The sequence below is a fragment of the Xyrauchen texanus genome, chromosome 27 (assembly GCF_025860055.1).
Source record: "Xyrauchen texanus isolate HMW12.3.18 chromosome 27, RBS_HiC_50CHRs, whole genome shotgun sequence".
Classification (NCBI taxonomy): domain Eukaryota; kingdom Metazoa; phylum Chordata; class Actinopteri; order Cypriniformes; family Catostomidae; genus Xyrauchen; species Xyrauchen texanus.
Window position 1 is genome coordinate 33,535,691 of NC_068302.1, and position 72,089 is coordinate 33,607,779.

The 72,089-nt window shown below is 38.6% G+C and overlaps 1 protein-coding gene across 2 annotated transcripts; it reads right to left on the bottom strand.

The window, feature by feature from the left end:
* Positions 1 to 17,370: 17,370 nt before the first annotated feature.
* Positions 17,371 to 50,178, bottom strand: jak3 (Janus kinase 3 (a protein tyrosine kinase, leukocyte)). Of its 2 annotated transcripts, none has more exons than XM_052094812.1 (24): positions 50,092 to 50,178; positions 49,137 to 49,355; positions 48,822 to 48,939; positions 47,000 to 47,117; positions 45,566 to 45,711; positions 45,058 to 45,358; positions 44,275 to 44,397; positions 43,305 to 43,462; positions 43,111 to 43,222; positions 42,657 to 42,837; positions 41,652 to 41,776; positions 38,674 to 38,805; positions 38,186 to 38,273; positions 37,810 to 37,934; positions 32,974 to 33,112; positions 32,216 to 32,364; positions 31,035 to 31,185; positions 29,283 to 29,416; positions 21,076 to 21,265; positions 20,818 to 20,942; positions 18,936 to 19,108; positions 18,505 to 18,622; positions 18,073 to 18,186; positions 17,371 to 17,805 (listed from the first exon to the last, which is right to left on the bottom strand). In XM_052094812.1, exons 2-24 carry the CDS (start codon positions 49,327 to 49,329, stop codon positions 17,686 to 17,688), a joined length of 3,333 nt encoding a protein of 1,110 aa, XP_051950772.1. In that variant the 5' UTR covers positions 49,330 to 49,355; positions 50,092 to 50,178; the 3' UTR covers positions 17,371 to 17,685. The 2 variants fall into 2 exon arrangements, with proteins under 2 accessions (XP_051950772.1, XP_051950773.1); XM_052094813.1 differs by having other exon boundaries at positions 49,137 to 49,346; positions 50,092 to 50,144.
* Between the last annotated feature and the right edge of the window lie 21,911 nt (positions 50,179 to 72,089).

Consider the following 72,089-nt stretch of genomic DNA (forward strand, 5'->3'; position numbering starts at 1 on the left):
ACAACCTGACACTCTTCTCATTTCAAAAATGTTATGGTGACTTGGCCAACAATAAAACTCATAAACGTATGTATGTTAAACTTATGTATTTTATATAATACATAATCATTTATTTTGTTAGTAGGCTGTGGCATGGGGGGCATGGTCATGTGTCGGTCTGCGGGAGAGAGAGAGTGGTAAGGCTTGTCACCTGGTTCACAATGATCTTTAACACCTGTCTCTCCTTATAGTGATGGCGGAGGGAGACTTAAGAGCGACACCACAGCATCAGAGTCAGAGAGAGACCTGAGAGTACAGCAGCCAGAGTGTTTCTATAGGCTATGTATATATACATATATATATGTGTGTGTGTGTTCAAGTTTATTTATAACGACGGTTACTGTCTTTTCAAGGGGAAAGTAATTGAAAATAAAGAACCTACCTTGAACTTGCTTTGTTGTCTCCTGACTCCTACATTGCCCGAACTAAAGACTTTGTTACATAGGCTTTGTTTATATATATATATATATATATATATATATATATATATATATATATATATATATAGTGGATTTAAAAAGTCTACACACCCCTGTTCAAACAGCAGGTTTTTGTGATGTAAAAAATGAAAACAATTATAAATCATATCAGAATTTTTGCACCTTTAATGTAAAAATGACAACCTATGCCATCCCACTGAATACCAAAGTGACACATTTCAGAGAAAAAATACACACCTGTCTTCACCTGAAGTGACTCTGATTAACTCCAAATAAATCTCAGCTGTTCTTGTGGGATTTTTTGGACATGTTCTTGGTTGCATGCTACAACAGGATCTCACTGTTAAAAAGGTATCACTCAGATGAGGGCTACAACATTTTTTCCAATGAATTAGATATACCATGGAACACATCAACAAGTGGAGAAAGTGTATATATATATTTGTTTATTTAGTTTATTAGTACCATTTTGTAGTTGTTAGTAGTTATTATTTTTATCTTTTTGTAAAAAAAAAAAAAAACTTTTATTGTAATGGTGTCTTCCTTGTGTTGATGTAGTAAGGGGCTCTAAATGTTAGGCAGAATTTCACAAAATCCTTCAGATTACTAAAATGACCAACTCTCTCCAATTTACATATTTCTAATTTATTGAATAGTGCATTTGGATCATTCTTATAGTGTTAAGTTCAAATTCCATAGTTAAATGAAGGGAGGGGCAATCTGACATACATATACACATACACGCATTTACTCTTTAATGCCTACCTTGGGTTTTTAGTGACCCGGGACCTCATTCCACAACCTGTACCTCATCAATTTGTTTGGAGTTATGCCCACACCTTTTTAGTATTCCTCTACCTTTCTCTTCTGAATAATGTAAAAAGAAATTGCAAAAAATATATATTTTTTTACAATTGCTTACCAAAAGTCTAAAGGGTCATTAAAGACCCTAGACATTTAATAGTGCCTGTTTTTTTTTTTTTTTTTTTTTTTTTTTGCACTTCCATTTATAATATTTTTGTGATTGTCATATCTATGTAAGTTTACTATCACAGGATATCTATTTCTTTGTATGACAATTACAATAAACATCTAATTTACACACAACACAGTTCACACATCTGTTACACAACACAATATACACCTAATGATATACAATATACAGTATACACAAAATAAGAAGACTGTATACAATAAAAATAAGTGTTGTGTTGACATTCAGCTGTTGGTTGATAGTCAGTTGCCAGTGTGTTATTAAGAGAAGTATAAAATGTGAGTCCAGGGTAATAAAGTGCAGTGCTGATATATGTATCATGATCGATCAAGAGTTGCTTGGGGGAAGAAGCTTTCATGAAGTCAGCTGGTGCAGGTCCAGATGCTGCGAAACCACCTGCCTGATGGTAGCAGTGAGAGCAGCACATGGCTCAGGTGGCTGGAGATGCTGATGATCTTCCAAACTTTTTTCACACACCACCTGGTATAGATGTGAGGGAATTAGGATTAAGATTCAACTTTATTGTCATTGTGCAGAGTACAGGTACAGGTACAGGTACAGAGCCAATGAAATGCAGTTGTTTTCACATATCCCAACTAAGCTGGGGGTCAGAGCACAGGGTCAGCCATCAAACAGCAGCCCTGGAGCAGACAGGGTCAAGGGCCTTGCTCAAGGGCCCAACAGTGGTATCTTGGCGGTGCTGGGGCTTGAACCCCCAACTTTTCGGTCAGTAACCCAGAGCCTTAACCTCTGAGCCACCACTTGCCCCAGGCTTTGCACATTGAGGCCGATGCTGTTGCCATACCAGGCGGTGATGCAGCCAGTCAGGATGCTCTCTACAGTGCTTGTGTAGAACCGTGCGAGGATGTGGTGGTTCATTCCAAACATCCTCAGCCGTCTCAGGAAGAAGTGCTGGTGAGTGGTGATGTGTTCCTTTTTTCCAGGTGGGAGAGAGCAGTGTGTAGTGTAGATGCAATGGCATCATCAGTGGAGTGGCTGTTGTGGGGTCCGGTGTGTCCAGGAGTCCAGTGAGGCAGGCAGCACAGAGCAGATGTAATCTCTGATTAGCCTCTCAAAGCATTTCCTGATGATGGGGTCAGAGCAACAGGATGCCAGTCATTTAAGCAAGTGTTTTTGGATTGCTTTGGTAGAGGCACAGTGGTGGACATTTTAAAGCATGTGGGAACCACACAAAAAGAGGGAAAGGTTGAAAATGTCCGTTAAAACACCAGCCAGTTGGTTCACGCACGCTCTGATGATGTGGACTGCTGCCTGGACCCACGGCTTTTTTAAAAAAAATTTTTTTTTTAAGGATATTCACCCTTTGGAAGGTTCGGGTTACATCCGTTACAGTGACGTAGCGTGAACTTACCTCTGTATCTCCGGCCGCGAGAGCTCTCTCAGCGAAGGTGGTGTTATTTCACACTCTCATAACATAAATTATGTCCAAGCAGAGTAACAAAAGGTGTAGTTAATCAAGTTCGCTATGGGCCTGTTTCATTTATGTTTGACAACCGGAAAGTGCTGCTTGGCTTCTGCATCTCACCAGATTACTCTGTAATTTCTAACTATGTCATATGCAAATAAGAAATGTAATCTTCCTCAAAGGTTGTCCTGAATAATTTTCTCTTGAACAACAGTCTTCATTTAAAGGGATAGTTCACCCAAAAATGAAAAATCTGTTGTCATCTTCTCACCTTCATTTAATTTGAAACTCACATGATTTTTGGATGGAATACAAAATAAATTTGGCATAATCTCCAGGATGCTCTTTTACATTTAAAGAAAGTAAATAAGAATGGGGACTGTTAAGCTCCAAATGGACAAAAAAGTAACATAAGAAGTAGTTCATACAACCTGTGCACTATATAACAAGTGTCTTCTAAAGCCATGTGATAGCTGTGTGAATATCAAACTGTAATTCAAGTATTTTTGCAACTACTGTGCCTATAATTCAACTGATGTATCACCTTGCGGTTCAGTCATCACACTGTCCTTGGGCATTCAGATAAACTCAGACATTTATTGACAAACTATTTAAAAAATATTCTTCTGATACATAATCCTTCATTATAATAATAATAATAATAATAATAAACTTTTATTTTATATAGCGCCTTTACAGAAACCTCTCAAAGCACTTTACATAGAACGGAAAAATAAAAAGAAATACAAATACAGAGCTTAATACAAATGGATAAAACATGCATCTCAAAACAACTAATGATAATACACAATAAATAAAGTGATGGTATTAAATTAATTAAATACAATAGTATCAATGAAATGCCTCTTTGAAAAAATACGTTTTAAGACATGATTTAAACACACTAAAAGACTTTTATTGTTTGACATGCTTTGGTGTATAATTCAGCTGAATGAAGAACATTTCTTGATTCAGTACAACAGGTAAAGGAAAGTTTAGGAAGGCTTACAATTGAAATCATTATAAGATTGCATGTTTGCAACAATCACAATTGCACTGCTGTTACCAGGGGCAAGCAATGTGATAAAAACAGATGTGCAGGAACAAAATGTTCTGGTGTGACAAAAGAAAACTGGGTGTACAAGAACTAAAGAGCATAAGTTATTTTTAGATCGAAATTCTTTTTAGCCGTGTGTGATGTTACAATGACTTAACTGAACAAATTAATGACTTAACGTCATTAAAAGGTAATAAGTCATTAATTATGACAACCAAAATCAGAAAAAGTAGGTTGACTTTTCTTTAGATAAAATTGGTCTGTGCTTATCAAAATTTGAAAACCTACCCCCAGTGGCCAAAGCAGTTAGTGTTGTTGGGTGTATGAGCACGTATGAGCTCAATTTTCCTGATGTAACTTCCATGAAGTGGTGCCAAAAGCAAGTTGTAAAGGGAGTTGTTACTGTGTTCCTGTTCCTTTCCAAGTGTATTCTTCTCCAAATATTCCATAATATACAGTATACAATATATCGTAATTGGGGAAGCAAAGAACGACAATTAACTTATTTTGCTCATATGCAGACATGCAATTATAAATAATGATGCAGAATTTCGAACTCTGTATCATAAATTCATAATAAGAGCACTCTTGTTTCCTCAGTCTCACACCTTTGTGTCTGTTGTGAGAGAGCGCATGTAATCTGAGACAGCTTCTGAAACACATTTTATTGAAAGGTTAATGGGTTAAGCACTGCACACCACTGGATTAAATGATTGTATTATGTAAGAAGGTATTGCGTGCCACAATGAACAATGGTGTAGTATACACTTGTAAGGTTTCAAACTTTCACATCTGTCTCATATTAGCCAGGACGTACCTTACTTTTTGGGCAAAATGAACACGTCAGAATGCCCAATACCACATTTAAGCAGCAAACAGTTAAAGAGGATTCCCTTATCTGGTCGACCAGTGAAATGATCAGGGGTACGTTGGTATTTTGAACAGTACATAGACTTTTGTACATTGAAGTCTTAAAGGGGACAGCACTGAAATCTGAGCGTTTCAGACAGAGGGCCAGAGACCGGGATGAAAAAGGTAATAAGGGCTTTACACAGTAAAAACACAAGCATATTATAATAATAATAATACAAAGCATAAAAACAAATATAATATAAAACATGCATATCACAAGACATATAATAATAAATCAGAATACAAAAATAAGAGTCAAGTAAAAGCTATCCTGAAGAAATACGTTTTAAGAAAAGATTTAAACCAGATTTAAACATATAGTGACCAGTGGTGGCTCAGCGGTTAAGGCTCTAAGTTACTGACAGATAGGTTGGTGGTTCAAGCCCCAGCACCACCAAGATACTGCTGTTGGGGCCTTGAGCAAGGCCCTTGACCCTATCTGCTCCAGGGGGTGCTGATTCATGGCTGACCCTGTGCTTTGACCCTAGCTTAGTTGGGATATGTGAAAACAACTAAATTTCATTGGCTCTGTATTCTGCACAAGAACAGAGGTCAAGTCCAACTGCATTTTTGTTGTTGCACCCAGACTAGCAAGAAGAGAATCCAACCCAGGTTATACAACTAGGGTAGTCAGTTGTAAGGAAATGGTGCAAGGACAATAAAAGAAATACCTCTGGTTTAATTCTCACTTATTTCATGATTGTAAAGTCTCATTAGTTACCTGCTTAGGCTATGCACACCTTTTTAACCATACGAAGTGGTGATGCTTGAATTTTGGCCTAGTGTTGCTGCCATCTGGTCACATAGAAACACTTAACTAAGCTGTAAGCCCCGATTTAATATCTAATTCAATAATTTATTTACAGTGTACTTAACTTATTTAAGTTTGATTGCATTACTATAAAATTTAAGTATATTCTACTAATTTGTAAACCAATTTGAATGTGTGAATAACTTTTTAAGTTAAATGGCTTAAAAATTATTACGTTTTTGTCCTGACAACACCTCCGACACTTGAAAGTCACATATTTCATGCCTAATAATAATGATGTTGTATCTCATAGTTATGATTTTAGATCACATAAGATACTAATCGCATAATTATGACTTATGTCATAATGACTTAGTATTTCATAATAATGAGAATGAATTAATTTCCCTGAAAATGTGTGTATATACTGTATATATATATATATATATATATATATATATATATATATATATATATATATATATATATATATAGTGGGGTGGGGAAAAATCTCCGTCAACCGTCTTGACTTGACAGTTTCTCTCCAAGCCTGATGGACCTTTTCAGGAAGAAGAAAGGCCTCACCACCCAGCTTCTGTCTGAGCTTTTACGTCAGACAAATGTGGGTTGACTTGTCTACATCAGTCTAGTCCCTTTCTTTCCTATCTCCGTTCTTTCCTTTGCCTTTCCTCTCTCTCCTTTGCTCTCCTCTCTTGTCGTCTCCATTCTTAAAGGGATAGTTCACGCAAAAATTCTGTCATTTACTCACCCTCATGCCATTCCAAACCTGTATGACTTTCTTTTGTGGAACACTTTTTCTTTTTTTTTCTTTTTTGTCCATACAATGGAAGTCAATGGGCACCAAAGTTGTTTGGTTATCAACGTTCTTAAAAATATCTTCTCTTGTGTTCCACAGAAGTCATACAGGTTTGAAATGACACAAGGGTGAGTAAATTATTACAGAATATAAATTTCATTTGTCTTCTCCACTCTGCTCTCCCCATTTTCTTGTTTCATCTCTCTTCTATCCTTTACCCTTCTGTCCTCTCCCTTTTCTCTCCTCTCTCCATTCCTTTTGTCCTGTCCTTTACTTTCCAGTCCTGGAAATTCCCAGTGATGTCATAAAGAATTTGTGACGAGGCAGGCAAGGAATTTGGATCTAAATGCAGCTTTAATAAACAAGTTAACCCCAAGGAAAGGAAACGCAAAACACAGGAAACCTGGCACTGAGCATAGACGAAAACCTTCATACATACAAGGAAACCAAGGGCTTAAATACACAAGGGAACAAACAAGGGAACGAGGAACACCTGGGAAAACAATCAGGGAATGAGAAATAATCAGGGAGAACCAATCAAGGAATAAAACTACAAAACTAACACAGGAAACAAAACAAGAATTTTAATATAAAAGTAAAAAACAAAAGACAACAGGGAATATGACAGAATTGTGGAGAGGTTTGGGAATTTAATTAATACATGTGAGTATCTTTAGCAAACTGTATTGTACAGCATGTGTACTATCTTCCAGACCACTGAGCCAACAGACATTAGGTGCCTTTGTCTTCGGGGACTGCCAGTCATTTTGGGGGATGGTCCTCCTGCCTTCAAGATCTGCTCCGCAAGTAATTAATTTGTTGTAAATGTTGCAGGTACATAGTTATTTTTATTTTAAGCCATTAGTGAAGATGGTCTGCTACTAGTTTTCAGAGTCATTTAATGAACATTAAGTGTTTCCCAGACTTTTACTTTACGGCAAACCAAATTTTAACTAAAAGCATTTTTGAATATCTGTATTATTGATATATGACACGACAAACTGAAAAGATTTGACTAAATTCAGTAAAAATTCTCTTGTTGCAGTACAAATGAAAGGAAAAACTTTAATTAATGTTTTTTGAAGTTGAAGGACATTACTGCCATTGGTTGCAAAACGGTGCACTGAATATGTTTGGTAGCTTGGCAGCTCAGGAGATCTTACCCATTTTCAGTCACAGTTGTGATTTTAAAAGATTTTTAAAACTGCTCCCAGAATCTTGAGGTGTATGACCTAATTTTCTTTGTTTTTTTTTTATTAATTATATAGTTTAACAAATTAAAAAAAAAAATCATTTAAACTTTACTTAATTTAACTTAAGAAACTAAGTTGAGTAACTGGACAGAGCAATTGATATTACAAATTATTTCAAGTTAAATCAACTTTGCATTTAGTGTATTGAACTTCAAATAAAAGTTTGAAGTGCTGGAATTTCTTAATTGACTCGTTATAAATTACTTAATTTTAAGGCAACAAGTTTTTTTTTAAGTACATTCAACTTATCCAGGTTTACAGTGTATAGGATACAATGGGGCTTAACGTAAAAAAATAAATTCTCCCAAAACGCTACAGTACATTCCTTAATACCTTGATCCATTCCGAAGTTATTAACACCTGTTTGTCACTTTACACTACATCATATTACTTATCCATGAGATCATTGCATGCCATGTCTAAAAGGCTCCCTTGCCAACTTTTAAAATATATATTAACCAAACCAGACATTTGTTATCATTTATTTTCACACAAATTATGTTGCTCCATAAATATTCAATCTTATTTTTTCAGTCTTGATGCACTTTGTTACCAAAACAAAAAGCCAGTTTTCCTTAAGGTGTGCCTTTAGCCCAGTTGTTACCTACCTACATTTTTGCTAAATTATTTTTGCATGGCTTGTATGTTGCAGCAATTTCTTTGTGAAATGAAAAAGACGTGCTACAACAACAAATTTTATTTCCTTCACAGCAGGGGCCATTTGCACCAGCTATACATAAGTTACAACTTAGCCTAGTTGTGGTGTAAATGGGCACCACATCATATTTTATGCACTACTAAACATTTGAGCGTTGCACCATTAAACTTTGTTAGGACATAAAACTACGTATAAACTAAATATTTACAGAAGCCTCTGACCAGGAGTAACGGTTGGAATAAAAAAAGCAGACATTTTATAAAATCAATGAGCACATGTTTTGATTAACAAACTTCAATCCTTTTGACATGCAGTATGATTGACATTTACACTCTTTTACATTTAAGAGAGAGGGAAAGCAATTTTTACTTGCTCCTACAGTAGTCACATTCAAATCCAGACTCAAAACACATCTGTTTAGCTGTGCATTTACTGAATGAGCACTGTGCCACTGTGTGTCCGACTGTTTGTACAGTATTTTATTTTATTTTATATTCTAAACTGTTTCAATTATTCTTAATTTTTTTTGTTTATTTTTTTATTCTTATTTTAATCTCTTCTATGTAAAGCACTTTGAATTACCATTGTGTATGAAATGTGCTATATAAATAAACTTGCCTTGCCTTGCCTTGCCTACTTGAGCAGCTCTTCTGCATGAAATCATTCTAATGGTGCAATTTTCAGGATGCATCACCCGCTGTCAACACATTCAAAAATATTCATAGGATAAAATGAATAAATGACTTTTTCCAGCCTGTTGTATTTGTATTTATTTATCACGCCTTAGAGTTCCTATATATTATTAACACCGGGCAAATATCCTATTATCAAATCTACTTTTATGTATCGTATTTTAATGGGGATATCATTTATTACAGTCATGTGTTCAAATTTGAAGGCTGTTTTTTGGATCAATACAGGTAAACGTCATATTATGGGACTACGTATTACTTCACAGAGAGCTTACAACCTACTAGCTAAGCCTTAAGAACAGGTGGGTGCAACCGAATTAAGCACTGACTTGGGGCTTAGTAACTACTAGTTTGTTTGCAACTTAGTGTGACCTTCACATCCTAACTTTTACATGAGACCTTACGCACAGCTGGTGCAACCCTACACAGGGGTGTAATGGAAGGAGATGTTCACTGTATGATAATCATAAAAAAGTGCATTGCTAATATTATTAGCAGTTTAATATATAGTTATAGCTAAATGTAGACTTTTAATATTTTGTAATGATAACTGCCCAGGTTAACCGTTTAGATGTGCGTTTGATTCAGTAATGGGTTGTTTGTGCAATCTATTTTCTGTTACAGTATCACTGTCAATTTCCTGTTTGCCTTAAGCACTTTGTATACCCTATTTAGTACATTACATATTAAAAATGTAATTATTATTAGTATTAAACACGTTGTAGGCCTACTGTTGCACTGCACTTGCGCTGATGTAATTAATATCTGTGACACTAGCGCTGCTAAATGGAATTGTAAAAATAAAACTATTTTATCAAAACAGCTTTCTGAATACGTACCTCTTCTGCAGTTGTTAAAACAATCAGATAGTTCTGCCCCAACACATGCCATTGCTTGACGTTTTTGGGGTGAGTCTTAGCGGGTTGAGAAATTTGAAACAAGCTTATAAACAATGTCAATAATTAATGCTGTTGTAGAGTGGAGGAGGGTGGGGTCGGGCTGGACCAACGCATGCCCGGTCCCCAATCAGCCTGATGGGGGCACGAAAGGGATAAAGGTGGCTGGTGATGATGGTTCGAGAGAGAGAGAGAGAAAGAGAGAGAAAGAGAATGACATGCAGCTGCTCTGCGTTTATGGATTTCGTTCAGTTTATTATTAAAACTATTATTTATGTGGTCAAGTCTGTTCTCACCTCCTCCTTTCCATTGAACTGCTTAACCTGTTAACCTGCACCCCCACTCAGGGGCTCACAGCTGAAAATGACATACCTGAATTAAAATAAATATAGCTCCTGAGAACAGTGTACCACAGGCACAATTAAGGTCTCTTTGGAAAGAAGACACTTGGCACTCTACTAACAACAAATCAGAGTTGATAATGCTCAAACAAATAAAAAGTTATAAAAGTTGAAGTGCCTCATAAATAATGTGAACTTCAAAAAATGTTTTATTATTTCATGTACAACTATATAAAAATAGACCTGGAGGAATCCAATTATGTAAAGGATTGAAAGCCACAAGTCTCATCAGTTTATATTTCAAATTTGAGGAAGATATAATGAAAAATGGGGTTCCTGCAAGCTTTTTTCCAAGACTATGTCGGTTCCCTTTCTACCTCCCCTGCCTGAGGCACATCCCCAGAAATGACATCCCCAAACTAAAATAATTGTAGTTACTGAACAATTTGCTCTACATGCACAATTTAGACATATTTAAAAAGAAGACACTTTGGAGTTTATTACCCAAATGTAAAAGTTGAAAAAACTTACACAGACAATAATTTATAGAATTTAAAGTGTCTTGAAGATAATTTGTACTGCAAGTAACATTTCATTATTTTATGGAAAAATCAATGAAAACAAACCTGGATGAATCCAGTTAGGCAATTGATTGAAAGCCACAAGTCTCATCAGTTTATATTTCACATTTGAGGAAGATATTATGAAAAATGAGATTTCTGCAATATTTTTTCCAAGACTATGTCCAGGTACCAAGAAGCCTCCTTGGATACCTCAAAAAGCAACCTAATGATCAAATGTTATGAAGGGTACTGCAAGCTATTTTAGTCATATACACTATTCATACCGATAGTCGCCCATTCAACATTCAATTGCTGGTGATGGCCAGTGATACAGACAGCATTCATATGGATGGCAGACATAGAACCAACAAACAATCACACTGATGGCCAGCCATCAGACAAGCCATTTGTTTTATATTTGGTCTTTTCAGACCACAATGCATTTACCATATAAATCAAATGGGAAAACAAACACACACACACACACACACACACACACACACACACACACACACACTCTCTCTCTCACACACACACACACACGTATAATGTGTGCATGTTACATAGCAACTCACCGATGTAAAATTGGACCATCTTTTCCGTCCTCAATTATATCACCGTCGTCGCTGTATTCACTCCTCAATTTCGTCATCGCTGCTTCGAGTGATCTCAAATAAAACATCTTCAGCAGAAAAAACTTCTTTTGACGATCCATTTGATGAGATAATCCGTCCAGTAAGTAAGACGCGAAAACAGATGTTGACTGGGGAACCGTCTTTTTACTATGGCTTGTTTGTTGTCAAATGACGGGGTGTGGTCACAGCCTAATTCGCAGGTTAGAGTGGCTGATTCAAATAAATAAAAAACATCTTGTTCGCGAGGAATTTAAACTTCCGGATATCGTTGGAATCGTGCACTGCTTGGCTACATTTTCTATCAGTCATATCATTTCAATTCTTTCATTGGCTTTCGTTGTAAAGACAAAACAATAGGATCAGCATATCATGACGCCAAAAAACTGACCGCAGTGTTTGGATATTTCGACCTATATATTGCCTATCTTTGTATTTGTGTGTGTGTGTGCGGTCTTAATTTGTTCATTACACTCTAAGCAACACACCCATATAACGTTCGGCAACCGGGAGTCTGTTTTTATGCATAATTTTATTGCATAACCGACAAGTATGATACTTCACCCTGAAGAAACTCGATGTAAACAAAGGAATAACCATCAATGTTACAACGTTAATGTTTCTTTGGACTAAAAATGCTCTATGGGATGTTATTCAGTGGACCCTCACCTTTCCATCCAATCTGGAACTTTTAGCAGTGGATGCGTGTGTGGCTCGTTATTACGACACTACTGGTAAGTACTCCGCTTTTGGTTACGTTTGTTTGATCTGTATTGCTTACATAAATGCAAGAAATACATTCGTTATAAGCTTTTCATCGAAAAACAGAGCTCTATCATCGATGCTTGAGGCTTACACCTTTAAAATGATATATAGTTTGCCAAGATTAATGATGTTCTTTCAGGTTAAATCTATTCATAAACATTAAACTGGGGGGGGGGGGGGGGCTCTTCGGTGCGACTGCGCACTGGTGCAGGTTAACAGGTTAACAGCTGTCTTTTCAGAGTCTTGTCTGACTCATGTGCTTCATTCAAATACTACATAACTTAGGCTTTTGTACACCCTCATCGGTTCTACGAAGGTTACAATGGTTTGTTTTGGAACACACCTTTCTCTTTATCTCTTTCTGGACAAGTACAAAGAACATTTTGATGTATTTTATATATCTGAATGATGCCTTGTAAAGTTCTCTACCCAGTACAACAAAACATTTCTAGTACTGGCATATCAAGTCAGTTTCAAGTTTCACATAATGTTCAAATTAACTAATCGGACCAGTTGTGTGGTAGATTAATTGGACTGCACAAATATGTGGACTCCCTAGTGCAAAAAGTCTGAAACATTTGTGGATTTGCTGATTGGAAATCGATTTTTAAAGGAAATGTAAGACAAAAATAAATTACTCACCGATCACTTTATTAGGAACACTATGATCTGCACAACAAAGTTGACCACTAAAAAGCATTTGAATGAAGGCATCTAAACACAGTCACTGCAGGAAAAAAAACGGTTATTTTTTCCAGTAAATCCTTTTGTCATGACAAGTAATATCTGATTAGCTATTCAAGAGATTGAACAGATTTGTGCCGTGTTGAAGTGAGATTGAGATGATGCATGTTTGATTGACAGACCGCGCATGAGTGCACATACATGAACGCACGCAGACCGACTGTCGCTCTCATGATACCATGCTCAGATATTTTGTTTTATTATTATTATTTGTAACATCTCTTGCAGTTCAATTCCCTCTCTAATGTGATTCAGCAATGTAGAGCACTAGCTAGCGTAAAGCCTCATGAAAATGGACATCACACAATTCATACATATTTGATAGGCTGCTGATAAATATATTTCTGATGATGATATCATAACACGGGCCACAAAAAATATATAAAGGGCTGGTGTTGAGTAGCACTACTCTAGAGACTACTTTTGCATGAAAATCACAGGAGATCAGCAGTTACAGAAATACTCAAACCATCCCATCTGGCACCGACAATCATGCCAAAGTCAAAATCACTGAGATCAAATTTGTCCCCAGTCTGATGGTTAATGTGAATAGACATGTAGGCCTAATAGACAACATTACAGTGACACACTTACAATGGAAGGGATCTCTGGAGCTCAACCAGAATGACCATCGGGTTCTAGGTAACCCCTCTTACCAACGCCTTTCTCCCGATTGCTCAGTTTGGCTGGACGGCCAGCTCTAGGAAACTTCTTCCAAACTTCTTCCATTTAAGAATTATGGAGGCCACTATGCTCTTCAGTGCAGCCATTGTTGTTGTTTTTTTGACCTCATTACTTGGTTTTAGCTCAGATATGCTTTTTTTTTTTTTTTTTTAGCTGTGAGACCTTATATAGACAGGTGTGTGCCTTTCCAAATCATGTACAATCAATTGAATTTGCCACAGGTAGATCAAAGTGTAGAAACATCTCAAAGATGATTCAGAGAAATAGGATGCACCTGAGCTAAATCTCAAGTGTCATGGCAAAGGGTCTGAATACTTATGTCAGTGTGATATTTCAGTTTTTTATTTTTAATAAATTTGCGAAGTAATCAAAAAGCAGCTTTTTTCTTTGTCATTTTGGGGTATGGACTGTAGATTGATGTGAAAATATAAGGCACGCTCTTTTAAAACCACTTTTTTCAGTTAGTCAAAACAACAGTGAAAGATATGCTACTCACCTGCTCATAAGCCACATTTTTCGGATATCCATCTTTTTTTTCCTTTCGTTATTTATTTATTTATTTTTGAGGAGAGGGGGTGAGTTTTTTTGTCATTAGTGACATTTGCTCTGATAAGATCTCCTCAAACCATCAGATCCATCTGCGCAGAATCGAAGCCCAAGTCACGTAATTTCCAAAACAATGTTCCACCGCATGTTTTACACCTCAACCACTAGAGGGACAAAAGTTACATAGTGTAGCTATAATTTACACTTAAATCATGACTGATTTTATAAATTTTTTGATAATTAAAGTTCCTTCAGATTATACATTTGGTACATTTCAATAATTATAGATAAGTTAATCATCTTTTGATTATTGTCAATTGTGCCTTGTGTCCTAATACATTTATTTGAATTGCTAAATCTACTCACTAAAATCAGTTGGGTTAAAAATGACCCAACACATAGCCCAATGATGGGTTGATTTTATTGGGTTATTTTAGGTAGCAAGTTTTACCCAATAAATTGGGTTATAAAATAACTCATTTGTTGGGTTTTATTTTTTGGGGGGCCAAAATGTTGCTTTAACCATCCTAGTATTATTGGTACTATTATTATTGTTGACATCAATCATTGTTATTGCTGTGTATGCACAAGTTACAAATATCTTAAAAATGCTTTATTCCCATTAAATTAAAGTTGTAAACATTTTCATTAATTAAGTAAATGGTTGCAATTGTGTTATCAATTTACTTCCTTTTTATCATTAAGTAACCCGAGGGGCGGAGCCAATGTGGAGATGTAGGGATGGAGGCGGGCCTGGACCGTGGAGCGGAGGCGGGCCTGGACCGTGGAGCAGAGGCGGGTCTGGACCGTGGAGCAGAGGCGGGCCTGGACCGTGGAGCAGAGGCGGGTCTGTGGAGCAGAGGCGGGCCTGGACCGTGGAGCGGAGGTGGGCCTGGACCGTGGAGCAGAGGCGGGTCTGGACCGTGGAGCAGAGGCGGGCCTGGACCGGTAAGCTGAGGTTTGCTTGTGACATGGCATGGAGCAGTCTGGAGCTTGGCTGTGACATGGCATGGAGCAGTCTGGAGCTTGGATGCGACATGGCCTGGAGCTGACTCTGACTTGGCTGTGACATGGCATGGAGCAGGCTGAGGTGTGGATGTGACATGGCCTGGAGCTGACTGTTTCAAGGTTCCACTTCTGAAGTGTTTCCTTCACATATGAATCCATTACATCCTATTTAAAAAATATAGTTCATATAAAGTGAATTAACAACTTGTAATTTCAATTTCAAGAAATGAGCTTCATTAACGAGGCGATCACAAAACGAGCCAGGCACCTTCCTGCAATGGTAAAAGAACACCATCAAAATGTTGCTGCTTTTTGGCATTAAAAATGTCACTACTTGAAAAAAGTCATAACCGTTGTGAATTCAGGGGTGCAGAACTATCTTAAAAGTGGCTTCTGATTAGGCTATCACCCAATGTCATGTAGATTCTGGCTATTGTGTAATACAGGGGTCAGCAACCTATGGCACACAGAGGGGTAATCATTGGCACGCCAGCAAGGGCGAGAGAGGAGTAGACAATATTTATATAAATTCCGCACCTGCATTCCAGTCTACTTCTTGATGTAATCCTTCTTCATGATTACGCAGTGTGTCTTCATCAGCTGAATGGGAAGCTAAATACTATTAAAGTGTGATGAGACTCGCGCTGCTCGTGCAAGCCATTCGCCAGCAGCACTTCTCTTTCGATTAATCGCGTGAGTAAATGTGCCCGCTTTGCTTCGGTCAGACTGAGCAACATTCCGTGTTTCATTTGTTTCTTTTTGCTTTCAGAACAACACGTCATGTAATAAGGAAAACACCACTATTAATCCTTCATCGGTACAGCCATTGACTAGGAAAATAAAAAAATGGCACTCCATGTCAAAAAGGTTGCCGATCCCTGGTGTAATATCTTGTTTAGTCCAATTTGTGTATTGATTTTGTGCCTTGCAGATATAACTTTCTAGATAAAATGTTTCATATTTCAGCTTTTAAGTATTTTAATGTTACACTGTAAAAATGACAATATATTTTTCTTTCAGTTGATGAAAAACTACCGTTTCTGCAACACCGGATAATGAGTCTAAAAGCCGAGGCGTCTTACAATTTCTTCGCGCGTGGGCCAAATATATGCAATATTATGTATGATTTCCAAAGAAATGTGTCGGGACGAACACAAAGTGAGGGGGAGCATCCCATTTAATAGTTTCTACGCCACAGTTTAAAATAGGTTGGCTTTATAGCAAGTGTTATGTAGCCAAGTGAGCAGCAATACAGCAGACTCAAAATTAAGGGGAAATTATTTATTTATTTAATTAATCAGCTATTATTGTATGTTGATAAAGAAAATGAAAAGCGTTCATATAACGTGATATTATTAACTTACCTCTGTATTTTCTGTTGGCAGTGGCACTGGTCGTCCGTTAATATTTAAAATGTCCTCGCAAGACCAATTTTAACCCAACTGGGTGCGTTACTATAGAAACAACCCAATAAACGTTAGGAATAACCCAACAGAATGACCCAATATGTTTAACCCAGCTATTGTGTAAAATAAATAACCCAACGTTTTTTAGAGTGCATTGTCATAATTCCAGTTGGTAATAATTTGCCTCAACCCACACAACACCACCCAACAGGAAACGGTGAATGCAAGTCTATATTGAATGTTTAATTTAGTCTCATATTTACTGTATCTGTTCTCATGAAGTTTTAACACAAAATATTATTTTAACTTGTACCCACCATCGAAAGGTCTGAGACCACTTGTACATTTTTTTCTTTTAATTCCTTCAGTATTTGGTATGTCAGTATTCGGCATGTGCTGCTTTTGCTTTGCACTCGACACAGCATGCACTCGAGCTGGCATAATACTGCAAGCTTGTGCAAAACCTGATTATCCATGTAATCCTTTTTTAATGTGGTCTCAGGCATTTGGACCCCACTGTATATACAGTACATATATTGACAAATAACAAATAAGTGCTCCATTTTATAGTGCATAATGTTTTGGTTCAGTAAAGTTGGTTCCTTTAGCAGATTCTTTAGCATCATGTTATAGCAGACAGGATAGTTCAGTTCAGTTTTACTAAACTTTATGTAAGCCTTATGCTATAAATACAGGAACAACTGACATTTCCTCTTTAAGTAACATTAAGTAACTTGAACTCATATGGATTTCATCACTGCATTTAATGGCGAAATAAAACTACAGAAACAGAAGTAATGTCAACGACAATTATGACCATATTTTTGATATGACAGGGAAAGTCCTATGCATTTTATGAAACATATTTATTGATTGCTGATATACACGCAGCAGAGAATTTAATGGTTATATGGGTTGAAACCCTTCAAAATACATAACTGAATATCATAACTAAACACTGAAACACCAGGAAGCTCCATCATACTTTAATAAGTCTTGAATATACTCAATTATATACAGGATGTGTTGAAACTAATGTGATCTGTTCAGGGTAGCTGATTTCACCCTTTAGATCCCTCTCTCTCATCTGACAAACAATTCTCAATCAGGTCCTGTAGAGAGGAGAAGCTGGGTCGGTCCTCGCTGTTGAACTCCCAACACTGCATCATTATATTGTTCACCTGGAAAAATAAATAAAATAAAACAAGCTTATATCACATATATTTTCCACATTTGAATCCTTCCTTTCTTCCACATTTATCAACATTCTATCAGTTATTCTATCTATTACCAAAGAATCTGCTGCATTTTTCCTATCCTTTGATTGTTCTGCACTAAAATAAAAAGTATAGTATAGTAACTGGAGGCAGATTACATATACGTATAAAACATTTGTTTGACATTTGTCAAACAGACCGATTTTGATTGAAGTCTGGCTTTGCTTTTACCTTTGGTGGACACTGAGATGGCATTGGTAACCTCCAGTTATCTTTAAGAAGATTAAGGAGATGGATGGCCATGGATGGACTCTGGACATAACTTCCTATCTTCTGGATACACAACTGCATGAAATAATGTATAATAAAGCAGGTTTATAAAGTTAATAGACAACAATTTAAAGGAATTGCTTGCCTCTAAAAGTCACATGATTGATCTTGAATGGAAGAAAATCTTTTGGAACAACATGATGAGAGTAGAAGATGACAGAATTAAAATTTTGGGCTGAACTGACCCTTTTAGTGACTTTTATTTTGTGGGAGATGAGGCCTTAAAGGGGCAATTTATGGTTGTGGTGCTAGTTATTAATTAATTTCCTCACTTGTGAGTGTACCCCATAGCAGCACCATGATATGACATGATTTGACTCTTAATTTACTCACTCTTTTGGGGTTTCGACTGATTTCACAGTATGAGAACAGCTCATGTAGAACAATGCCAAAACTCCATACATCTGACTTGTGAGAGAATTTCAGTTCTGATATAGATTCAGGTGCATACCTAAATAGGACATGACATAGGAAAGGAGTAGGAATAGCTTGATAGATATGACAAGTAATAGATGCAATCTTGAGATTTTACATCAAATAATTTTCCTTCAACAAAATGTTTCTTTGACTAAATAAGTAAACACAACATGGCTGTTTTATAGAATGAGATATGTACTTTGTTGATTCCAAGACATTCATTTGTGAAAATTTTAGAGCATACAAATTCTGTGCTATGTTCACTTCATGGTGAAGTTTACTAGATTATTTAATTCAGTAAAATGTGTTGTCTGCTTTAAATCTAAAGAGTTTGATATAACTGTCACCAGAAAATGGGGCTTTCTCCTGGCTGTGTGACACGGTAGTACTCTTTGTCCACTGGTATGATCTTCGTCAGTCCAAAGTCAGCGATTTTCACCAGAATGTCGCTGGCTACTAGAATGTTCCGGGCAGCCAGATCCCGGTGAACATATCGCATGCTTTGCAAGTACTCCATTCCCTACAGAAAGAATTTTCCAGTGCTCACATGTCAGGACTGTTGTTTTAAAACAAATTATATTAATATATTGAGCTGTCAAAATGAACGCATTACACATGTGATTAATTTAAGGGATAGTTCACCCAAAAATGTAAATCCTCTCATGATTTACTTACCTTTAAGCCATCCCAGATGTGTATGACTTTCCTTCTTCAGCAGAACCGAAGTGAAGATTTTTAGCACATTTCAGCTCTTTTTGTCCATACCAGCAAGTAAACAGGTACCATTAGATTGCTTGCTATTTGATGGTCCAAAAGGCATATTTAGACAGCAAAAAATGTATCCACATGACCCCTGTCAATCAATGAATGGCTTCTGAAGCAAATCGATAGGTTTGTGTAAAACATAAATAGATAATTAAAACTATTAACTTTGAAACATCGCTTCCGGCAAGCAGTCGGTACATTAGTAACATCAGTGCAATGGAGCATTCGCACGAGAAGTCATAAGCACGCGCTTTGTATACAACAGAAATTAATGTCACGCGAATGTTAGTTAATGTCAAACAGCATTGCAGCGCTAATAGGAAGCAACGATTTAAAGATAAAAACATTATAATTATCGATTTGTTTCTTACACCAACCTATCAGTTTGCTTCAAAAGACATTAATTGATCAACTGGAGTCATGTGGACTACTTTTATGCTGCCTAAATATTCCTTTTGGAAGTCAAATAGCCAGCAGCCTAATGGAACCTATTCACTTGCATTGGATGGACAAATATAGTTGAAATGTGCTTATAAAAGTCTTTGCTTCGGTTCTGCTGAAGAAGAAAGTCATACACATCTGAGATGGCTTAAAGGTATGTAAGTCATGAGAGAATTAAAAATTTGGGGTGAACTTACCCTTTAAAAGGTTTACCCTTTAACACATATTTTTTTTCTTAATCGCGATTAACGCATTTTTATACAGAATAAACCAGCATAAACATGTTAGAAGGGCGGAACCTTTGCGATGTGTCTGCCCAGACTCATTACACTAACAGACACACCACAAACACACGTAACAGCTGTGTCAGTGATCAAATGATGGAAAAAGGAACTCTTGAAGCTATTTGCTGTACAAAACAAGCCCAGATGGGACTTGTGACAGAAATCAAGTAGTTTTCAGTCTAAGTAAGGTGCATTTTATTTAGCACAGAAAGCACAGCAAGTCTTAACTATTAACAAAATGCAGAATGAGACGTTTCTGTCAGCAAGCGCTTTTCATGTGGAGTTCTAAGTGGCACTTGTTGCTGGAGTTGACGCCCTAATGCGAATCATGAACGTAGCTTTACAATTGCTATAACAAAGCGGATAGCCACAGTCTACCAGCAGATAAATATTGTGGAGAATGAGAATTTAAGAGATTTCTTGCCCATTGCAATGAAAATGCAACCTATGTGTGGACTAATTTTTTCAATTAGTCAAACTCCCACTTAGACTTTGGCAAAACTTTAAAAATTTGCATTTAATCTTGTGATTAAAAATTTGAATCAACTGACAGCACTAATGCGTGTGTGTGTGTGTACGTGTGTGTGTGTGTGTGTGTGTGTGTGTGTATATATATATATATATATATATATATATATATATATATATATATATATATATATATATTTATATATACACACATACACACAGAAAATAGTCACCACGCAAAATGCGTGATGTGCATATAGCCTGTTTGTACCTTACAGATCTGTGAGGCAAAGAGCAACAGTCTTCGACTGCATACATTCTGTCTGTTTTTCTCCATATATCCAATCAGACTGCCGTAGGGAAGGTACTCCATCACCAGTCTTGTGCTGAGCCGACCTGGAAAAAAAAAAAATAAGGATCTTTCAGAATGGGCAGACTGTACAGTTTGGAAATTGATCAGTAATCATCAAAGATAGATTACTTAAATAAGATTAGACATAAAGCAAGGGAAAAGATGGTAGAGTCTAACCTGCACTGTAGCAGATGCCCTTGTATTTGACAATATAGTCACAGTGCAGAGAGCTGATGGTCTGGATCTCTCTCTGAAAGTCTGCCATGTTGGCCTGTTTGTTGGATTGCAGTTCCTTAACAGCTACCAGATCGCCAGTGTTATCACCCCATGGATCATAACGACAAAGCTCCACACTGCCAAAATTACCCTAAACACATGTGTATACATAAAACATGTCACAGTAAGTGGGACACTGTATAATCATATTTTGTTCTCTAAATTTCTGTTTTGGACACAATAAGGTCATATCAATACATTTCATCACATTTCTAATGACCCTACTGTAGTTATAAAAGGTAGCTCTCTAAAACCTTTTATACATTTATCAAAGAGAATAGTCGATCTGCATTTTAAACAAAGAAAAAATTCTATAGGATGACTAAAATAAAAACAGTAACATTATACAATAAGTTTCCATTAGTTAACAACATTAGTTAGAATTAACAAAAATTGAATGATACTTTTACAGCATTTATTATTCTTGTTAATGTTAATTTCAACATACAGTGGGTACGGAAAATATTCAGACCCCCTTAAATTTTTCACTCTTTGTTATATTGCAGCCATTTGCTAAAATCATTTAAGTTCATTTTTTTCCTCATTATTGTACACACAGCACCCCATATTGACAGAAAAACACAGAATTGTTGACATTTTTGCACATTTATTAAAAAAGAAAAACTGAAATATCACATGGTCCTAAGTATTCAGACCCTTTGCTGTGACACTCATATATTTAACTCAGGTGCTGTCCATTTCTTCTGATCATCCTTGAGATGGTTCTACACCTTCAATTGAGTCCAGCTGTGTTTGATTATACTGATTGGACTTGATTAGGAAAGCCACACACCTGTCTATATAAGACCTTACAGCTCACAGTGCATGTCAGAGAAGGGATTAGAAGGGAGTTTAAAATTATGGTCCGATTTAAAAATAGTAGTGGTATGATAGGGATTAGTCCTATTGCTTTGACAAATGAGTTGAGAAGGTTAATAGGGGAAATTAGCAGTGCTAGAGTGATGCAAGATGGGCATTGTTGGTGACATGCAGCAATGATGAACAGAGAAATAAAGTGATGAGATTAAAAGCAGTGTGTAAGCAAGAGGTAGTGAGTTGTAGGCCAGTAGGAGGTAGGTTATGGATAAGTGGTGTAATTACTTGAGTACCCTTGGAGGTATCAATGGAAGAGATAAAGAGTAATATTGAGGGAGGGAAAGTTGGTGAGGCCAGACGTTTGCAGGTGAATAGAGAGGGAAGTAGGGTGGATAGTTTTTCTGTAATGCTAAAGTTTGAAGATGGGATATTACCAGACCGAGTTAAAATCGGTTATATTAGTTATCCAGTAAGAGAATATGTGAAAGCACCGTTAAGATGTTATGATTGCCAGAGATATGGACACATCGCTAATGTATGTAAGGCAAAAAAGAGATGTGCTCGTTGTGGAGGTGAGCATGATTATGGTAGGTGTGAAGCAGGTGTTGAGGTTAGGTGCTGCAATTGTGGTGGAGCACATAATGTTGCATATGGGGGCTGTGAAGTTAGGAAGAAAGCAGTGGAAGTACAGAAAGAGAGGGAGAAAAGTAGATTGTCATATGTTGAGGCAGTGAAAGTAGTAGAATTAAGGAGCAAGGAGAAGTCAGAAGATGGTTATGATAGAGGGCAGATCATAAAAGCAACAAGTGAACCAATAAGAGTGAGAGAAGAAGGTAGGATCAGGGAAGATGAGTTAAGAGTAAGTAAGAAAAACTTTGTGCTGTTTATGGCAGAAGTTATTAATTGCACAGCTCAGACGGAAAAGAGAACTGAGAGGATACAAATTATTGTGAGGGCAGCTGAGATTTTTAGAGGTGAAAGGAATGACATGGGAGATAGTTAGGGATTGCCTAACAACAGAATTACAGCCAAGTCAAGAAATATGTTCTGGTCATTTATTATGATGATAAATATATTACAGTGGAATGCCAGGAGTCTTTTTGCAAATGGATTGGAGTTCAAAGGGTATGTAAATCGAATGAAGGATAAACCACATGTGATATGTATACAAGAATCATGGCTTAAACCTAGATTTGAATTTGTTTTGAAGGGATTCATTAAGAAGCAGTAAGAAGGGATAGAGTAGAGGGTAATGGAGGGGGATGTATTACTTTCATAAGATCAGGAATTCCGTATAGATTGGTGGGGATAGGGATATCAATGGAGTATGTAGTAGTTGAGATATGGGACCAAAGTTAAAAATATGTTATAATAAATTTGTATAATCCATGTAAGAGACTGGAGTTAAGTGAATTAGAAGCTATAGAAGGTCAAGGAGATGAGAGGATTATTTGGTGTGGGGACTTTAATGCACATAGTACTCTTTGGGGTGGGGTAAAAGTAGATAGAAATGGTAAGATAATTGAAGAATTGATAGATGGAAAGGATTTAGTATGTCTCAATGATGGAGGGTGCACAAGGGTGGATATGGTATCAGGATTAGGATCAGCCTTAGATTTGACACTGGTGTCAAGATTGTTAGGAGGAGTATCTGAGTGGGAAATATTAAGTAAATGCACGGTGGGAAGTGATCATTATCCTATATTAATATCTATTATTAGTAATGGAGAGGAAAGGGGAGAACATTGGGGAGGTACAGGAAAGTGGATATATGAAAAGGCCAACTGGGAAGAGTTTATGAGAGAGAGTGAAGAAGGATTGAATCGGATTGAGAATATAAATAGGGGTAGTATTGAGGAGATAAATAGTAAGATTATTTCGGTTATAAAGGAAGCAGCAGGAAAATGTATTCCATAAAGTAAAGGAAGTAGGAAGATGAAAATAGTCCCATGGTGGAATACAATTGTGATGACGCTATTAGAAATAAAAGGAAGGCTGATTGATTGAATATAAAAAGGCCCAAGCAGAAGTTAGAAGGGTGGTAAGAAATGCTAAAAGATCTTTTTGTAGTGAAATAGGGAAAAACACTCCAATTGAACAGGTATGGAGTATGATTAAAAAGATGAAGGGTATACGAAAGGAGTTTGAATATCCAGTTTTAAAGATGAGAGAAGAATTAGCTGTAACGGATGAAGAAAAGGCAACAATGTTTCGAGAGGCATTTGTAAAGGTGAATTGCTCTAAAAATTTGTCAGATGAGAGTAGGAGAGTAAGGGAAGAGACTCTTAAAAAACACCCGCTGTTAAAGGATAGAAGGGAGGCTATGGGCAATTTGATGGATGTTCCTTTTGAAATGAATGAATTAAAGAGAACATTAAGTAGAATGAATGAATCAGCAACTGGAGAAGATGGAGTAAGTTATAGTATGTTGAAACATTTGAGTGAAAGTGCATTGGGTGTGGTCTTAGAATTTTTAAATAGAATTTGGATAGAAGGGATTTTGCCTAAAAACTGGAAAGAAGCGATGATACTGCCTATAAAGAAACCAGGGAAGGATACAAGTGTTCCATTAAACTATAGGCCAATAGCGCTTACATCTCATCTATGTAAGGTAATGGGAAAAATGTTAACTGACAGATTAATGTATTACTTGGAAAAAGGGAAGAGTTTTACACCAAATCAGAGTGGATTTAGGGGGGGTAGAGGAACAATGGTTCCAGTATTATGTATAGAGTCGGACATAAGGAAAGCACTGATGAATAAAGAAACAGTGGTGGCAGTATTTTTTGATATAGAGAAAGCTTATGATTTGTTATGGAAAGAAGGATTGCTGGTGAAATTGGGACAATTGGGAATAGTAGGGCGAATGTTTAATTGGATTAAAAATTTCCTGGTAGAAAGAAAGATTAAGGTGAGAGTGGGAGAATGCATATCAGCTAATGGAGCATTAGAAAATGGAACTCCACAGGGAAGTGTTATTAGCCCATTGCTCTTTATAATCATGATCAATGATGTGTTCTCAGGGGTGGACAAAAGTATTTGCAGATCATTGTTTGCGGATGATGGAGCTCTATGGTATAGAGGTGCCAATATAAAGTTTATGGTCCAGAAAATGCAAAGGGCATTAAAATGGTCATTTAAGTGGGGATTTAAGTTCTCAGTGGAAAAGACCCAATACATGTTCTTCACAAATAAAAGAATAGATAACGAATTTAAATTAAATCTGTACAATCAGACATTAGAAAGGGTTAATAAGGTAAGGTTTCTTGGAATATGGTTAGACAGCAGACTCACATGGAAGGGGCATATAGGAAAGATGGAAGAGAAATGTAAAATAGTTTTGAATATAATGCGGTGTGTGTCTGGTCAAGACTGGGGGATGGACCGATTGGCTTTAAAAACCATATACATAACACTAATTAGATCAGTGATGGATTACGGAAGTATTGTTTATGGATCTGCAGCTAAAACTCATTTAGCTAAATTAGATAAAATTCAGGCAAATGCATTAAGGATTTGTTGTGGAGCATATCCATCATCTCCAGTTTCAGCATTACAGGTAGAAGTAGGTGAAATGCCTCTTCAAATAAGAAGACAACAGTTGATAGGGGTCTACTGGGCAAATCTTAAGGGACAGGACAAATCACATCCCACCTTAAAATTATTAGATCAGTGTTGGGAGTATGGGAAGAAAAAAATTTATAGTTTCGGATGGGTGGTAGGGGATCTAGTAAAGGAGATGGGTATAAAGGATTTTAGAATTACACCAAGAGTGATCCTGCCAGCTGTTCCGTTGTGGATTTTGCCTCAACCTCTAGTAGATTTGACACTACTGGAATGCAGACAAAAAGAAGGTCAGAGTGAACATGAGGTAATCCAAGTAAGGGAGTATTTGGGTAGAAAGTATGGACACATTATTCAAATATTTACAGATGCATCAAAAAATACAAGTAGTGGACAAGTAGGTATAGCATATGTTATACCAACATTGCAAATCTCAAGGAAGGTAAGGATATCAGATAGGCTATCAGTGTTCACGGGGGAAATTATGGCAATTGTGATTGCTTTAAGATGGTTTAATGAAACAGGAGTGAAGGATGTAGTAATATGTTCAGATTCCAGTGCAGCCCTCTCAAGTATCGATGCCCAACAGTCTGACACAAGACAAGATTTAGTAATGGAGATTCTCCATGAATTATATTTGTTGCAACAAATAAGGGTGAGGGTGCAGTTTTTGTGGGTTCCTGCACATGTGGGTGTGAAATGGAATGAGGTAGCAGATAAGCTGGCAAAACAAGCAGTACAGGATACAAAAGTTGAAATAGATATATCATATAGTAGATCAGAAATCAAAGCAATAGATATAAAGGAAATGTTTTAAAGATGGCAGCAGTATTGGGATACTGAAACTAAAGGTAGACATTTGCATGCAATACAGCCAAAAGTAGGGAAAGGAAGGCATTCTAGTACAAATAGAAGAGAGGAGAATATTTTATCAAGACTTAGACTGGGGCATACAGGGCTAAATAAGACAATGCAATTAATATCCAAGCATCCAACAGGGCTTTGTGTATTGTGTGGAGTTAGTGAAACAGTAGAACACGTAATTATGCATTGTGGAAGATATACAGAGGAGAGAGTAATTCTAGTAGAGGAGATAAGGAGAAATGGGGAACAAGATATTTCTTTAAAAAATATTTTAAATCCGAAGATAGGACGGAATGCAATAACAATATTGTTCAAGTTTCTGGAGTGTACAGGCCTAATAGATAGGATATAGAAGTGTGAGGGATGTATACGTGTGTGTGTGTGTGTGTGTGTGTGTGTGTGTTTGTATGTATGTATGTATATGTGTATATGTGTGTATGTATGTGTGTATGTGTGTATGTATGTATGTATATATATATATATATATATATATATATATATATACACACAATTTTTATTTTTATTTTTTTTAAATGTTTTCCCCTCTCCCCCATCCCTCTGGTGTAGGAGGGGTTACGAGCGAAAGCTAGAGGAGCTGAACACGCAGCGCTGGCTGAAGCAATGACTCTTCTTGGGCTGGAGGATGGGGGGAGGGGAGGTAGTGGTTAGAGTCTCTGGTTCATGATCACAGAGGGTGGCAGTAATGCACGAGTTTTGTTGCGATCTGCCATAAAAAACGAGGAAGAAGAAGAAGTGCATGTCAGAGCAAATGAGAATCATGAGGTCAAAGGAACTGCCTGAAGAGCTCAGAGACAGAATTGTGGCAAGGCACAGATCTGGCCAAGGTTACAAAAAAATTTCTGCTGCCCTTAAGGTTCATAAGAGCACAGTGACCTCCATAATCCTTAAATGGAAGACGTTTGGGACGACCAGAACCCTTCCTAGAGCTGGCCGTCCGGCCAAACTGAGCTATCCGGGGAGAAGAGCCTTGGTGAGAGAGGTAAAGAAGAACCCAAAGATCACTGTGGCTGAGCTCCAGAGATGCAGTCGGGAGATGGGAGAAAGTTGTAGTAAGTCAACCATCACTGCAGCCATCCACCAGTCGGGGCTTTATGGCAGAGTGGCCCGACGGAAGCCTCTCCTCTGTGCAAGACACATGAAAGCCTGCATGGAGTTTGCTAAAAAACACCTGAAGGACTCCAAGATGGTGATAAATAAGATTCTCTGGTCTGATGAGACCAAGATAGAATTAAGGCCAAAATGTTCTAAGCGGTATGTGTGGAGAAAACCAGGCACTGCTCATCACCTGTCCAATACAGTCTCAACAGTGAAGCATGGTGGTGGCAGCATCATGCTGTGGGGGTGTTTTTCAGCTGCAGGGACAGGACGACTGGTTGCAATCGAGGGAAAGATGAATGCGGCCAAGTACAGGGATATCCTGGACGAAAACCTTCTCCAGAGTGCTCTGGACCTCAGACTGGGCCGAAGGGTCACCTTCCAACAAGACAATGACCCTAAGCACACCGCTAAAATAACGAAGGAGTGGCTTCACAACAACTCCGTGACTGTTCTTGAATGGCCCAGCCAGAGCCCTGACTTAAACCCAATTGAGCATCTCTGGAGAGACCTGAAAATGGCTGTCCACCAATGTTTACCATCCAACCTGACAGAACTGGAGAGGATCTGCAAGGAGGAATGGCAGAAGATACCCAAATCCAGATGTGAAAAACTTGTTGCATCTTTCCCAAAAAGACTCATGGCTGTATTAGATCAAAAGGGTGCTTCTACTAAATACTGAACAAAGGGTCTGAATACTTAGGACCATGTGATATTACAGTTTTTCTTTTTTAATAAATGTGCAAAAATGTCAACAATTCTGTGTTTTTCTGTCAATATGGGGTGCTGTGTGTACAGTAATGAGGGAAAAAAAATGAACTTAAATGATTTTAGCAAATGGCTGCAATATAACAAAGAGTGAAAAATTTAAGCGGGTCTGAATACTTTCCGTACCCACTGTATACTAATATATTTATTTAAATCAAATTTATATGTTAACATTAGTTAATGCACTATGAACTAACATGAACGAACAATGAACAATTGTATTTTTACTAACTAGCATTAACAAAGATGAATAAATGCTGTAAAAAAAAAAAAAAAATATAATATATATATATATATATATATATATATATATATATATATATAGTTCATTGTTAGCTCATACAATAACTAATGTTAATGAATGGAACCTTATTGTGAAGTGTTACCAAAAAGATAATGTATATACAGTGGCCAAAGACTATTTAGACACTTATGAATTCCTTGCAGACTAACCATAGGAGTAGTTCATCATATTAATATGACATGTGCCTGTACTATCTTTCTTTAAAAAATATATGCCACTTTTTTGTTATCGAATGCAATGACATTAAAACATTTTAAAGTGTGGCTTAAATGAATAATTCACCCAAAAATGAAAAAAAAAAAAGAAAATTATTTACTCACCCTCATGCCAACCCAGATGTGCAAACCTTCTGCTGAACACAAATGAAGATTTTTATAAGAACCACTGGAGTTATATGGATTACTTTTATGCTGACCTATAGGATTTTTGGAGCTTCATAGTGTTGGCACCCATTCACTTGCTTTGTATGAACCTACAGAGCTGAGATATTCTTCTAAAAATCTTCATTTGTGTTATGCTGAAGAAAGAACGTCATACACATCTGGGATAGCAAAATTATGAGTACATGGTGAGATAATTTTCATTTTTGGATGAACTATTCATTTAACACTCCAAATACAAATGCAGAACAGTGCCTGCTATAGGTAGAAAGATTATCTGCACTTTCGCATTATACCTTCCCCAGAATGGAGATGAAGCACAGGTATCTCTCCTCAAAAACATCCTGCTGTTGATTCCTGACCATGTTTGGTCTTCGCCAGAAGCCATCGCTCTTGGGGAGTGTCCCAGTCGCATGAAGGATCTCATAATCTATAGAATAAGGATTAGAACCGCCATGATGGTTGTTCCCACATGTTCCCATATGTTTTGTATATACAGTATGTATGTAATCATTAATTTGTTTTTTTATTAATAGTATTCATGTAGTGGGATAAACAGTGGGCATTGCACAGTTTTTTTGTAATTATTGTACCACACTTGTGGGTGCATTGGTTGTCCAATCATAGGCCTTTAGGGATCCTATAAAATGGAACTGCAGGGCACTGCTTGTGTGTCAGAGCACCGCTTGTGCGTGTCACTGCCTGAGGACTGCCCATTCCGGTTTTTATCCCTTCCACTTTGGAGGTATGTTTGTTTGGCTAACAAGCTAATTCTAATATGCTTGGTTTAAGGTAACCTTTTTGTTTACTTTGTCGATTAGCTTCAGTACGGACAGTTTATCGCTGTGGTTGGCTGGCGGCTGCCATTCCCTCAACGTTCTCCCCTCAACATTCTCCCTTCAACATTCTTCCTCCGCTTTGGAGTGTTTAACTTCCGTATTGATGCCTTTTTGTTATTCACGTGGGTGTGTGATTTTGTATCTACAATTGGAGTTACAACATGAAGGTATGTGGAACTATCGTCCAACATCGGGGCAACATTCCCCGCAGAATAATCGTGTTTTCTATTTTTTGTAGTTTGTCTATTTGTGGGTTTTGTCTTTATATGTTTGGTTGTATGATGTTTAGCCTTGAGCTATTTTGAGTTTATTTTTGTTTCATCTAACCTCTTCTCTGGCTCTGTGAGACTTGAGTATTGTGAGAATAATCGCCTCCATTCAAGTGCTATATTTGTGGACCTGTGAGGTTATTTGTTTTGATTTATTGTGTTGAACTGTTCATAGAGAGTGGTTTAACATATAAACCGGTGTTTCACATTTTCCCTGCCTAACAACTGTGACCACTCTCTTGTGCTGTTGAAGTGTTTTTTCATTGTTTAACTTATTTGTGGTTCAATTTTGTTTTTGTTTACAGGAGAAGAGACCCAGGGCAGGCAGCTAGCTAGCCTCCTTGTGCGGTGGTGGTACTTCTGTCACTGAGTGATGTGTAATCACGCTTGACCTCATGTGTGTGCATGCTGAGATTCATGCACTGGATGATAAGATTTCATGATAGGATCCTTGTGCTCATCAGATTGCCTACCTGCCACTGGTAAGCCTCGGTTTCATGTTTTGTAGTGTTTGTTCATGTGTTCATTTTTCTGCCCGGGTCATACAATCTTTTAAAGTTACTGCTTGATTATTGTAGTAAATACAATTTTTGGTATCCACATCTTGGGTCCTTTTTTTTTCTAAACAAGTGAACTGTTTGCCCTTTATGTGTGATTTAAATAAATATGAGTATTTCCCTGTTTAACAGGGTGACGTAGTCAGCTACATTTACATCTTTTGTTTGCACTGCTTCACCCTAACACATACACAGCACATTTTGCTATTCTTAGAAACCTGGCACATCATGTGTTTGTGGTCCGATTTTACAGAGACTGTCAATCTTAATGTGCTGTCTATTCTTGCAGAGTTAAAATAGTTTAATTTAAGTCATTCTGTTCTCAGCAAGTTTCTAACTTTTAGATTTACTTTTGAACAATTTGACATTTAAACTGAAGTTACCGGATGTGATGAGGCTGTTTAGTTGGCGAATGATGCTCCTGCAGGATGGTCTGAACTCTGGCTGATACTGCATGCACTGAGCAATGAGGTCAGCCAACTCAGTCCACTCCAGTGCAGGCAGGTTTGAGAACCGCTCGTAGAACTGCTGCTTCTGAATGCAAAGCAGGACAGCAGGAGTTTAGCATTCATTTAATGTTTGAAACTGAATTTTTCTTACAGCTGAATGTATTTATGTGTACTTCTCTTACAAACATACCATGGTATTGACTGGTAATACCAACTATACTTTAGACTTAAACTTTAGAATATCTTTGAAATACTATGGTATATGAATGTAGTAATATACTCTACCATAGTTCTGTATGATATAAAAGATTTACAATTTCATACCATCACTACACCATTAATGAGCTTGAGTACATGTTTAACTGTCATGTGTGTAAAGCTGGCTCTACAATAGCTGATTTTTGCAATGATATTCGGGTGTTAGTTTTATTACCATAATCGCCAGGCAGAGGGAGACCGAGCACTCATTAGCACTTCTCAGTGGGAGGTGTTAATCACTTGACCATTGGGACTCCCTGCTGAGTCAATTGCTTCTGTTTTGTTTGAAAAATCATTCTGTCACTGACAAGATGACAAGCGGATCAGAACTTTTTTTTTTATCACACTCTGCTGCATCATAAACGTTGAATAAAATCCATAGTGATTCTGTCATTTTGCAGAAATAATGCAAAAGCAACTAATGAGAGAATAAAAAAACCTTGATGGACATTTTACAGTTTTGGTGCATTTTAAAATATAGCCTTGTTAAAGCCAACTGAACGATGAAGAAAATGCAACATTTTAGCCTCCGTTTTGGAACAAGCAAGCTACAGGTCTGAAAACGCTCAAATCACTCCATTGCAATGTTACTCATGTTGGTATTTTGTCAGAGAGATTGCGATGAGCTATTATGTGTGTCACCCCTCCACAATTTTTAATCAGCAAGTGTGACATACCTCTGACTGAAAAGAGTGAGACCTCAGCAAATCAGTCTGCATGTGTGACACCCTCAGCCAAAAAGATTTGTTTTGAGTCTGCTAATGTAGAACCAGCTTAAAAGAGGTTGTGTAAAACAGATATTTCTCTTCTCTTAAGGAAAGCTTGCTGTTTAATTTGTTCATGTATGGTGTCTTTACTTGTATGAGGTCCAGGCCCTGCAATGGAGCTTCTCCACCATTGAAAATCTCCCACAGAGTAGTTCCAAAGCTCCACTTGTCACAATCCAGCTCTATCTCAAGTGTTTCAAGCACCTCCGGGGCAACCCATGGAATTCTGTCCAAAACCACTGTATTCATAGAAATGTGCATATAGTGTTTTGCGGTAATATTAATAAAGACTACAATCTCTATTATTCTCTTCCTAATGAAATACTATACTTCCCTGTAAAGGCAAAACATAGTAACTACACATTTTGTTATTATTGAAGTCTGGTCTCAGCCGTGAGCATTATTTACAGCCGCCAGCCAGTAGGAAGGAGGCAAAGCTCGCATTAGTCTGTCACCCCTCCAACATCTGACTGAAGATGGCGAGATCTCAGCAAAACAGTCAGTAAATGTAACACACTCGGCCAAAATCAAATTGGCTAGTGAGACGCTAGCTATTCACTATGATGTCTGCCCTGTGACAGATGGGTTTGGCTCAAGTATGCTCTGAATGAGAGAAAACAGAGTGAAACCATTTTAAAATCCACATTTGCCTGGACAATTAAAAGGTTTTGAAGCCATTTTTTGTAGTTGCAGAGTTTTGGTTTTGCCATAGTTACTGAGTTTTGGTTTTATAGGGCAGTATAATCTTCATCAATCTTCTAACTACTGATACATACAACCAAGAATAAGACTGGATTTCTGACCATTGTGAATGCTTTAACATTCAGTCATTTAATACAGATAATTACCTTCTCTTCCCAGCATTGCCATGCTGATGCCTTGGTCACTAAGTTTAATAAAGGGTGAGTTATCAGAGGAAGGGTCACCCTCTCTCGCCAATAGCAGATTCTTTGCACAAATATTCCCATGTGCAATATTCTTCTCCTCCTGCACATGGCACACACACACACAAAAACAAAATTTAACCTCTGGTTAACTATGGTAATAAATGTGTTTATTCTTTGGCTATTGACAATAGGATGGGTAAAAATATTGATTGAATTAATCACGTGTCATGTTCTCTGTTGTCTTTTGTTTTTGTGCTTTTATGTTGAAGTTTAGTTTAGTTCCTGTTTGTTTTTTGTAGTCCTTTTGTAGTTTCATTTTATGATTGGTTTTCCCCTTGCTTGTTCCTTTTTGTATTTAAGTCCTTTGTTTCCCTATTTCCAGTGTTAGTTCTTGCATGTGTTATGCTCTGTGCTAGGTTTCCTAGGTTTTTCTTTGTCCTGAGTTTTCCTGTTTTTATTAATAAAAGCTGCACTTAGATCCGCATTGTCTGCCTGACTTCGTCACAGAAAAACCTAGGAAACCTAGCACAGAGCATAACACATGCAAGAACTAACAACAGGGAAACAAAGGACTTAAATACAAAAAGGAACAAACAAGGGAATGAGGAACACCTGGAGAAACAACCAGGGAATGAGAACTAATCAGGGGAAAACCAATCATAAAATGAAACTACAAAAGGACTACAAAAACCAAACAGGAAATAGGAACTAAACTAAACTTCAACATAAAAGCACAAAAACAAAAGACAACAGAGAACAAGACATCACGATCCTCATTTAAACAATCCTGATTTCAATTCTTAAAATTCCAAGATCAATCTTTTACTTTATATTCAAGTTTAATTCAGAGCATAGTTTGGGCCCTGTTATTCATTTGTAAAATTAACATTGTCTTACTGGACAGAGTTAAAAGATGCACTGTAAAAAAAGAGTTGTTGAACAAACTTAAAAAATCAACGCAACATGATGCAGTAAGATTTATGTGTTCTCTCAACAACTTCTTAATAATTATCCTTAGTAACATTGCTTTGTTTAGTAAATGGGATTCCCCTTCTGTCACTCACTCGAAGTTTTGTCGATTGTAGTGACACAAGGGGTCTTCCTTGGGAGCCTCGCGTACCTCTGAACTTGAGAAAAGGCAGATGTGAAATTGGCAGACAGAATCTGCATGTCCCACCCCTGGACATACGGGTATAAATGGAAGCGGGCGTCCGTCTGTTTAGGCAGATGTTTTCTTCGGAGCCGAGCGGTTGTGTGATCACGACTGCTTCACCCACCTCTGCAGAAAAGCTTCTGTTGGATCTGACGGTGCATTCCAGCGGCTTTCTCCTCTATGCATGTTGTGCAGCCTCAGCCTGTGCAGCGCTTCTCTCATAAAAGAGTGTGATTTCCCTGAAAGAGTTTATTTTCTAAAAGAGTTTATTCTAAAGGAGCAACAAACATTAGCAAGCATTGAACGTCCTTTTCAGGACGCGTCTTTGTAAAGATGCCCTTCCGCCGCTGTGTTTTCCCTGGATGTGGAAGATATCTCTCCAGATCCGACTGTCACAGATGCTGCCTTGTGTGCCTGGGTCGCGATCACGCTGAGGCGGCGTTTGTGGATGGTTCATGTTCTAACTGCGAGAACATGACCATGGCAATGTTGCGGTCGCATCTTTCGTTCTTAAAGACGAACGCCACTCCAGCCTCCCCCCGCGTCGCTCCTTCTTCCCACGGGATTGAGGATGACCCGGCTGGCGATGGAGGTGATTTGGGGATGGCAGCGGGCTCGGTTTCGCCGGGCACAGCCTCACGAACCACCCACTCCACAGCAAGCTCATTTGCTTCTGTCCGCGCTCAGGACGACGGCGGCTCGCCTCACGGCCAGTTTGCCTCCTCCCGAGAGCAAGGTCGGGATGATGACATCGCCACTTCATCGGAGAGCGTTCAGGCATCTGACGCTGAAGATTCAACTGGGCTGCCGCCTTCGGGCCAGCCTGCCCAGTCTGAGTCTGTCATGTAGATGGCCGACATGCTTTCCCGGGCCGGTGTGAGTGTTGGGCTGGACTGGAACCTTCCGGCCTCCCCCCAACCCTCATGGCTTGACGACTGGTACCTCGGCTCCGGATTGGTACCTTGGTACCTGGGACTACTCCCATTGCTCGCTCTGGTACTCCCTAACGGAGGCCCCTCTCGGCACAGACGCGTTGGCAGCTGGTCCCGGGGGCTGCACAAGTACGCATTTCCCCCAGTGAGCCTTCTTGCACTGGTGCTGTTCAAGGTTAGGGAGGACGAGGAACATGTCACCTTAGTGGATCCTTATTGGCCCAAACAGACCTGGTTCCCGGATCTCATGCTCCTCGCGACAGCGCCTCCCTGGCAAATTCCCCTGAGGAAGGACCTCCCTACCTTGAAGGTGTATGTTGCTGCTATCGCAGCCCACCACGACGCAGTGGATGGCAAGTCCCTTGGTAAAAACGACCTGATTATCAGGTTCCTTAAAGGCACCCGGAGGTTGAACCCTTCCCGGCCAAGCCTGTTCCCCTCCTGGGATCTCTCAGTAGTCCTCTCAGGCCTTCAGGGACCCCCCTTCGAGCCACTTGATTCAGTCGAGGTCAAAGCCCTCTCTTTGAAGACGGCCCTCCTGATCGCGCTCGCTTCCATCAAGAGGGTTGGGGAACTGCAAGTGTTCTCTGTCAGCGACACTTGCCTGGAGTTCGGTCTCGTCCTGTGTTTTGTCAGGTCCTAGCCAGTAGAACACAACCGACCGGGTGTTCCGCTTGCACACAGTGCCCTTCACCAAGTTGACACAATGCGCCTTCTCTCCCAGGTTAGCCACAAAGCTCTCGCTTCCTGGATGCTCTTCCTTCCTAGCCCTCTGGCCTGCGAGTTCAGTGGAGGAATTCGCCGTCAGACCCACCATGAGTCAAGTGCTCCGTGTTGGGCTTGGGCTCCATTTACATTTACATTTATGCATTTGGCAGATGCTTTTATCCAAAGTGACTTACAGTGCACATATTACAGGGACAATCCCCCTGGAGCAACCTGGAGTTAAGTGCCTTGCTCAAGGACACAATGTTGGTGGCAGTGGGGATCGAACCAGTGACCTTCTGATGGCTCCACATGCATAGTTTTTGCTTCAGGCAACTACCTGTGATGTATTTTCCGCGGTACGGTCCCCCTGCCAGCAGGACCCACGTCTCACTTGGGCAGTTTCGGCTGGCCCCTGGTCGCCGTGTCTGTAGTAACTCCTCCCTTGTCAGGCAGGATCTAACACGGCACCATGTCCACATGTGGTTTGACAACCACCGTGTGTATTGACCACAAGTTACCTCCCCTCAGTCTGGGCAGGTTGTTGTCTCCACAGAGCCTTTTCCCCATGAAAGAATAGGAACGGAAAAAGATGGCTTCCCCGACGCATCTATAGCATTAAGATAGCCACAGCCGCTAAACTATAAGCAAGAAACAAAGAGAGAGAAAAGGCCGCGGCTGCCAGGCTTGCTCCCATGCTAGTCATGTCGCCTGTTCCCATGCGGGTACTGGGAAACATGCAGATTCTGTCTGCCAATTTCACATTGGCCTTTTCTCAAGTTCAGAGGTACGCGAGGCTTCTAAGGAAGACCCCTTGTGTCACTACAATTGACACAACGTCTCATTCACTCCATCAGGGAATGGAGGTTACAACAGTATCCATGACGTTTAGTTTGTTCACTAAATGCAAAATTCCTGTTGAAAGAACTACTAATTTCTTGTCCAGACAATTTTCAATTACGAGAACTTCAATTTTGTTACCATTTCAATCTTATATACATAACACAATAGACCTCAATCCTTAACACACAAACCTCAATAACGGTGACAATCAACAAACCTAATTAATGAGCATACAACACTAACCGCATAATTTATTCATGTTGCAATGCATGCTGGTAAATCGAAAAATATTTAAGTTTTACTCTTAAGATTTTTTACTACACCTTGCTGTAAACCTTAAAATGTTCTCACATATGCTGGTGTATGTCATATATTTAAACAATTGCAGTGTGCAGCTTTTTGAATATATGTTTTCTGTTTGGATTTTTGTGGCCTAAGCACCTATAGACTGACCTAGAACGCATGGTGTGAATTCCTTACAAATTTTCATATGTAAGAAAAATGGACATTGTAACTAAAATATACCTGAATGAATCAGAATAGAATAAATGGGGAATCGGAACTGAATTGAGCTTGTGAATCGGAATTTAATAAAATTGGGAAATCTGTATCGATACCCAGCCCTAATTGATGCGTCAGGAGGGAATGTGTCTAATTTTATATTGCTGTGAAAAAGTAAGTACACCACATAAACAGTGTAGTTTTTTTTTTTACACATACCATTTTACATACAGTATAAGGACATACAGAGTTTGGGTTGCCATTTCACCAACATTTAAACCTTGAATTTATATCATTACATCTTAAACAGAAATGCATATTTCTTGTGAAGAAAAACTTTGTACACCATTACACCACCTTTCCATGGTATGGAAGAGCCAAAGGGGACAAGCTACTATATGGCTGTACTTATTTTTCATAGAAGACAATTAAAAAATGTTTTATGATTTGATGCGTTACACCATATCACCTTCACCAATCAATTTACTGTCCAATGTTTCAGTATCAATTTATCCACATATGATAAAAAGGAGATAACTTTTCATGGGGTGTACTTACATTTTCACAGCACTGTATGAATCTAATATTAAAAGGGTTTGTTCTCTTCTGTACCAGTATTAGTTATTAGGAGGCAGTTTATCATGCAAGGACATTTCTTGTTACCAGGAAGTTGAGAGCACAGGCCAGTTGTTTGGCCACGTCCAGTTTCCAGCTGACGGAGACTGATGTCCTCCTCTTCAGGTACAGATCCAGTGCTCCATGCTTAACAAACTCCTGCACCATGATGTCTGTGGGGGTCAGTGGAGGACACACTTTACTGGTCTGCGCTCTTTGATGGGGTTTTATACACAGGAATTTTGACTGGCAACCTGTATCATTAACAGCACTCCAAACCCAATCAGAGAGTTTTCTCTCTACTAATGTCATTGCATTTTTATTTTGTGTTTGTAAATTCATTAAAAAGTATCACTGAAGCACCAATACCCTAAAGAGTGCTTTAACTTTAATAGAATCATGAGCTTTTAAAGAAACCACTTACTTTTGGATTTGTGCACACTGATGCCATAGACCAGGAGAAGGTGCTTGTGGGAAATTTGACTCATCAAACTGGCTGCCTCAAAAAAAGACTTGAAAACAGCAAGAGGAAACCTTTAAACAATTAAGGGAAGTCTCTCCTTGCCCTGTTATTAACAATAGCTCTTATTACATGTAATTCCTAACATTCTAGTTTTCCCGTTGACACTTTTTGAGGACAGGTTTGTTAACAACACATAATAAAATGGTTAGAAAAAGAACAAGGAAAGAAAAGTCAAATTTTTTAATCTTAGGTTTATCTCCAAATATATCTGAGGCAGGTGAAAAAATTTTATTGTATTGTGAATCAAACAGGAAATCGTTGTCATAGAGAATTTCCCGTTAACTGACAAGCTATGACGAAGTACATGTGTAATTAACTGCTTAATAGTACATGTCTCTTTGGACTTGATTTGCAACTCTCCAAAAGAAGTTCTGGGATTGAAAACACACCTCCCAGCAGTTTTTATGATTTGCATCCAGAACTTTCAGAAGGACTTCTGTGGAGTGTGTCACCCCCTCCCGTTGGTCTGTCTTACTGCCTCTAAATATATGCGTGAAGGAACCTTGTCCTAAGCTCTCCTTCTGTTAAAAGATAAATGAAAAGCCATGAGGGGTGCAGTTGTTTTGAGATTAAACATATTCAGACATTATTTTATCCTAATCTTTTTACCAACCTATAGGAGCAAATGGCAAACACCTATCACATATTTACTGCATTAACACAATACACATTCAGAATTATTGTGAAATCATTCAAGATGTGTGCATGCTATTCCACAGAAAATTAAATTGTTTATCTTTGATATCTTTAAAGGGATAGTTCACTCCCCAAAAAATAAAAAATGTACAAAAATGTATGCCATCCCACATGTGTATGACTTAATTTCTTATGCTGAAGATTTATACCAATATACTGCCTTTGTGATTTTTGGAGCTTCAAAGTTTTGGTCACTATTTAGTTGCATTGTATAGACCTACAGAGCTGAGATATTCTTCTAAAAACCTTCATTTGTGTTCAGCAAAAGAAAGAAAGTCCTACACATCTGGGATGGCATGAGGGTGAATAAATGACGACAGAATTTACATTTTAGGGTGAACTATCCCTTAGAGCACAACTTGCTTTTCCTCTAATATGTTTTTCCTTGTCTGCTGACATCATTCTGACTTGCCTCCATCAACATAAAAAGAATGTCTTTGTAATCTTTTATCAAAATCAAGGCTGTCGATTTAATATAAATTTTGTATGATAACACATTCAAAAATGTATGCAACTAATCATGCCCCCGACTAGTACCTAAATTCTGTAATAAGGAATGTTTCTAGCATCTGAGCAATTTAAACTTGATGTACCACCTTGATTCAGTAGGGGGCAGTCAGCATGCCAGCTCGTCAAACCAAAAAGCACGCAGCATACAGCCTCCCACAGAAATGCTTTTGTGGTAAAATACAACTGGATGGAGCACAGCAGGATGCAGGAATTTCGAGATGTGTTTTTCAAAGTATCAAACTACGTTTAACTTAAACGTTTAAAATATCATCCTAAAAATACAGTGCTTATGACTATAGGCACTTACAACCAAAGTGAGATGCTGTAGTCTGATGCGTGAGTACATACACTCACCTAAAGGATTATTAGGAACACCTGTTCAATTTCTCATTAATGCAATTATCTAATCAACCAATCACATGGCAGTTGCTTCAATGCATTTAGGGGTGTGGTCCTGGTCAAGACAATCTCCTGAACTCCAAACTGAATGTCAGAATGGGAAAGAAATGTGATTTAAGCAATTTTGAGCGTGGCATGGTTGTTGGTGCCAGCCGGGCCGGTCTGAGTATTTCACAATCTGCTCAGTTACTGGGATTTTCACGCACAACCATTTCTTGGGTTTACAAAGAATGGTGTGAAAAGGAAAAACATCCAGTATGCGGCAGTCCTGTGGGCTGAAAATGCCTTGTTGATGCTAGAGGTCAGAGGAGAATGGGCCGACTGATTCAAGCTGATAGAAGAGCAACTTTGCCTGAAATAACCACTCGTTACAACCGAGGTATGCAGCAAAGCATTTGTGAAGCCACAACACGCACAACCTTGAGGCGGATGGGCTACGACAGCAGAAGACCCCACCGGGTACCACTCATCTCCACTACAAATAGGAAAAAGAGGCTACAATTTGCAAGAGCTCACCAAAATTGGACAGTTGAAGACTGGAAAAATGTTGCCTGGTCTGATGAGTCTCGATTTCTGTTGAGACATTCAGATGGTAGAGTCAGAATTTGGCGCAAACAGAATGAGAACATGGATCCATCATGCCTTGTTACCACTGTGCAGGCTGGTGGTGGTGGTGTAATGGTGTGGGGGATGTTTTCTTGGCACACTTTAGGCCACTTAGTGCCAATTGGGCATCGTTTAAATGCCACGGCCTACCTGAGCATTGTTTCTGACGATGTCCATCCCTTTATGGCCACCATGTACCCATCCTCTGATGGCTACTTCCAGCAGGATAATGCACCATGTCACAAAGCTCGAATCATTTCAAATTGGTTTCTTGAACATGACAATGAGTTCACTGTACTAAAATGGCCCCCACAGTCACCAGATCTCAACCCAATAGAGCATCTTTGGGATGTGGTGGAACGGGAGCTTCGTGCCCTGGATGTGCATCCCACAAATCTCCATCAACTGCAAGATGCTATCCTATCAATATGGGCCAACATTTCTAAAGAATGCTTTCAGCACCTTGTTGAATCAATGCCATGTAGAATTAAGGCAGTTCTGACGGCGAAAGGGGGTCAAACACAGTATTAGTATGGTGTTCCTAATAATCCTTTAGGTGAGTGTAGACTAGCAATTAAAAATAGAGCAGAGGGAAGTATAGGCCAACAATAGGGTTATATTCAATAATATGGACATATAACAAGCAATATTTTGACTTTGAAGCTACTTTTTGTATTTTCTAAAATGCTGCACTGTCTATTGCCACAATACAGTATACATACATATTTGCTATATCTGAATTATAATATTTATTACATATTATATTTACATTATATTTTAAATTACCTTTATTTTTGGGCATTTCTCATTAAATATTGAAATGTGATTAATTGCGATTAATTCAATGTATTCATTTGCATATCATGTAATCATGTTTAATCGATTGACAGCCCTATCTTAAATCTAATAACTTGCTCTGCCACTGAAATGACTCCATATGGCTCCATTCTGACATCGCCACATAAAAACAAGTCCCCTCTTACTTTTTTTTTGTGTGTGTGTGTGTGTGTGTGTGTGTGTGTGTGTGTGTGTGCATTTAATTTTGTTTTACTCAGAAATAACCCACATTACGAAGGTAAAATGGGTCAGGAATGGCATTTCAGATTGACTTGAAAGTAGATATTGACAAGTATCCACATGATCAGTGTTATCCTACCCAGGTGAGGTCATCCTGTTTAATCATGTGGAACTGCATGTGGCTGGGTTTGTGTCTTTGTATCATGGGAGAACTGGGCATCTCCGCCATACTGCTTTTACGAAGAATGATCATGTTGGTAAGTTCTGCAATGGAAGGCAATGAAGTTGAATTACAACACAATAAAAATGAATCAAACTAAAAAAATAAATAAAAAAATTGTATTAACTGGAATTTAAAAAATATCCATTAATCTTAATCTATAAAGTTTCAAATGACAGATGATTGAATATTCAGGTGAAATTAAGTATTATTATTATTATAACATAAGTTTATATATATATATATATATATATATATATATATACATCATACAATTTAATATGTTATTTTTTCATTCAGAATTATTCTGAATATTGTCATGAATTTAAACCCAAATGATTATTTTATGGCCATTCATCTATTACTAACGCAGACCACACTGATAGTAAATGATGCATCAAACCCCTCTTTAATAATTTTTGATAAAATTACATCAGGAAAATGTTATAGAGTGCACACAGCACACTAAGAATATTTTAAAGAGATTTTTTATTACATCATCTGTTGTTTAAATCATTCCTCCATTTGGGGAGCCAAAGCCAAATTTCCACGTGAGTGGGACAATCATGTAATAAGCAGGATAAAGTCAGCCGATCGTTACCACAAAATAAACTCTGATAGGGTGATCAGGACCCCAATGCTGAAATAAATGTATTAAAAATAATGATTGCAGATTAAATTATTTTATTATGTAAGAAGAAATATACCATCGAGGTTCCCTGGGACAGTGTACATATTTGACCACAGAATGGCACAACTGACCAAGATCAGAGTCAAGTATTCCACAAAGCAATAAGTGAAAATAAAAATTTCCTTCAATTGAATTCAAATAACTATTTGCTTTTTAACTGGAGAAAACTTTACAGTTTTGGAGTTATTAAAAGGAAAGATTAAAAGAAAATATGGCATGTTTCACATAAGTACCTTTTGGTCTGGGTGGGCAGCACTTGCCCAGGGTAACTGGGATGTCTGACATGAGAAGCGGTCTGTGCTGATAGAACTCTGTGAGCTGTCTCAGACTACAGAATGAGTTGTGGATCCCAGCAAGATTAAACTTCTCATTTTTCTCAATCAAACAGTCCTTGTAATCCATACCCAGAGAAGTCTGTTGGAACAACCAAAAGATGAGAAATACAACACTGGTGTCTACTCATTAACAATGCAGCCAATCTAAAACCGATTAAAATCAAACAGGAGAAAGTGCAGCATGCTGCATTGAGTAAGATCAGCATTGTGCACAATTTAGAATTTAGAAATTGGTCCCTTTCAACATGTGAGTTAAAATTTAAATGGAATGACAGTAAGAAGAATCTAATGAATTGATATTATATAAATTTGTTATACTCTTTATACCTATTTAGAATGGCAAGACTGGTACCTGTATGCAAACAGTAAGGAAGTACTTGTCAAATTCCTTGGGACTGTGACGCAACAAAAACATCCCGTTTTTGGCTCCGGCTTTCTTCAGCTTGTGCACAGCAAATTCTGACCTTTAAAAACAACACAAAAGTTGTTTATCGCCTTATTATTTCCTTCTATTTTTGCCACGCGGTTAATTATGTGATTATGTACGTGATTGGGCCATGGCAGTAATTCTGGATGTCCTCCAACAAGCTTGGTGGGGCCACTTCTGTGCAGAAATAGTGGGTTGAGTCTGTTGTCAGTCTAAAATATCCATCAACCAGAGATACAAAGGAAAGAGCCTCTGTTAGGGTTTGAAACTCAGCCTCCTATTGGTGGAAAGTGAATCAGAGACATGCAATTCAGGTCAGACTGTAATGTAAATTAATGACCATAATTACCATTACAAGTTCCAATTTGTATACTTCCAAGAGTTAAAGGTGTCATAAGCGATGTTTAATGAAATAGCATGAAGAAAGTCTCTATTAGTTGACTGACATTACTAAAATAGATGTTGTGAAATATCACACCTTTCTCTATGAAAGAGTAAACAAAGATGTGACTGGGGACCGCAGTTTGATTCTCTGTTTAGCCAATCTGAAGTCTAAATGAGTGGGTTGCTGGGTTTTTTTGGTTTTTATTTTTGTTTTGTTTTTTTATTATTTCCAGAGTATGGTGCCAGCCATTTTGGTTCTTTGTACATGACATCAAAGTCAAAGCTTTTTGAATTTGTAATTAGATCAAGTAAAGTTTTTTAAGGCAAACATTGTTGTTGACTTGACAAAGCCTTTGTCTGTAAGTTTTAGATAGATAGATGGATAGATGGATAGATGGATAGATACGCTTCTGAGATACTCAATCCATGCATCTCTTCTAAAATGCTCGTTGTGCATGACACCACGGAGACCTCCAGCATGTGCTATTCTCCGCGATCCATGAACAACTTAACACCTGCCCCATTGAGAGCAAAAACCACTAATCACGACCACAAGGAGGCTACCCCATGTAACTACCTGCCCTAGCAACCTGGGCCAATTTGGTTGCTTAGGAGACGTGGCTGGAGGTTTTTACTACCTTTTCTAATGAGTTTGTTTTTATACTGCAAAACAAATGTTCATATATGTCAAGACAGGGCCACTACCAGGCAGCAGTCATCCTGGCGTGTGATAGTGACCACTCTTCCTTCCAGTGGCATCTGCTCTTGACAGAGACGCTTGACACTGATGTCTGTGATCTGGGGGAAATCACAGAACGTCTGCCAGTCCTGTGAACGATACCAGAGAGCTCAGTTACATTCGTACAAATTCTGCAGAACATCTATTTAAAGCCAAGCACATACTACATGACTCAAGCTTGTTTCCTTTGATTTTTTGAGTGGGCAACTAGTGTGCGACTAGAAGTTGAGTGGTCAGTGCACAATGTGCTGACGGGCGAAAGACAAATTAAATACAGAGAGAGTGCAAAAGGAGAGCATGGCATTGGGAAGTTGGACACAAATATAATTAGAAAATAAAATAAAACCACCCAAACCGCTGTCTCAACATTATTTTCAGCTGGGTTTTTTCCATTCTGTACAAATTAGTGCAATAATGTACAAAAACATTCTTTCATGTTTTTATCATAAATTAACTCTCCCATGCGTGAATTTGTGAATTAATTTCGGTATCATAGTTTCATTTGGGGTTAAATAGTTGTGCAATTGATACACCCAGTCTGAACAGTAACAAAAGTCTGTCCATTGCAGGGGGCTGACTGCAAGTTGTGTAGGGTGCGTTTGGCTTTACAGGTTTAGAACAACACAAGGGTTCATATTTGGGTGAACTATCACTTTAAATCATTACATACACCTTTATAATGTATTATACACACAGTACAGGCTTTATAGAAAGAGGTAACAACTACTCCACTGCTAGTGCAGTCCCACCTGGCTCTCTGTGGTCTGTATCTGAATTCCTCCCTCTCCAGAGACTTGGACTGCTTTGACCCTTTGTTGCTCGCGCTGCTCTAACCATCCAGAGTTATGCAGATGGAAGCATTCTGAACTGTAAGAGGGCTCCACCGTGCTCAATTCCATCAGGTACTTGAGCTTCAAACTGCGTTCTCCAGCAGAGCAGCCGCCAAGCTTCCTTAGGAAACGCTTTAGCGTCTTGCGAATCTGATACCGTGCCAGGCGACTCATACGCTGTATTTCTTGTCTGTGGGTCTCTGGGAGACAGGACTTGTAGCTGGAATTGAATATTGGAGTGATTAAAGTAATTGTTCACCCAAAAATTTTAATTCTGTCTCATCCCATCATTTCTCACTTGACGTACATCCATCCATCCATTGATTCACTAACTTAAACTTTTATCCTTTCATTTCTCCCTCAACATCTATCCATCCATCCATCCATCCATCCATCCATCTTTTCTTTCTGTTTTTGTTGTCTTTACCTTGTGCTCCTGCAGATGTCTCCAAGGCTCTGGTTTCTCTCTTTGGCCATGCGCCATAGATCCAGGACAGCCATACCCAAACATTCCTGCTGCAGACTCAGAGCAGGAGAAATCCCGCCACGTCCAGACACAAAATCACTGCGGGACTGAAACAAGAAAATAAAATCAGAGGAAAAAGTAAGTGATCTTAAACAGCCAGGCCAAAAGTTTTGTTTTGTCACCATTTTGAAAACCAGTAAGAGTTTTGCCTGGAATGCATCCCTTTTTTTAATCACATTGATATAATTTCCCTATCAACACAGGTAGTCTGTATGTACAGTAGAGCATTAAAAATGAATACCGTTTTAATCCAGTTATAATACCTGGTATACAATTAATATTCACATACAGTATGGCCTTCAAAAAATCCTCAATTGCCTTTACAAAAGGCATTAAGTTATTTTATACTACAGGGCTGTTGAATGCTTGATTCTGATTGGTTGAGAACATTCTAAGGTGTGCAATTATTTTCAGGGAAACGCACGGCTAAAGTAGTTCCAGGCAGGTCTTGACCGCATTACAGTTCCATATCACTTCGCGTAGTCAACTGTAATAACGGAAAATAGGATACAATTCACAACAAGAAGTGACAGCGACAAATCCACTTCAACTTCAAGAGGGAAAAAAATGACAGACTATTTTGATTTTCCGGAAGTAAATTTTAATATTTATGGTGAACATAAACATTTTAACATCTGGGCGACCGCAGTACTGGATAGCTCAGATGAAAAAACAAATAAACGGATGAGGACATCAAAGGCAGCCGGCAACAACAAAAGACATAAAACAATCAGCGAAGAACAGCTAGACCGACTCGAGGGCGAAAAACATGAAGAAAACACCAAAAAAAAAAACAACAGCTTGGGCTGTCAATGTGTTTAACGTGCAGTTTAATTTTAATAAATAAATTCGTTCGAATTAACGAATGAATTATAACGTATGAATTAATAAATAAATTAAATAATATGACGCACATGATTTTCTGTCTCATTATTGCAACCTCTGTCTCTCTAATAACTACACTAATAACCGCATTAGTCTGCTGTCAGTGGCTCAAACCTCCGTTAATAACTCTAAAATGACGTTTTGGAATTAGCAACGGAGGCATGGGATTAGATGCGTAAGAAATTAGTCCTACATACAAGAGCGTTTTAATGACAAAAACTTGACAAACGTCTAGAATCACATCATCTGAACAATGTTTCGAGGTGTGGTAACTGTAGTATAAGCGGAATAATTGACTCCGGGCCGTTGAATTATTAGAAAAATAATGCACATCCGGGGTGGTAATGCGGTCACGACGCGAAGCGTTACACCTCAGAGTGGCCCGTCGTCAATTATTCCTTACATAATTCAACGGCCCGTCGTCAATTATTCCTTACGTGATATCTGTACCTGAGCAAAAAGGTAGTCAATGACGCTGTAGTCTAGCACAGCACAGATTCTTCCTCTGCTGAGGCAAAAGCGGTATGACGCTCTGGATCCTTGGCCGAACCAGCTTGAGAAGAAAAACCTTTGAGCATAAACACAGAGAGAACATCTTTACAACAGGGTCTAAAACACCAGATAGTTTTATATAACAACTCAGTGATATCTAGCCCGAGAATCAATATTCACTTACTGCCTTCTGGTTTGGCTTTTAATGATATCACATAATTTGGTTAAGGATTTTTTAACAATAGCCTAATACATACATTTTTCAATGGCTTATTACAGGCCCAAAACACAAACGTAAGCATGCTGTAGATCTTAGGTCAGAGTACACTCCATTTTTAGATCCTATCTAATTTTTGTGTTTTCTGGAGTTCTTTTGTCAATTGAATTATTTGTGGAAAGATGACCCCTGATAGAGAACTCTACCTGGTTAGTGGCCCCCAGGTAATTTGACACCCTTGATTTACAAACACAGAAAAAATTCTGTTCCCATCAGTATATCAAATAAATACAGTGGCAAGAAAAAAGTATGTGAACCCTTTGGAATTAGCTGGTTTTCTGCATTAATTGGTCATAAAATGTGATCTCATCTTCATCAGAGTCACATTTAGACAAACACAATGTGCTTAAGCACAACACACAAACAATTATAATCTTTCATGTCTTCATTGAACACATCCCTTAAAACATTCACAATGATGTGGAAAAAGTATGTGAACCCTTGGATTTAATTGGCCAATCCTCCTTTGGCAGCAATAACCTCAACCAAGTGTTTACGGGAGCTGAGGATTAGACCTGCACAACGTTCAGAAGAAATGTTGGACTATTATTTCTTACATAACTGCTTCATCTCAGTCTTATTCTTAGGATGTCTGGTGTGAATGGGTCTCGAGGTCATTCCAGAGCATCTGTATTTGGTTAAGGTCTGGGCTCGGACTGGGCCACTCCAAAAGGTGGATTTTCTTTTTTGAAGCCTTTCTGTAGTGGATTTACGTTGATGTTTATGGTCATTGTCCTGCTACATCACCCAACTTCTACTGAACTTCAGTTGGCACACAGCCACCCTGACATTATCCTGTAGGATATCTTAATAAACTTGGGAATTTATTTTTGTTCATGGTGTCCTGCCATGGACACCATGCCTGTTTAATGTTTTCCATACAGTAAACTCATGAACAGAGATGTTAACCAGTTCCAGTGATTCCTTCAATCTGTCACTCTGGGGTTATTTTTTACCTCATTGAGCACTGACAGATGAATATCTAAGGTCTTCTAAATAAATTTGTAACACTTTTCAGCATTATGCAAAGCAACCATTCTTGATCGTAGGTCCTCTGAGATCTCTTTTTTTGTGAGGCATGGCACATGTCAGCTGATGCTTATCGTGAATACCAATTTTCCAATACCAAAAGTCAAAGTAGCTCTAACGCACACCTCCAATCTCATTTCATAAATTGAATGCCAGATTTGCCAGCTCCTGACTCTAATTAGCTTTTGTTGATGTCATTAGCCTAAGGGTGTCATTAGCCTACACTGTGTATGTTTGAATTATGTATTCAATATATACAAGGACAATACACTCATTTGAGTGTTTTTAATGAAAACAGATTGTGTTTGTTCATTTTTGTATAATTTAGATGAAGATCAAACCAAATTTTAAGCCACATTTATACATAAATGCAGGTAATTCCGAAGGGTTCATATACTTTTTCTTGCCACTGTATGTGTGTATATGTATTTTGTTTTCCCTGAATAAAATGTTTAGTAATTACAGCTGTTTTACCTCACTCTGTAGTGAACAGTGATGGTTTCTTCACTCTTAAACACGTGAGTTGGTGGATACCAGTATGAAAGATCCTCTGACGCAAGAGCAAACAGGTTGTGGAAGACAGGAAGAATTCCTAAAAATAGAAAAATAGCCATTTTAAATTATTGCAATATATGGTTGGCGCCTCAGAGAAACTATTTGCAGATTTTCGCAGATTATAGTCTTATACTTATAAATAAGTGTATTTTCTATGTGCTTTCAATGACTTCAAATATTATAAGAATACGATAACATAATAACTACATTATCTTAAGCTTGTTAATCTCTTACCACCGGCTTTAGCAGCAAGCACACACACGCTCTCTGCAGTGATGTGCCCAGTGAGGATCGGGAGGGTGGTCTCTGATGTTAAGGTGGGGCTGTAGTACAGGTGCACCTGTAGGGCGGAGTCACAGCTGGACTTCTGGCTGCCTGCCCTCTCACTCTTCATCAGTGGCACCTCTTCCTCCTCATTTGCGGTCATCTCACCAAAGCAATCTCCTGATTGGACTAAAACCATTTAGATCTGAGTGTAAATGAAGAAGTTGGCTGTTCTATATATAGTATCTATGTATATTTATAAATATGTGTTTTTATCTTCATGACCAGACATAACATTCCATTAGTATATATAACAATAAGACTAATGGAATGTTATTTCTGGTCATGAAGAAAAACAAATTTTTATCTTGAGGTTAAATCAGAAATAAATTATTAATTAATAAGCTAAATTAAATAATACAAATTTACTCAAACTTTACGAAAGTGTTTAGGGCATTATTAAACATTGTACTATAACTGTACTATATGACTGTTAACAGTACAAATTCTTGGAACTAGTGGTCTTACCCTTGCCTTGATCAAAGTGAGAGCTCATTCGTGATCTGTACTTTCCGTAAAAAACAAAGTCATGGGTGTTTTCCCAGAGCTCTCAACTATAGTTTTTTATTATTAAGCAAAAGTAAAGAATTTTAATATAATATATGTTTCATTTGACTTTTTTTTTTAAATGTAATTTACTTGTTAAACACTGTAGTTATACATTATTTTATAGAAACACACCCATCTATGAGTATTCCATCAATAATAATAAAAAAGCCTATAAAAACAAACTAAACAGGAAACGTACCTACAGAACAATTAAAATCTACATTTTAATGGGAGTCACATCAATTCCATTGTCATATACTCATGTTTATGTATATTTCATGTTACGATTTTAATAAAGAGAACTGAAAGCTGTTACCTGATGTTATTTAAGAAGATATAATGAAGAATTGTTCATGTTGATGATCTGAGTCAAATTCAGTAAGACTATGATGTTGTGAGCTTCTGGTGGGAGGGATCAAATGAGGTTTCCGGCAAGAGACAAACCACAGAAGCACCTCATTTCCAGAATGCTTTAACACAAAAGACACCATTTGACATTTCAGTGTTTTGACCTGTGGCTGTAAATTGACAAGAGGGCCACCTCTGAAAGAAACAAAGAGTTAATATAGTGCAAGAGAGTGTTTATTTGTGTGTGAGAGAGAGAAATATAGGGTGCAAGGGTGTGTAGAGCTGCTGGGGTTATTGCTTTCTTTACGTGGGAAGACTGAAACTGTGGTTTCCTCTTTCTCTGCTAGTGTGCGGCGGGTTTGTTATTTCCGCTTGCTGCGTTTTTCTTCTTTTGGGCCTGATAGAAGTTTAGTGCTATACATGAAACTCAAATTTTCTCACTTTTAATAAAGAAGTATGAAGTACACCTGATAGCAGTTTTGAAATTGTAGTTTATTGTGAATGTTACAGGGGCACTCAGTGATTCTTCAGCTGGTGATTTCTTCATTAATAAAAAAGATACATAAAACTTCTATAAAACAAATTCTACACTCTTAGTGTTTTAGACATAAACACTGAAACAGTTTAAAAAAATTTTTGGGCTTGATGCTCACATGGTCTTGGTTTTTGGCACAAGGTCACAACACCATGTGAAACTTTGCCCATGGTAACATGGTCCATAAAATAATCTTTTAAAACTATCTCAGGATATATATTCTTTTGATTACAAAAAAAGGAAATCAGACTAATGATTAAACACACTACCATTAAAAAGTTTGGACACACTTAACAGAATTTATGTTTTCAAGACCTTAGAAACCTTTTAATTAAAAGGCTTATGCTTAAAAATGGTTTTGTAGTCAAATATAAATTGTGCCTTCCTATTAATTTCTAACTTCTTCTTCTTTCCGATTCTCCCCACTCAGTGATACACCCACTGAGAATCATGTTGAAAGAGCCCTTGTTATTGGTGATTCTATTGTAAGGAACATGGAAATAGAGACTCCAGCCACTATTGTTAATTGCATTTCAGGGGCCAGAGCGTCTGACATCAAATCAAATTTACAAGTGCTGGCTAATGCCAGCGTAGATTTTCTAAAATTGTTATTCATGTCAGAGATCACTAAAGATAATGTTAAAGAGGTAATATGTAATGCAATATGCTCTGGTCCCCTCCCTGCTCGTCGTGGTGATGAGGTTTAGAGTAGATTTGTGTCACTGAATGGCTGGAGGTCTGAGTGGTGACTGAAGAATAACGTCCGTAAATAGACAATTGGAAGAGTTTTTGGGGTAGACCTGACCTGCTAAAGAGAGACGGACTCCATCCCTCCAGGGAAGGTGCCGCTCTGCTCTCTAGTAATTTGGCTCATAGTCTTAATAATGATAGTATTTGACTAACTGGGGACCAGGTCAGGAAGCAGACAAACTGGTTAATCCGAACGTCTGCTAGCTGCCTTGAGATGTCACACAGGTCACATAAATTACAACACATAGAGACTGTATCACTTAGATATCTCATAGAGACTGTGTCTGTTCCCCGAAATACCAAACACAATACCTTCACTAAATCTTTAAGAAAAAAATGTATTAAGGTCAAACTTCAACAAAACAAACTAATTAAAAATACACATCATATAAAAATAGGGCTACTAAACATTAGATATCTTTCTACCAAAGCACTAATTGTTAATTAAATGATTACAGATCATAGTTTGGATGTGCCTGTTTGACTGAAACCTGGCTTAAACCGGAGGAATATATTAGTTTAAATGAATCTACTCCCCCAGGTTATTGTTATAAACATGAGACTCATCTGAAGGGTTGAGGAGGAGGTGTTGCTACAATTTACAGAGAAGTTTTTGGTGTTACTCAGAGGACAGGATAAAAATGTAAGTGTTTTGTAATGCTTAACGTGACACGTCAGATATAAATAAAAATCTCTGTCATCTTTTGTCCTTGCTACAATGTATAGATCACCCGGGTCTTATTCTGATTTCCTTGGTGAATTTGCTAATTTTTTATCAGATATTGTAGTTACTGTAGATAGAGCTTTAATTGTTGGTGCCTTCAACATTCACATAGATAATGAAAATGATACATTGGGATTAGCATTAATCGATATTCTCAACTCTCTTCGATTCAGACAAAATGTAACAGGACCAACTCATCGCCATAATCATACGCTAGATTTAATTCTATAATATGGAGTTGACGTTGATAATATAGAAATTCTGCAGCAGAGCGATGACATCTCGGATCATTACCTCGTCTCTTGTATGCTGCCATCAGCTAATGTCACTCAATCTACAGAACGCTATCGTTCAGGTAGAACTATTCTTTCGACCACTAAAGATAGCTTCACTAATAATCTTCCAGATCTATCTCATACACTCAATAAACCCCAAAGCCCAGAAGAACTTGATGAAATAACAAAAAATATAAATGCAGGCTTCTCTAGCACTCTTGATATTGTCGCCCCACTTCGATTAAAGAAAATGTAAGAAATTAGCCCTGCACCATGGTACAATGATCACACTCATGCTCTAAAGAGAGCAGCTCGGAAAATGGAGCGCATGTGGAAAGCATGGAAGGATAGTGTCTGTAGATACAAAAAGCTGCCAGGTCAGCATATTTTAGTAAATTCATAGAAAATATCCACAACAATCCTAGATGTTTATTCAATACTGTGGCTAAATTGGTTAGGGATAAAGCCTCAACAGAACCAGATATTATGTCACAGCACAAGAGTAATGACTTCATGAATTTCTTTACAGGTAAAATTGAAATAATCAGAAACAAAATTGAAATTATGCTCATCTGTCATAGCACCACAGAAAACAGTGTCTATTAATTTTCCTCATGTGCAACTTCAATCCTTCTCTGTCATAGGTCATGAAGAGCTAACAAACTTATTGAAACATCAAAAGCCACAACATGTTTGTCAGATCCTATACCAACTAAGCTCTTAAAAGAGGTATCTCCTGTAATTTCAGAACCTCTTCTTAATATTATTAACTCCTCAATATGCTTAGGACATGTCCCAAGAAAATGTAAAATGGCAGTTATCAAACCGCTTATTAAGAAGCCACAACTTGATCATGGAGAACTGGCTCAAATCTCCCTTTTATGTCAAAAATACTAGAAAAGGCAGTATCCTCCCAAATATGTTCATTTCTACAGAGAAATAGTATATAAGAAGAATTTCAGTCAGGATTTAGGCCTCATCACAGTACAGAGACTGCACTTATCAGAGTTACAAATGACTTGCTCTTATCATCTGATCGCGGCTGCATTTCTCTTCTAGTGCTTTTAGATCTTAGAGCTGCATTCGACAAGATAGATCATGACATTCTCTTGAATGGGCTAGAGAATTATGTTGGCATTTGTGGAGTTGCATTAGCATGGTTTAGGTCATATTTAGCAGGCCACTACCACTTTGTCTATGTAAATGAGGAACTGTCAAACCAAACAAAAGTAAAATATGGAGTGCCACAGGGATCAGTTTTAGGGCCTCTGCTTTTCTCCATGTATATGCTTCCCCTGGGAGATATTATCAGGAATCGTGGAATAAGTTTCCTCTGCTATGCCAATAATACACAACTTTATATTTCTTCAAAACCTGACGAGATTTCACAATTCTCGAAATTGTTTATCAATGAAATAAAAGATTGGATGGACAGAAGCTTCCTTCTACTCAATTCTGACAAAAAAGAGGTACTAATTATTGGACCAAGAAAACTCTAAAAATAAGCCACTACAATATAATTTGACTCTCGATGGATGTACTGTTAAATCATCTTCAACAGCGAAGAAATAAGGTGTTATATTTGATACCAATCTCTCCTTTGAAAATCAAATAACCAATGTTTGTAGAACAGCATTCTTCCACCTAAGAAATATTGCTAAATTAAGGCACATGCTCTCTGTTGCTGATGACGAAAAACTAATTCATGCGTTCATGACCTCAAGACTAGATTATTGTAATGCTTTACTGGGAGGATGTCCAGCAAGATCAATAAATAAACTTCAATTGGTTCAAAATGCAGCTGCCAGAGTGCTAATGAGAACCAAGAAATATGATCATATTAGCCCCATTTTATCATCTATTAAATTCCGTATTCATTTACAAATTCTGTTATCTACGTACAAAGCTTTGAATGGTCTAGCTCCGCAGTACTTAAGTGACCTTCTACCACGCTAAATTCCATCACGTTCATTACGATCGCAAAATTCTGGCCTTTTAATAGTTCCTAGAATATCAAAATCCACAAAAGGAGGTAGATCCTTTTCATATTTGGCTCCTAAACTATGGAATAGACTCCCTAACACTGTTCGAGATGCAGACACACTCCCTCAGTTTAAGTCTAGACTAAAGACTCATATATTTAGCCAGGCATACACCTAATTTATCCTCCAACCCACAATTAGGCTGCTTTAGTTGGGTCTGCCGGAAACAGAAACCAGAAACATTGATCATGATTTATAACTTTGCAATAAATTGAATGGCATCTATGCTAATGTTGTTTTATTTGTTTCCCTGTCTCAACCTCTTGACTCCTATCCTGAGGTCACCAGAACCGGCTGGATCCAGCACCATTCCTGCTTCGTGTTGGACTCCACTGCTACGTGTCACTAAATGCAGCCGGTGCCAGCCAAACATCACTTCAGTCAATTATGATGGACTTCAGAGGATGAACTGAAGCCAACTCCAACCATAAGACATGGGATACTTCATATGCCATTGTCTGAACCGGATTTAGGATGGACCACACTGAACCTCACTGAAATTACCGGACAGGTTGAACTGCGTTTCACATCCCTGATCTCTGGCTGCATCACCTCGGTCTATTGATGGAATACACTCTTGAAATGGAATACATAGGCTATCAATTGCCAACAAAAGCCTTCATCAGCCAATTAACAAGGACAATTGCATCTATGTGAACTTCTGCAGTTAATCCAGGATGGACTTCAAAGACATTGGTCATTAATCTTACAGTTCAAACAAAATCGATGTTTAAACATTAACCCTTAACACTTACTTAGTTTAATAATTTTAAACCATGCCTTTAACTATACATAATAAATATTTACATTATATTCATGATGTTAGCCAGTGGGGAACTGGCCCCCACAGTGAGTCTGGTTTCTCCCAAGGTTATTTTTCTCCATTAATCAACATCTTATGGAGTTTTGTGTTCCTTGCCACAGTCGCATTCAGCTTACTCACTGGGGTTATTAATACAATTATTATTTAATTACTTATTTTTAAACACGATTAACAATCATATTTGATCTAATTACACAATGATGATTCATCGACATTATAGACATTATAGTTTTATCGTCTGTTAATGCCTGATCTTCTGTAAAGCTGCTTTGAAACGATGTATGTTGTGAAAGGCCTTATACAAATAAAATTGACTTGACTTGACTTTCCGCTGCGCCCATTAGTTGTCGCCACAGCGATTTATTTGGATTCCCTTCCTGACACAACCCCCAGTAGCTGGGGGACTCTCACAGACACCTACCGGGCAATTTAGAGTCTCCAATTCACTTAGCATACCTACTAACATCTTTGCAAAACTAAAATGTTTATTTACATTTCATTTAAATGGATGAGTTGGATCTGATAGTGAAGGAAAATCAGCCAAAAAGTGTCTGGAAACTCCAATATTGTTTAAAAAGCAGTGTCAGAAATAAACTTTTCCATTAAAGGGAAGCATTTGCCTCTGGGATTTAATTTTATGGGGCAATGTTTTACCTTCATAAGGGCATATGATTTCTAATCATATAAATAATTTAAAATACTTAAATTTAACCAATTTATAAACATAATTTGTTTTAATGAGTAATTATATATCTTATGTTGTATGCAGGGTAAATCTAGGCCTATAAACAAAATTAAGAAATATTTTAAATATTGGAAATAAAACGTCTCGGGTTACATGTGTAACCCTTGTTCCCTGAAAAAGGCAGAACGAGATGTTGCGCTGCTAAGCGCTAGGGGAACAGCTCTTGCTGTGAGCCAAGCTGAAATAATGTGTGAAACACGTCAATGAACATTGACCGGAATTTATAGCCTCGGCTGATGTAATTATTAGATGCACCTGCGGCCAGGCTATAAATGGACACGTCACCAGGTGTCGTCAGATACTTCTTTTTGAAGAGCAGTCCTGGGACGTCCCAGTGCGGCAAAGCAGCGCAACATCTTGTTCCGCCTTTTTCAGGGAACAAGGGTTACACATGTAACCCGAGACGTTCCCTTTACAAAAGGCTTCACTACGATGTTGCGCTGCTAAGCGCTAGGGGAACGCAATACCCACGCCGCTGCACTTGGGGCTGTCCGGACCCCTACGGTTGTGCAGTGTACTCACAAAAACGCAAGAGGTCTCAGACATGAGCTTGAGATGTCGACTCAAGGGCATAAGAGCCCAGAGTAGCAAAGCATCTAACCCATAAAGTTTGATGAATGTGTGCGAAGAGAACCCTATCGCAACACAAACTTGTCATAAAAACTGATGAATGTGAGCGGAGAGGACCAGCCTGCCGCATCACAAACTTGTTCAGGCATGAGCTGAGATGTCGACTCAAGGGCATAAGAGCCCAGAGTAGCAAAGCATCTAAACCATAAAATGTGATTAGTGTGTGCGGAGAGTGCCAACCTGCCGCACCACAAACTTGTTCGGTGTCAACTCAAGGGCGTAAGAGCCAAGAGTGGCAAGAACATCCAAACTATAAAGTTTAATGAATGTGCGCGGAGAGGACCAACCTGCCGCACCACAAACTTGCTGCAGAGGGAGACCTCTAGCCAAGGTTTTAGAGGAGGAGAGCCCTCTGGAAGAGTACGCCCTAAAACCTACTGGCGAAGCTTGACCGTGCGCCTCGTAGGCCCGGGCAGTAGGTCCCTCACCCAAAGTGACAACCCAGTCGCGGCTTCAAAGTGAAGAACTGCTGCCCTGACTTTACGCCACTAGCAAATGCGGTGGACATAATTCTGAAGGGCACAGACTGGACAAAGTCTGAGTAGTCTTAGCTGCTCCGGCATTACAAACGGCAGGGAGCAGAAGGCTTAGAGAATGACTGGCCAAGGGTCGAGAAAGGCACCTTGGGCAGGTAGTCAGGGTGAGGGTGCAAAGAATGCTCTTGGTCCTACCTGGGGCAACTCAAAACAGGCCGGCAAAAGAGACAGAGCCTGTAGGTACCCAAGTCTCCTTAGAGACGTAATTGCCATATGAAAAACCATCTTGAGAGTCAGAAGTCTACCAAACGCTGACTCTAGAGGTTTTAAAAAAGGGGGGGTCTTACCCTATGAAGAGGCCCTAGCAAGGATGCCTCTTAGAGGGCACCCCGCCCACCAAGGCGTGGCAAGCCGAAGTGGAGGCCACATAGAACCTGGCAGTGGCGAGGCAAGTGCCCGCTGACAGTTCTTTCCACAGAAAATCCAGAACTGAAGCAAACTGGCAGTTAGCAGGTTCTGTAATTTGAACTGATTAGAAGGAAACGCATGCAGGCGCATTGGTGCCATGTATGCGCCACCACGAACAGCACCCCGAGGGGGAACTGGGTGACTCGGGGAGAAGTAGAGGAGACATTGCGCTATCAACAGAGGCTGAAGAGGTCCTCTTCTGCCCTGTAAAATCTACCCAGATCAGTTCCAAGGGAGGGAGCCCTAGCACTTGCAATGGTCTCGATAACTTCAGGAGAAAGCCCTGTGAACCTCAGTTGGTACCCTACAGGGGCCAAGCATGAAAGGTTTCACAATCCGGGCCGGGGATGAATATGCCCCTGAGCCTGAGAAAGAAGGTCCTACCTGATCGGAATCGCCAAAGGCGAACCGTCGAGGAGAGATATTAACTCCAAGAACCATTTCCTGTTCAGCCAGCGCAGCGCCATTAATAGGAGGCAAGACCCTTGCTGGTGAACATTGCCAAGACTCCCGGAGCAGAGAAACCGGGAAAGAAACGCATACAGACGCATTCTGGGTCATGTATGTGTTTTAACGTCCAGACCCAAGGGGGCTGGGTGATTTCAGGGAGAAGTCGAGGAGACATTGCGCTATTCATAGAGGCGAAGAGGTCCTCTTCTGCCCTAAGATCTCACCCAAACTTGTTCCAAGTGGAAAAAGCCCGGCATTTAAAAAGGTCTCGATAACCTCAGGAGAGAGCCCTGTGTCCCTCAGTTGGTACCCTTAGGGGCCAAACATGAAAGATTCCACAATTTGGGGCAGGGATGAAATATTGCCCTGTGCCTGAGACAGAAGATCCTTCCTGTTCGGCACCACCAAAGGTGAGCCGTCGAGGGAAGAGATTAGCTCCGAGAACCTAGCCCTGTTCGGCCAGCGCGGTGCTATCAGTAAGAGGCAAAAACCCTTGCTGGTGAACTCTGGGCAACTACTACCTTAGGGTGGAGTTCTTAACTCCCCCGTTGGTATTTTCTGTTTGGACCGTAAATCTGCTCCCATATACAGGCATCCAGGGATATAACTGCCTGAGTGACAGGAGCTTGCCCTGGGCCCTAAGGAGAACCCAACGTGTCAGAAATACAGCTGACAAGAACGTGGGTCTCCTTGATGATTTATGTAAGAGGCTACCGCTGCATTGTCCACCCGCACCATGACATGGCAGCCTCAGGAGGAGGTATTTCAGGGCCAGAAATACAGCCATCAACCCGAGACAGTGACTGTGACAACCGAGCTGACGACCCTCCTATCCCCTTAAGCTGGACGATCACTTAAGGCCGCTACCCCGCCCATCAGGGAGGCGTCTGTCGTTAGCAGCCTGCGACAACAAGACGCCCCAAGAGTGGGACCCAAGGCAGAAAACCGGGGTCTGAACCACATAGAAAGGGAACGAAGCCTGAGGCACGTAACCCTATTTAGCCTAGGGGTTTTGGCCCTTGGAAGAAATCCCCTGGCTTTTGGCCACAACAAAAACGGTCTCATGAGCAGAAGGTCCAGAGGGATCACTGTGGACGCCTTCGCCCGAGACCTGGAAATCATTGATACTGATAACAGTGCAACCTTGCCCTAGCCTGACTTTGCTCAGGGTGATCTAAATGGACTCAATACTAGCGGGAGACAGTTGTGCCCGCATTGAGATTGAACTCCATACGATGCCCCGATAGACAGTGTTCTGAGTGGGAGAGAGGACGCTCTTCTTGGCGTTGAGCCTCAACCCCAGAGAAACAGATGAGCTGAGACGATGTCCCTGTGCTGAACTGCCAGTTCCTGGAACTGCGCTAGGATCAGCCAGTCGTCTACATAATTCAGAATGCAGATGCCCCGGAGTCACAAGGAGCCAGCGCTACATCATGCATTGTGAATGTGCGGGTAAAAAGGGCTAGGCTGAGAGAAAGAACCTGACCCTGGAAGACTTTGCCCCCGGAAGTGAACCTCAGGAACTTTCCATGTTGTGGCAGAACTTCTAAATGAAGCATAGAAGTGCGTCATAAGATCGATGGTGACCAGCCAAACGAGTTGTAGGGCTTGAGACACAACCGTCTTAACAGGCATCATCTTGGACTTGAACACCCACGGGTAGTTCAAGCTTTAAGATCTAAGCCAGACGCCACCCCCTCACCCTCCATGGGAAACGGGAAGTATTTAGTGTAATAGCCTAAATCTCTCTCTGGAAGGGGAACACACACCGTGGCCCCTTTAACCAGGAGACTGATTTTTCTTTTTACATAAAAAAGAAATCCAGTTCACAGTAGTGAGAACATACTGTTGAAGCACGGAAAAAATGGCGAGTGAATTAAATCCTGACGCCCTTATAAGACCCACAGAAAAGAATTCATCCGGCAGAATTTTCCACGCTGCCGGGATCTATGAGGTGGGTATTATATTTTAACACTTCCTGTTGAGGGGTTGTCGGGTGTTTCGCGTCCTGAATAACATACAGGAACAGCGAAAACACCCAATTTTGACGGAAGCCTCTGCAACCCGAAACATCAAGAGGTTGCGGGAATGGAGGGGCTTCGAGGGCGGCGAGACTGTCACCAATCCCTGGGAGGAGCAGCATAGCGTGCAGAGCAGCATAGTGTGCAGAGCAGCACCAGCCTGACCTGCTGCTTAATAAGCCCTGGAAAGCTCGGAGGCGGGAAGAAAATCGCGATCCACCTCATGATCCGAAGAAGCGTCGAGATCATGTGAAGGAACAGCTGGGTTTGGGGAGAGAGTGAGAGAAAGGGATCAACCCATCTCTTGCTCCTCAACCAAATCCATTCGAGAGTGCTGACTCCCGGTAGCGAGCGAGGCGAGCACGACGCACTCTGCCTGTTAAAGCAAATCGCAGTGCTCGCACCCACCCTGCTGCAACGCGAGAGCAGCGTGCTCTTACCCCCAAACAAACAGCAAAAACTGATGTGTGCCGTCTTCAGCTATAGAGCGAGAAGAGGGGAACACGCACCGTTTGCTTTCAGTCATTCTCTCTTTTTTTAGAAATATATATATATAATATTTTCCAAACAGAAGAGAAAAAGAACAACGTTCACTGCACACTGTCTGATTCTATCTCCTAACAGAGAAAAGAAAGTTTTGACAGCGTGTGTGAAACGCACAGAAACAGAATCACTCTGAAAAAAGAGTTTCTGACGACACCTGGTGACGTGTCCATTTATAGCCTGGCCACAGGTGCATTTAATAATTACATCAGCCGAGGCTATAAATTCCGGTCAATGTTCATTGACGTGTTTCACACATTATTTCAGCTTGGCTCACAGCAAGAGCTGTTCCCCTAGCGCTTAGCAGCGCAACATCGTAGTGAAGCCTTTTGTAAAGGGAACATCTTTTTTTGCCCCCACGCTTTCAGTGGCATCTGTTCAGATGAAGAGATTGCCAACAGCTCATCAGTTCTCAGTAAGCTGGACACCTCTGAATTTGCAGTGTCTTCATGAAGAGAGATTGCCCAGAGTGTGCAGAAATGTAATTTAGACAAATGGAGGCTACTTTGAAGGTTATATAAAATATAGTTGTGATTTGTTAAACATTATATAATTTCTGTGTAACTTCATACTTTTTATGACTGTACTATTATTCAAAAATTATGAAAATATTAATAACTACTAATAAATAATATGTAAGCATGTGTTCTTTCAAAAAGGTTCTGGGGATGTCAGAAAAGTATTATACACTGTAAAAAAAATCTTGTCGTTGCAACTTTAAAAAGTAAGTGTTTGTGCTGCTTTAAAATGTTGAGGAAACGTTGTTTAAACAGAACATAAAGTTGACTTAAATAAATCTGAAATGAATATAGAAGTTCAATGACTTATATCAGAATAAGCTTTAATGTAAAGTGTGCTTACGTACACAAGGAATATTTTTTTTTTGGTGATAAGAGAAACAAGCAAGTTCACACAGAACATTACAGTGAGATACAGAATATAAAACAAGGTAAGAGTATAAATAGACATACCAAAAAAATAAGACATATAGAATGGCGTATGTACGTGTGCAAGTGGTAATATATGTGCGAGGTAGGCAGTTATTGAATTAAATATGAGTGAATTGTACATATGTACATGACATATTTATATATTATTGCACTATGGGAATCCTGAAAGCAGTTTAATTGTTCATGTGGAAAATGGCCTGAGGGTAAAAACTGTTCTTGTGCTTGGATGTCCTGGAGCACAGGCCAGAGGGCAACAGTTCAAAAAGGTAGTGGGCAGGGTGTGTGGGTTCCAAAGTGATTCTTCCTGCACATTTCCTCAATCTGGAGATGTACTGGTCTTGGAGGGTGGGCAGAGGGGCACCAATAATCCTCTCAGCAGTCCTGACTGTCCATTGTAGTTTCCTTCTGTCTGATTTGGTGGCAGTTATAGGTGTACACAGGACAGACTCAATGATGGATGAGTAGGACTGAGTCAGCTGCTCCAGTGGCAGGTTGAACATCCTTAGCTGGTGAAGGAAGTACAAACTCTGCTGAGCCTTCTTCACAATAGAGTCTATGTGGGTGTCCCACATTAGGTCCTTAGAGATGGTAGAGCCCAGTGCAGAGGGATTTCTCATGAAGTCTACTATCATCGCCACTGTTTTGAGCATGTTCAGCTCAAGGTTATATTATCATGCCATATAATTAGTATATAATTAGTTACTAGTAGTTAGGGCCATCCCATTGTCAGTAGTGATGGCCAGTTTGTGAACGAATCGTTCTTTTGAATGGTTCTTTTTAGTGAACGAGTTTAACCAGTTCACCAAATCGGAGAGAATCATCTGAAACAAATTACATCGCAAGTCAACACTGATACACAATTTATTTCTATCTTATCCTGTCTCTCATAATGTGTCTGACACTCCGAATTCAGAGGTGTCTGGCATACTGAGAACTGATGAGCTGCTGACATTGAGTATGCATGTGATTAAGGGGCGAAATGTCTGTTTCTGGTGTATTTTGCTGAACAGCAGAAAGTATAATAAATAAAACATACTGGAAATATGTTTAAAACCTTATGGTATTACCGTTTTATCAATGTATGAAGATGATCCAGTCTACAGTTCTCGAGTCAACAGTACACTGAGTCACAACTGTCAACAGTACATCGAGTCGATCACAGCAGTTCGCAAGTCTCCGGTACACTGAACTGAGAATAATTGCCTGATTGAAACACTGATGACAATAAACATCCTTATTATTATAACTTAATTAAATAAAATGTAATAATCAGCAATATATGCTTACATAGTTTTACTGAATGTTTTTGTGTGTGTATTCTACAAAGCTGGTGTAATAAGTGTAATAAAAAAATTTTAACCGGTTCATTGAAACCGTCTGAAAGAATCGGTGCATGGATTTTTAATCGGTAGGGATGGGCGGATTGATCCTAAAAGCATTGATACTTCCGATACTGCTGTTGTATAGAAAATATCGATCCTCACACAAAAATATAGATTCTAAATATATATATATATTATTTTTTAGGGATATTATTATTTGGTTACCATGAACATTAGGCTAATCATAAGCTTCAAAGTGAAATAAAATGGATTAGGCTATATTAGCAAATACTTGTGCAGAATGGGAACTGTTTCTTCTTCCACTCATCTAAACATTCATAAATGCTGAAAGAAACAAGCAGACAAGCGCTTGCATCGTCACAAGACTCGTTCAAATAAGAGGGATCAGCGCCTGAAAATCAGAGAAGCAGCTTCTGGACATCAGTGTAGTCTATTACATATATATATATATATATATATATATATATATATATATACATGCCATCCTATCAGTTTTGGGATTTTGCGTATGCCCACATGAAGTAACTGATGATACGTGTGGTCGCCAGAACAACGAGCATTTGACCCGGAACTTTTTTAATCTAATAACGCGATGCCGCAGCACCATTATGTGAATTATGTTTTATTATTATTATTTAAAAAAAAAAAAAATAGGAATTCTCTCTAAACGCGCACGGAGGTGCACTGGGGAGCACTGGCAAGACAGACAGTCGGACTGAGCTGATCCACCAATCAGAACTATAATTTAAGACGCGATTGTATATTTGCTAACCAATCATATTTTCCGTTTCATTAAGGGATATTTCCAGCGTCTGATAAACAAGCATCTCTGGAGAAACTGTAATTTCCACTGCATATTTATTTTCCTGCTAAACCTAAATAAATGTAGCCTATATACATTTAAATGTAACTTATGCAATTCAACTTTGTGAAAAGACTGCATGTTATTGCACTGTCCTTTACTGCTGTCCGTGGTGCCTTTTTGTCGTGATATCAAATAATTTATATTTCTAAGTAGGAAAACAATTTCACTCTACACAGAAAACCCCACACAAATATTTATTTACACAAATAAATAAAAAAAACGTACATTTTTACGTAGGCTATATATGGTAATACAAGTTATCGTGAACATTACTACACTCTAATGCTTAACAGTTTATTGCGTATTATGAATTAGTTTATTAGTTAGAATAATAATCAAGTATTAACAATTTTCATAGTATCATAATAAAAGGAACAATAATGACACATATTAATTTAAATACATATTTATCATGAAGTTACTATACCATTGAACCCATTGATTTACTACAGTAATATTGTAGTAGTAACCATGGTTAATTGTGTGGTAACTATGGTTTAACTAAATACTATGGTTAAACTATAATGTATATCTGTATTACTGTAGTGAAATTGTTAATTTTTGTAAGGGTAAACAAAAAAACAAACATATTATTATTATTTGAATAATGACTAAAAATATTATTTTAAATTACCCATTTTATCCCAAGTAACCGCAAAAAAACATATGTAACTGAAATATCGCTATCAGTATTGGTATCGACAGTATTGGACTTGAAAGTATTGGTATCAGATTGATAAGATAATAAGTGGTATTGCCCATCCCTATTAAACGGACTTCCCATCACTAATGGTCAGAGGCAAAATAAATCTAAAACAAATCCTGCCAATATGTGGCCTATTGAATCAGACACCAATTTCTGAGTTCTCCAATACATTCAGACTTATGCTTCTTAACAAGACACACCTGACCCCCCACACTTTACACACAAATCATAATGATGGTTACAATCATCAAATACATCCTTGAGTAAAAAAAAATTGCTTTGAATTATTGGTACATAATGACAAATAACTTAAACTCACAACAAACACAGCAACCAACAGCATAAATAAAAGTAGCAAACCATAATTTTGTAAGTAACAATTATATTTGCATAATTATTTAATGCTGCAGTGCATGCTGGGAATCTGAATATGTGAGCATGCTGTGCATGAACTCTTGACTTATATTTTATATTTCAGCTAAATAGTTTTTTCTTAGTTCAATAACTTATAAAAATTTCAGCCATCAAAATCTAGATCAATCAAGGGCAGATATTTTGACTCTATGTTAAGTAGCTAATCAGTTTTACAATATATGTCTCCATTAAGAGGCCATTTAAAACCATTTAGAAACATTTAGTATGTGCTTATGAACTGTCTGTACTCTTCTTTTCAGCACTTGGCTAGGAATGAATGTGAGCTGACATACAAGTGTGCTGCTGATGTACGATGAAAAGATTTGTATTGTGCGTGATTAAATAACACAAATTAAAGCACTATTGATGTATAGGTCAAAGATCCTTAATGATCAGGCATTCAGCACTGCCAGCCAAAATGAAATATAACCAGATCAGCATGACTTTGACATTGTTAATATGTGTGACAGTTCAGTACGTAAATTATTTCGAATAGTTAGTCTTTCTAAATTCAGGTAATTTGACCTCTTTTGACTATACTTTGCACCCGTCTAAATGTCGCCCTTATTCAGGTAAACATTTTTTTACCTTCCTTTATAAAAACTTATTTTGGATTGAGAAGGATTTTGGTAGGATTGTGAGCCGTAGCTTCATTCTAGAGACAAGAGTATTGTTGCGGTCCTTTGGCATCGAAAGAAGGAGGCAGAGAGTTTACTATGGGCCCCTTTTGTTTATAGCTTCAGTTGCAATAAACTTCATTGTTCAAGAATGCTTTTGTTTGAATTCAATAATTTTCATGCATCACATTCCTCTGCAGCACTGTTTTGAACACAGCTGATTCGTCATCGTACATCATATCACAGCACTTCAAATCTCCTCAAAACATCGTAAAGCACTTCAAAGCACCTCAAAGCACTGTAAAGATACATAGAAAGACAAATGAAGAATAAACAAATTTAAATACATATTCACAATATGAAATTAAGCATTCACAGCATAAGAAACATGTGTTATTAGCCAACGTTTAATTACAAATATTATGCTCGAAATAAGATATCAAATAACTATGAAATTATCATGAAATGAACACAAAATATAACATACCTTGCTCTGCTTTCCAAAGGGTTACTAAAACAAAACATATTAACATGTTTTAATTATAGTTAGAGCTTGTTTGTGTGAGCTCATGTAACACACATGAACTCTCTTCTGTGTTGCAAAAAATCCCCTTGCTTACCTTATGCCCTCTAGTACTGAGCGAACACATGAAAGTAGAATAAATCATACATGATTTCAAACTTTGATGACCGCTCTTAAATTCTAATTTAAGTATATGCATTGACAAATCACTTGTCTGATACAAGTGTGTCACCTATGCCAGGGTCAATCACTCACTCTCAAGTAGGACCATTAACTTTTGTTTGCTCAATAATTGTAGGCTTGGAGTGCTCTTGCTTACTCTTTGATTTTTGCTCACTTGTTTGAATTTTTACTCTTCAAACTAAGCCATCACTCCCCTGAATGATTTCAACAACCTGACCTAACTGCCACTGTTTTCTTGGCAGCATGTCTTCTTTGATTATGACATATTTGATTATGTTATTTACTTTGAGATTGCAGTGGCACATGCCACTTCTGCTGTATAGAAATGTTCATGAGATATTCTTTTTTCCAACGACTCCAAAACTGTTCAATCAGGTACTGGACTCGGCACCACCTTTTCAATGCATACATGTCTTCCTTCATAAATTTGCCTGGTGGAGGAAGAGCAATCTTTGACTTCATCTGAATGAGATGGTTAGGTGTCAAAGGTTCCAGTAACTTGGGGTCATCTATAGTTAATGGATGACTGTTGACAATAGCCATCGCTTCATTGAACAAGGTTCTTAGAAAGGAATCATCAAGTCTGCCTGTACACTGAGAAAGCATAGCATTCATTACATTTTGAACAGTCCTGATCTGGTGTTCCCAGACACCACCAGTGTGACTTGCTGAGGGGGTATTAAAGATGATTTCACATTGTTTTCAATAAGGAAATCTTCAAGTGCTTTGACATCACATTCCTTGAGAGCTTCTTTGAGCTCATTTCTAGCTCCCACAAAATTGTAGCAAAGACGAATGGCTCCGCAAAGACTGATAAAACAGCTCAGGGCAATGATAAATGTGTCTGTTGACAGATCTTCAAGCATTTCTATGAGAATAGCTCAAGTAGCGAGGCAAGTGAAGATGAGTCCATATCTCTTGAAATCTTTCCGACCCCTCTTTTTGACAAATGGGCAAAAGCAGTCCATGCCAGAGTAGGAAAAATGGTCAGAGACTTCAACATGCTCTATAGGAAATTCAGCCATTCACTGTTCCTCTGTTGGCCGTCTGAGCTTTCTGCATTGAACACATCTGTGTATCAATTAAGCAACTGATTTACTGCCACTGAGGACCCAAAATCCATTTGCTCTGAGCTCCATTAGTATTTGATAGCTCCCTTGATAGATTTGGCATGGTAGTGGGCCCAAATAAATCTGGTGATGTGGCTGTCTTTAGGCAAAATTACAAATCTGGTGATGTGGCTTTGACTCTTCACTGGGAGATGATTGCTTCAACCTTCCTTCAACACAAAGGAAACCACTTCTCAAAATGGGATCAAGGTGAAAGAGTGTACTCCAGTTCTGAAGAAAATGTCATGCTTGAATCAACTTTATCTCTTTGAAGAAAACTTGATGTTGGAGGAGCCTAATCACATTCTCAGAAGCCCTTTTTATATTCTTCCACAGTCACAATGTCATTGGGGCATTCTTGTTTTAAAGTCAGCCATTTTATTTTATATTCACCTTAAGGAGTGTTCTCCAAGAAGAAAAGTGTCTGTATCAACTAAGCAAGTCCAGATTATCATTACCTTTGGTTACTAGTGCTTGAGCTGATCTGACTTCGGGGTCACCCACGAGTAGGTTATTTGAAGGGTTAAGTGTTGGACACACTTCTCGTTCCCACAGGAATTTGGGTCCTGATATCCAGGTTGTTGAGGCATAAATACCTCTTGAGGCGTGATCAGCAGGATTTTCACATGTGTTTACATAATACCATTTCTGAGTACAGCTCCTGTAGAATAAATTTTCCTTTCAGAAGGAAACCCAAGAGGGTCATACAATGAAGCAACGTTCGACAGGATACCACAACGTGTTGCTGTCTGGTCTTATAGTTTGACATCAAAGCTAAATGTATCATCTTTCGTGGACCAATGAATGACTAGAACATGTCCTATAGCTTCAGGATTAAGGTTGAGCGGTTTGGTGGTTATTGCCCATTCTGAAGAATCTACACAGTATAGAACTTCTTTCTCATTTTAATTACATTTATGAAGTCGTAGACCCCCACACTTGCATAGTGCTTGGGCTTCAACAATTAGTTCTTTAGCTTCCTGGATCGATGGGACAGAGATCAAGCCATCATCTATGTAGAAATTTTTCTTCTCAAATGATAAAGCTGATGGGTACTCAGATTTGTACTGTTCTGCCAAGTACTGAAGTCCAAAGTTGGCACATCCAGGAGATGAGGCAGCACCGAAAAGGTGGACGGCCATTCTATACTCTCTCTCTATATACTCTACTCCTCTTGGGACACATGTTTGTCCTCATAATTCCTCTCATTGAAGTCTGACTCCAGTACCTTTAAGAAATCATTAGCCAATGGGACTGACATTTCCTTCACCGAGACTCAATGAACGAAGCTTTGGTCTCCTTGTCTGTCAAGATGGGGATTGCAAATGCCTATGATGTTCCAGCCAAGCTCTGTTTTCTGTGCAAAAGAATCATTTTCACTACCAATAATGACCTTTAAGGAAGCCAATGCTAAAGGACAATCATATCCGATCAACAATCCTATTTCACAGCTCTGGAGTGGCGACAGCTCGTTGGCTATGTGCTTGAGGTGAGGCCATTGCAATGCTGTCTTATTGGTTGGTATATAAGACTTGTCAACAGGAATAAAGTCACAAGAATAGGCTTGCTAAACTTGAATGTAGTTTCCACATAGGAGTCCTCGAACTCGCATGCCATTGACAGTATAACTTGTGGTGACGGTATCATTAGTTGGCATAGTGCTAAGTCTCAGCTTCACTGGTTGACTGATTACACGTAATTCATCAAGAAAGTCTATCAAGATTAAAGTAGAGTCACCCTCTGTGTGAAGTAAAGCATAAGTGAGAATTTCATTTTTTGGCTCCTCCACTGTTGAGTTAAGGACAGGAACTATGCTGGAGCATCTGGTGTTAGTGCATAAGACATAATATTTTGGACTTCTTTACTTGTGTGTACTTCTGAGTCTGATCTAGATGCTTTCACAGACCCTTTGCCCCTCTCTCCGTGCAAGCAAGTAGGGTGTCACAGGCCACATGTGCTACAGGTATGTCATCTTTTACAATCTTTAGTAATGTGTACCTTCCTTAGACATCCAAAACAAAAGGTAGTTCTCTTGAATTAAATACCTTTCGTCTGTAGACTTTGCTGCAAAGATAGGACATTTGGCAATGTTGTGCGTTTCACTCTTACAAACAGAACATAGTGATGTTGGTTTGAATGCTAGTCTTTTTGGTGTAGAATCCTTAACTTGAGCCTTTGTGTTGAGAGCCTTGACTCTTTTGGGGAATCTCTCTTCTGAAAGTTTAGAGCTCATCAAAAGTGAAGAGGTTACAGGATTGTAAGCTATCTTAGATTCCTTTTGCAAGAACTCTTCAAACCGTTTAAAGATTGGATAGTCACCGGACGCATCCAACTCCTCCACCACAATTTTATAACATTTTTGCATAATACACTCAGGTAATTTCTTCAGTAGTTTGTATTTTTCTCACAATCATTCAGAATAGACAAACCTTTTACATGAAGGATCACTTCAACACAGCCTTGTAGAAAATCTGTAAACTCTTGAAAGGACAGAGGATCATTTACTCCGACTTTAGGCCACTTCACATAAGTTTTTCACGAAAGGCTCACTGAACAATTAATACATTTCCATATCTTTCTTCAAGGACCTTCCAGGCGCCCTGATACGCATCTTCAAAGTCTCTATAAAAGAATCCTTCCACCACCTTTCGAGCTTCCCAGCAAGATAGTTTTTCAAGTAGAACATCTTCTCGCTTGCTGGAATTAATTTGCGACCAAAAAGTGCTGTCAAGGACCTTTTCCAGTCAATGAACTTTAGAGGATCACCAGTGAAAGTCGTTGGTTCTGTGACAGGCAGTGCTTGAGCTAAGCTCAGTCTCTTGATTCGTCTGCACCTCTGGAGATGCTTGCTGAGGATGGAATGACTCTGCCTCATGATTTAGCTGGAATCTGTTGTCAGCTTCCTTTGCACCAAACTCAGTTGCATTTTCACCTCCGTCCCCATGATCTTCAAGATTGCCCTCAAAACCGTTGTATGCCTTCACACGAGCTGTGGCTACTTTGACTTCCTTATCTGCTTGTAGCATCTGCAGCTTTGTTCTCACCTCCTCAAGTCTTATGCAGATCTCTGTTTCATTTCTGCTTGCATTCTTGCTTCATTCAAATTCCAGTCAGTTTCCATCTTGCGTAGTCTCGCTTGCTGACCATAGATTTTTTTGCATGGCCTTTGCTTGCTCTACTTTGGCTGCAAGTTCTGCTTCTGCATCAGATCGCTTACTGAAAGCCTTGGAGAAGGTCTTTCACTTATTCTCTGTACTTTGGGATGACTCTGACATGACCGTGTCTGTGTTTGTACAACCAAAGATAGATTCATACTCGTCTTTTAGAACTTGTCTCACTCTCTCTTTCTCTATTTCTTTATTACGGATATCAACAAAGGTTTCCATTCTTTTGCACACCAAATCACAGATCTCTGTAGTCAGTGTGGTACAGGTATCCATTCTGTTAACAATCTCTGGTGTTGTAGTGTGATTGTGCAGCAAAGGAGCATAACGCTGATTAACTATTTCTTGTCTGCTTTGAATGTCTCTTTGGATTTGGTCAAGATCTTCACATGAGCAGAAAGTTTTCAATTTGGACCCAGTTTCCTTAGCTATCTGCTTCCAGCAGTCGTAAGCCTTGTTAAAGGCGTTCTCATGCTTCTTTGCTTCCTGGTTATGTATCTCTATGCATCTGACTAGCTTGTATTGTCGTTTGCATAATTGTGTCTTCCATTTGTCTGTCTTCAGGCTTAAACTGCAGTGACCTACTCGTATCGGACATCTGTAATATAGACACTCAAATGTTTAGAAAATAGGATTTAGGCAAATCTTATATGCAACAACACCATAAAATTGACATTCAAACAGTTTCCCTTTGCAAGATTTATACTGCCTAAATACAGTGAATACATAATTGAAATGAACTATTACTATTATACACCATTGCTCATGTGAAACATACAGCAAGTAATTGAAAGAAATAATTCACCCAAAAATTATATTTTTTCTTCATTTACTCTCATACCATTCCAAATCAGTATGATTTTCTGTCTTCTGTGGAACACAAAAGGTGACATTTTTAAGAATAGTGGGGACTCAAGCTTTCAAGCTTCAGAAGGGACATAAAACCACCATAACTGTATCATAAAGGTGGTCTATATGACTTAAGTGCTCTATTCCAAGTTTTACCTTTGTGTAAGGAACAGACCAAAATGAAAGCCCAAAATGAGTCCCCATTCATGGTCATTTCATGGAAAGCAATACAATTCTTAAAAAGAAATTCTTCTTTTGTGTTCCACAGAAGAAAGAAGCTCATATGAGCTTAGAACAACATTAGTTTGAGTAAACAATGACAGAATTTAAATTTGTGGCAATATATTGAGCAATTATATCTATTATAAAAAGTTATTCCATCTCTGGTCATTTCTCCTTCTCACCCATAATCATGGATTGATGATGACAAGACAGATTAGATTATTCAACCACTGCTGTTGTGCTGTTGAGTATTGTTTCTAGATGCTAGGCAGTGACCAGCACTGGTGGGTAAAACACCCATGATTTACGGTGTTAGAGGTAAATTTAGCTTCTAACAGTGAGCCAAAAAGACCCACAACCACACCTGAAAACACCCCCTAAAGGTTGTTCACTGGATGAACGGAAGTTAATTTTGTTAATTTAATTTTATACATTTCTTATGAAATAACTCTTACAAAAAAGGCTAAAATATGTTTCCGATCCCTTTGCTGAAGATAATTAACATATGATATGAGCCTTCTGACAAGGGTGGTTATTGC

Bases quoted from the DNA above. Each gene is read 5' to 3' on its own strand.
- jak3 (XM_052094812.1), bottom strand. From the start codon at position 49,329: ATGACCGCAAATGAGGAGGAAGAGGTGCCACTGATGAAGAGTGAGAGG. The intron at 38,806-41,651 runs GTAGGATAACAC...ATCTTTTAACAG, and splicing joins AACAGGATGACCTCACCTGG to AAGGAGAGCTTAGGACAAGG. The intron at 31,186-32,215 runs GTAAAGACACCA...CTTTGCATTCAG, and splicing joins AGGGCCTGGACCTCATACAA to AAGCAGCAGTTCTACGAGCG.